We start from the raw sequence: 72,089 nt of genomic DNA on the forward strand, positions 1-72,089 counted from the left end.
AAACAGAATAAGTTGAAATGGCGGATTGCCTCCAATGCTATTCAGACAGGTGGATTTCAACGAGCACTCCATAGTCCAAATTGGTTACAGAATTGGCAGAAACTTTCCTGCAGTCATCTGTGACTTGGGTTTTCAGAGACTTTACTCATGGCCCACCCTCCCTGGATAACAATGCCTTTTTTATGACTAGTCTTTGGATTTATTTGCATTGTCTTGAAAAAGAAGCATAGAAATTCTGTCTCAATCCTCTTCTGCTTAAGCAATTTCCTTCTTAATTTAAAAAATCACTTAAAGCTACATCCTTTCACAAGATGAGTTCACTACTGTAATTACGCTGGTTTCAACACTAACCCTAAATGGTGATGATACCTTTATCTTAGGTTTTATAGGATAATTAGTCCAACTAAAGAATGATACCTTGTCATGACATTATCCTAGGTCAAGGGTTCTTAACCTTTTGGAGGTTTTTTGTATCATGGACCCCTTGCCAATCTGATGAAATCTATAGCTCAGAATATTATTTTTAAATGGATCAAATAAAGTACATAGAATTGGAAAGAAAACCAATTACACTGAAATACAGTTATCAAATGTTTTTAAGTACAGATCAACAAACTATAAATTAAAAACCCCTTCCCTAGATTCTACACTCTGGCAAACTATGCCTAGAGACCATGAACTCTGGAAGGTCCTACCATCTAGAGAGGTTTGGACCAGACTAGGATAACTGAGATACAACCACACATAAGTTTGTAAAGGCCTATCATCTCTCTAGCTAGTGATGAATTTTTTTTTAGCTACATGTAGCATTTCACAAAGACCATCAGTAGGACGTCATGACAAGAGATCATTATTTAGAATCAAAAGACTCACAGTTGAATGACTACCTCTGACAATTATTACCTGTGTGACCTTGAACAACTCCATCTTTTGCCCACAGTTTCCTTATCTGAAAAATAAATGGGTGGGATAAAGTCTTCTCTCATGTCTAACTCCAAAATCCTATTATTTTATTAAGGCCTGGGGGGGGGGGGGGGGGGAAGCAGTGGCAATGTGTGTCATATAGATGGAGACATGGAGCTTTTGAAGTACAGAAAAATGTAGAATAGCTGATTTGAGAGACAGTGTGGTATAGTAGCTAAAAAGCTGAACCTGAACTCAGGGTGATTTGGTTTCTTGCTTTCCTCTGATGATTCCTAACTATGTCACCCTAGGTAAGTCATTTAATCTTTCTGAGCTCCAGTTTCTACAGAAGTAAAATGGGAATCATAATATTTATAGTACCAACCTCACAAGTCTTTTGTGAGAAACAAATGAGATCACTCAGCCAGTCAACTAGCATTTACTAAGTAGCTATTATGTGCAAGACTCTGTGCAAGGCACTGGATCATGAAGGTAAAGTACTGTGTAAGCATCACAGCACCACATAAATATCAGCTGCAATTATTATTTGTTCTCATCTTGTCATGGGATAACAGAAATGAGATTGTCACATAAAACTGAAGGATAGTTATATATCTCTCATGGATCACCGCCTTGTCATGGGAGAGGGGTTGGTGTAGTTCAATGAAACTATGATCTATGCCTTGCAGGGTTACCCAAGAGAGACGGGTCATAATGGAGAGGCCTAACAAACAGCGATCCACTGCAGAAGGAAATGGCAAACCACTCCAGTGTCTGCCAAAAAAAAACCCCATCATTTTACCCAGTAAAATGATGAAAGAGATGACATCGGAAGATGAGTCCCTCAGGTTGAAAAGTGTCTAATATACTATTGGGGAAGAGGGGAGGACAGCTACAAGTAGCTTTAGCACTAATGAAGCCACTGGGCTAAAGCTGAAAGGAAGGTCAACTGTGGATATGTCAAGTGACAAAAAGAAAGTCCAATGCTATAATGATCATTATTGCATAGGAACCTGGAATGTAAGATTTATAAATCAAGCTGGATGGGGTCAAACAGGAGATGGAAAGATTAAACATCAACCAACATCTTGGGTGTCAGTGAACTTAAATGAACTGGAATGGGTGAATATACTACTGTGGGCAAGAATTCCTTAGAAGAAATGGAGTAGCCCTCATAGTCAATAAAAAGCAGTACTGGGGTATAATCTCAGAAATGATATCTGTTTGAATCCAAAGCAAATCATTCAACATCACAGTAATACAAACCTGTGCTCCAACCACTGATGCCGTCATCAGGAATTGGAAGGTTAAAGTAGGAAATCAAAAAGTAATTGAAATAACAGACAAGTTTAGTCTTGGAGAACAAAATGAAGCAGGAGGGAGATTCACAGAGTTTTATCACAATAACTTACTGATCATGGCAAGCACCCTTTTTTCAACAACCCAAAAAGGTGATTAACCATGGACATCAGCAGATGATCAATATCAAAATCAGACTGATTATATACCTTGCAGACAAAGTGGAGAAGACCTATACTATCAGTTAAAACAAGACCTGCAGCTGACTAAGGCTCAGAACATTAGCTTCCTCTTGCAAAATTCATATTTAAATTGGAGAAAGTAGGGGAACCCATTAAACCATATAGGTATGACCTAAATAGCATCTCTTATGAATATGAACAGATTTAAGGAATTACACCTGTTAGATGGAATTCCTAAAGAACTATGGACTGAGGTTTGTCATATTGCACAGGTGGCAGGAACAAAACACATTCCAAAGAAAAAGAAGAGCAAAAACGTAAAATTGCAGTTTGATGAGGCTTTATAAATAGCTGAGAAAAGAAGGGAAGTAAAAGGGAAAAGAGAAAGGGAAAGATAAACAAACTGAATGCAGAATTCCAGAGAAAGCAAAGAGAAATAAAGCTTTCTTAAATTAGCAATGCAAAGAAATAGAACAAAAAAACAGAATAGGAAAGACAAAAGATCTCTTCAAGAAAATTGGAGGTATCAAGGATATGTTCCATGCAAAAACGGGCACAGCAAAAGATAAAAACAGTAGGGATTTAACAGAAGCAGAGGAAATTAGGAAGACGTAGTAAGAATACACAAATAACTATACAAGAAAGATCTTAACATCACCAATAATCACAATGATGCGGTCCCTGATCTAGAGCCAGATATCCTGGAAAATGATGTCAAATGGGCCTTAGGAAGCATTGCTAACAGTAAGGCTACTGGATGTGATAGAATTGCAGATGTGCTGTTTAAAATCCTAAAAGATGATGCTGGTAACGTGTTTCACTCCATTGGTCAGCAGACTTGGAAAACTCAGCAGTGACCACTGGATTGGAAAAGACCAATTTATGTCCCAATCCTAAAGAAGAGAAATATCAAAGAATGTTCAAATTATCAAACAACTACACTCATTTCGCACACCAGCAAGGTTACGCTTAAGGTTCTGCGAGCTAGGCTTCAGCGGTATGTGAACCAAGCACTACTAAAAAAGTAGACTGGTTTTTGAAGAGTCAGAGTATCTAGAGAACAAATTTCCCGCATTTGCTGGATTATAGAAAAAACAAGAGAGTTCCAGAAAAAAAAATCTACTTCTGCTTCATTAACTACACTAAAGCTTTTGACTGAGTGGATTACAATAAAATGTGAAAAGCCCTCAAAAAGAAAAGGGTATTAAATCATCTTACTTATCTCCTGTGGAACCTACATGTGGGTCAAAAAGCAACAGTTAGAACTAAACATGGAATAACTGGGTTAATATTAGGAAAGGAGTATGACAAAGTTATATACTGTCACCTTATTTGTTTAACTTATATGGAGAGAATGTCACTTGAAATGCCAGGCGGGATCAATAAAAAGCCAGAATGAAGGTTGCCAGGAGAAATATCAACCATCTTAGATACACAAATGATACCACTCTAATGGCAGAAAATGAAAAGGAGTGAAGAAGTCTCTTGATGAAAGTGAAAGAGGAGACTATAAAAGCTCATTTGAAGCTTAACATAAAAAAAAAAGAGCTAAGATTTTGGCATCTGGTCCTATTACTTCCTGGCAAATAGAGAGAGGCAGAAATGAAAGAAGTGTCGGATTTTATATTCCTGAGCTCAAAGACCACTGCAGATGGTGACTGCAGTCATGAAATTAAAAGACACTTGTTCCTTGGAAGAAAAGCTATGGCAAATGTGGACAGCATATTAAAAAGCAGAGTCACTGCCTTGCCAATAAAGGCCTGTATAGTAAAAGCTATGGTTTTTTCCATTAGCAACGTATGGCTGTGAGAGCTGTACTATAAGGAAAGTTAAGTGCCACAGAACAGACACTTTTGAAATTATGGTGCTAGAGGAGACTTTAGAGAGTGCTTTGGACAGCAAGGAACTCAAATCAGTCAATACTTCAAGAAATTAATTCAGGTGATTTATTCACTGGAAGGTCAGATACTGAAGCTTAAATAATTTGGCCACATAATGGAAAAACAGAACTCATTGGAAAAGATCTCAGTGTTGGCAAAGATTGAAGACAAAAGAAAAAGGGAATGGAAGAAGATGAGATGGACAGATAGCGTCATGGAAGTAATAAACATGAACTTGGACAGACTTTGAGAGATAGTGGAGTAGAGAAGGGCCTGGCATGCTATGCTCCATGGGGTCATGAAAAGCCAGATATTATGACTGAACAACTGAAAAGCAGCAACATCATCATTATATATGCAAGTCATGATCTCATCTGGGCATAAGTAAACAAAATTTTATAAATCAACTTCAGTTGACAATAAAAAAGTAATCCGGAGAGAAGATGTTTTGGTTTTGCCTTTGTATGACCCTGGTGAATTCTTAGGGAAGAAGGAAGGTAACTCAATGCTCTGCACATAGATGCTTAATGAATGCTTGCTGAATGACTGACCAACTCTACTCTATCTCAGGGTGGGACAGAGTGGGGTGAGATGAATTTGCCCAGGAAAGTAAGCATCTGTTCTAGTTTTGTGTTTTTTTTTTATTCCAGTACAGATCAATATTTAGGAATAGGAGGAGCATGCCTTATTTTAGCATAATCTTTTAGCAGCCTACTTTAACATAAAACCCTTAGACAGGTGGTAGTAAGAAGATGGAAGTCTAAGTGCTGCCCATGTGGTGCAGAATGCCTAAAGTACCTGCTCCTAAGAGTCAAGAGGCCAGTAAAGCTTGAATTGATAGGGCAAATATCAAGTATTTGCATTATCTGGGACAAATGTGATGAGTTCTGAGAGCAGAGGACTACCAGACTACCTAAGGAGGGAGGAACCAACCTAAATCAGAAAAACAGGGCAGGTTAAAACTTCCATACAGATCAGCACTAGGAGAGAGCCATGAGGGTCCAGTGCACTTCCAGACTAGGCAAAATCATCAAAACAAAATGAAGTGTCATCTTACTCACAATAGTAGACTTGAAATAACAAATAAGTTGAAGTGTAGGATTTCTAAACAATAGAATAGCTTCTGTTGTTATGTTTGTCCTTTTTTTTTTATTTTTTTATTTTTTTTTTATTATTTTTTAATGTTTAACAATCACTGCCATACAATTGAGATTTTATCAACCCCGCACCTACCCCCCACTACCTCCGCCCCTCCCCACGACTGCATACAATTCTGTATAGGTTCTACATATACTTTGCTACTGAGTATATTTTCACTATAGTCATGCTATGTAGTCAGACTAAAATAAATGAAAGAAATCATATAACAAATCAAAACATGATACACAAAAACATACACATACACAAACATGATCTGCTACATTTTGCGAATGACTTCCATATTTCTTTCTCTGAGTGTGGAAGGCATTTTGCCTTGAGAACCACCATTGGGATTTTTTTTTTTTTAAGAAGTTCTTCCGTTATTACGAAATTCCAAGTCTACCAGAAAAAACTCTCGCACACTGTGGTCATTGCTGTGCACAAAGTTCTCCTGGTTCTGCTCCTTTCACTCAGCATCAGGTCATATAAGTCCTTCCAGGCCTCTCTGAATTCTTCTTGTTCATCATTTCTTATGGCACAATAGTACTCCATTACAATCATATACCATAATTTAGTGAGCCATTCCCCAATTGATGGACATCCCCTTGACTTCCAGTTTTTGGCAACTACAAAACGTGCTGCTATAAATATTTTTGTACATGTGGGACCCTTTCCCATTTTTATGATCTCTTGGGAATACAGTCCTAGTAGCAATATTGCTGGGTCAAAGGGTATGCACATTTTTGTAGCCCTTTGGGCATAGTTCCAAATTGCTCTCCAGAATGGTTGGATGTGCTCGCAGCTCCACCAACAATGAATTAGTGTTCCAACTCTCCCACATCCTCTCCAGCATATATCATTTTCTTGTTCTGTCATATTTGCCAATCTTATAGGTGTGATGTGGTACCTCAGAGTTGTTTTGATTTGCATCTCTCTAATCAATAATGATTTAGAGCATTTTTTCGTATGATTAGATATCTTTAATTTCTTCTTCCAAAAATTGCCTGTTCATATCCTTTGACCATTTACCAATTGGGGAATGACTTGTATGATTATACATTTGAGTCAGTTCTCTATATGTTCTAGAAATGAGGCCTTTATCCCTGAGCTTAGCTGTAAAAATTCTTTCCCAATTTACTACATCCCTCTGGATTTTGGTTGCATTGGGTTTGGTTGTGCAAAAACTTCTCAGTTTAATGTAATCAAAGTTATCCATTTTGCATTTCATAATGCTTTCTATCTCTCCTTCAGTAAAAAATTCTTCCCTTCTTCATAGATCTGATAAATACACTATTCCTTGCTTCTCCAGTTTATTCATAGTATCAATCTTTATACCTAAATCATGTACCCATTTGGACTTTATTCTTGTGTACGGTGTCAGGTATGGGTCTATGCCTAATTTCCGCCACACTGTTATACAGTTTTCCCAGCAATTTTTGTCAAACAGTGAGTTCTTATCCCAGAAGCTGGGGTCCTTGGGTTTATCAAACAGAAGGTTGTATATTCCTTGCCTACTGCGTCTTGAGTGCCAAGTCTATTCCACTTGTCTACCTCTCTGTTTCTTAGCCAATACCAAGTGGTTTTGATAATTGCTGCTTTATAGTACAGTTTGAGGTCTGGTAGCGCTAGGCCACCTTCCCAAGCATTTCTTTTCATTAGTCCCTTTGATATTCTGGACCTTTTGTTTTTCCAAATGAATTTTGATATTATTTTATCCAGCTCTAGAAAATAATTGTCTGATAGTTTAATTGGTATGGCACTAAATAAGTAAATTAATTTCGGTAGAATTGTCATTTTTATTATATTAGCACGGCCTACCCATGAGCAACTAATGTTTTTCCACTTACTTAAATCTGACTTTATTTGTGCAAAAAGTGTCTTGTAATTGTGTTCATATAATCCCTGGGTTTGTTTTGGCAGGTAAACTCCTAAGTATTTTATACTGTCTACCCTAGCTTTAAATGGGATTTCTCTTTCTATCTCTTGCTGTTGGACTTTGTTGCTAATATATAGGAACGCAGAAGATTTGTGTGGGTTTATTTTGTACCCTGCAACTTTGCCAAAGTTGTTTATTATTTCAAGTATTTTTTTACTTGAATCTCTAGGATTCTCTAAGTAGATCATCATATCATCTGCAAAGAGTGATAACTTAGTTTCTTCTTTGGCTATTCTTATTCCTTGAATATCTTTATCTTGTCTAATTGCTACAGCTAACATTTCTAGTACCATATTGAATAATAGTGGTGATAATGGACATCCTTGTTTCACCCCTGATCTTATTGGGAATGCATCTAGCTTATCCCCATTGCATATAATGCTTGCTGAAGGTTTTAGATAGATACTGCTTATTATTTTATGGAAAGTTCCCTTTATTCCTACATTCTCCAGTGTTTTTAGTAGGAATGGGTGTTGTATTTTGTCAAAAGCTTTTTCTGCATCTGTTGAGATAATTATGTGGTTTTTGTTAGCTTTGTTGTAGATGTGATCGATAATGCTAATAGTTTTCCTAATATTGAACCAGCCCTGTAGTCCTGGTATGAATCCTACCTGATCATAATGTATTAATCTCGTGATAAGATGCTGTATTCGTTTTGCTAAAATCTTATTTAAAATTTTTGCATCTATATTCATTAGGGAAATTGGTCTATAATTTTCTTTCTCTGTTTTGTCTCTTCCTGGTTTTGGCATCAAAACCATATTTGTATCATAGAAAGAATTTGGGAGGACTCCTTCTTCCCAAATTTTCAAAAATAGTGTATGTAGAACTGGAATTAACTGTTCTTTAAATGTTTGATAGAATTCACTTGTCAATCCACCTGCCCTGGAGATTTTTTCCTAGGGAGTTCATTGATGGCTTGTTCAATTTCTTTTTCTGAGATGGGGTTGTTTAAGTATTTAACTTCCTCTTCTGTTCATCTGGGCAATTTGTATTTTTTAAAATATTCATCCATCTCGTTTATATTATCAAATTTGTGGGCATAAAGTTGGGCAAAGTAGTTTCTAATTATTGTTTTAATTTCCTCCTCATTGGAGGTGAGTTCACCCCTTTCATCTTTAATATTAGTAATTTGATTTTCTTCTTTCCTTTTTTTAATCAAATTGACCAAAGGTTTATCAATTTTATTAGTTTTTTCATAAAACCAACTATTGGTTTTATTTATTAATTCAATAGTTTTCTTAATTTCAATTTTATTAATCTCTCCTTTGGTTTTCAGTATTTCTAATTTGGTATTTACTTGGGGATTTTCAATTTGTTCTTTTTCTAGCTTTTTCAACTGCAAGCCCAAGTCATTGATCTCCTCTTCCTCTATTTTATTTATGTAAGCATTCAAAGATATAAAACTTCCCCTAATAACTGCTTTTGCAGTATTCCATAAGATTTGGTATGTTGTCTCACTATTGTCATTCTCTTGAATGAAATTGTTGATTGTTTCTATGATTTCTTCTTTAACCCAACCCTTCTTTAGAATTAGATTATTTAGTTTCCAAACTGATTTTTGGTTTAATCTTTCCATGGCCTTTTATTACATGTAATTTTTAATGCATTATGATCTGAGAAGGATGCATTGATTATCTCTACCTTTCTGCACTGGACTGTGAGATTTTTATGTCCTAGTACATGGTCAATTTTTGTAAATGTGGTATATTCCTTTCTATTCCCATTTAATTTTCTCCAAAGATCTATCATATCTACCTTATCCAGAGTTTTATTTACCTCCTTAACTTCTTTCTTATTTATTTTGAGGTTAGATTTATCGAGTTCAGAGAGGGGGAGGTTGAGGTCCCCCACTAGTATAGTTTTGCTGTCAATTTCTTCCTTCAACTCCCCCAACCTCTCCTCTAAGAATTTGGATGCTATACCACTTGGAGCATACATGTTTAGTAATGATATTGCTTCATTGTCTATGGTGCCTTTTAGCAGGATATAGTTTCCATCCTTATCCCTTTTGATTATATCTGTTTCCGCTTTTGCTTTGTCTGAGATTAGGATTGCTACTCCTGCCTTTCTTACATGAGCTGAAGCACAATATATTCTGCTCCATCCTTTGACCTTTATCCTATGTGTATCCCCCCATTTCAAATATGTTTCTTGTAAGCAGCATATTGTTGGATTATGGCTTTTAATCCATTCTGCTATCCATCTCTGTTTTATGGGAGAGTTCATTCCATTCACATTCACAGTTATGATTACAATCTTTGTATTTCCCTCCATCCTCTTTCCCACCATTTGTGCTTTTAGCTCTCCCATCTCCCTTCCCCTCCTCAATAGTATTCACTTTTCTCCCCCTCCTCCTACAGCCTTCCCCTCCTTCTTTTAGCCCCCTCTCCCTTTTACTCCCCTTTACTCTTATTGTTTCTTCCCTCCCTTTTAGCCTCCCTCCCCTTTCTTCCCCCTTCCCCTCCTACTACCTTATAGAGCTAGTTAGGATTATCTACTTAAGATTATTGTTCCCTCCTTTAAACAAATCAGATGAGAGTACCTCTCAAACAATGCTCATCTCCCTCCCCTCCTTCCCTCTACTATAGTTTTGTACTTTTTCCTGTGATGTAATTTGCCATTTTCTGCTTCCTCCTTTTCACACCTCCTATTACAATCCCTTCTCATACTTAAATCATATTTTTGACATGACATCATTTACTTTATACCTGTTCCCTCTACGTATATCCCTTTTATCATAATAGCTGCACAGTTCTCAAGATTAACAGGTATCATCTTCCCTTATAGGGAGGTAAACAGTTTGCCCTAATTGAGTAGCAAGTTTTTGTTTTTGATTTTTCCCCCCTGTTTACCTTTTTATGATTCTCTTGAGACCTGCATTTGAAGATCAAATTGTCTATTGAGTTCTGGTGTTTTGGTCAGGAAGCTCTGGAAATCCCTTATTTCGTTGAATGACTTTCTCCTTGCCTGAAATGTTATGCTGAACTTTGCTGGGTAGTTGATCCTTGGTTGAAGTCCCAACTCCTTTGCCTTATGGAATATTGGGTTCCAATACTTTCGATCTTTTAATGTAGAAGCTGCAAGTTCCTGTGTGATCCTGACTGTATGTCCTTGATATTTGAATTGTTTCTTTCTGGCTGCTTGTAGTATTTTCTCCTTCACTTGATAGCTCTGGAATTTGGCAATGATATTTCTTGGGGTTTTGAGTTTGGGATCCCTTTCAGGAGGGGAACGGTGGATTCTTTTGATGACTATTTTGCCCTCTGAGTCTAGTACTTCTGGGCAGTTTTCCTTAATGATTTCCTGGAAGATATTGTCCAGACTCTTTTCTTCATCATGGGTTTCTGGCAGGCCAATAATTCTTAAATTTTCTCTCCTGGATCTATTTTCCAGGTCAGTTGTTTTTCCAATTAAATATTTTACATTTTCTTCTATCTTTTCATTCTTTAGATTTTGTTTGACTGATTCTTGCTGCCTCATTGAATCATTAGTTTCTACTTGCCCAATTCTAATCTTGATCGTATTGTTTTCTTCAGTTAACTTTTGCATCTCCTTTTCCATCTGACCAATTTTTCCCTTTAAGGAGCTATTTTCTCCATTTAATTTTTGTACTTCTTTTTCCATTCGACCAATTTTCCCAGTTAGGTTTTGTGTTTCCTTTTCCATTTGATCAATTTTCCCAATTAGGTTTTGGGTTTCCTTTTCTATTTGATTAACTCTTCCTTTTAGGGAATTATTTTCTCCAGTTAATTTTTGAACTTCCTTTTCCATTTGTTCAATTTTCCTTTTCAAAGTGATGTTCTCATCAGTGAATTCTTTTTTTATAATTTTAAAATTATTGGCCAGTTTTTCTTCTATTTCCTTCTTCAGCTGTTCCAGGAAAGCTAGTTGTGCTTGCGAGAGGTTCATAGTCCCTTCTGAAGTTTCAGATGTAAGTACAGTCTCAGCTCTGACCTATTTGTTGTTTGTGTTTTGGTCCTTATCCCCATAGAAAGATTCCATGGTTTTTTCAGTTTTCGTCTGCTTTTTCCGATTCATGATGTTGGCTGAGTGTTGTAGCTTCTGGTTCTTTCAGTCAGAAGGTACAGAACTTTGTGTTGAGCTGATGTGTGAAGAAGCTAAAAGCAGGTTTTTGTTTTTTGTTTCCCAGATCAACTGTGGGGTTAGCTTGTTAGGTGTGTGGGAGGAGTGGTCTGGTCACAGGAGATCTCCTCAGCTGACCTGAGGCAAAGGCAAGGTCAGGGGATGGTGATCCCAGCTTCCCTATTGTCTTCCCTTTTCCCCTGGAGGGCTGAGGCACAGCTAGATGCTAATGCATGTTCCCACCCCTCCTGGGGCTCCTCTCCTGGCGCTGAGGCTTGCCTGGGTCTCAGTGCGAATTTTCTCTGCCCTGGGTCCTCTGTCCTTCCGGATCGCCTCCACCACAGTAGGAAGAATTCCCCTTTGCTATTTTCCTAACCTCTGGTGTTATGAGACTATTTGTCCCCTTCTGCTGTTCCCACCGATCCAGGATTTTTCTGGGGAAATATTTTATGGTTCTTTCACGGTCATCAGGGGGGAGGAGAGAGCATTTACTGATCACTCCGCCATCCTGGCTCCCAGAAGTTCAAGTAGGTGACTTACCGAAGTTTAGTCTTCAGGCTGAAGGTTTCAAGGGCTGCTGCGCTGATATCTGGTGCTCAGTGGCTCTCACCGGCTCGGTTTGGCTTGTCTCCTGCTCCGCTGGTTTTGCCCGCCACTCTCGGGCTTCTCAGGTCCCTTCCGCCCTGCTGCGCTGACCGCGCTGCGCTGTGCGCTGGGGGCTCACCCCCATGGAACAGATCCTTCCCGTGGACCTTCCAGTCTAACCTGGGCTCCGAATCCGTCAAAGTCTGTCACCCACTGGATTCCGCACCTCCAAAGTTTGGTCAGATTCTCCTTTCAGAGGTATCCAGAGGAATTTGTCCAGGAGCTTAGGTGAGTCGTTGCTTTCACTCCTACACATTGGCACCCAAGGACTGGCCCCAAACATACATCACACACATACACACACACACACACCAGTCCACAGAGATGGTGACTTTGGAAAGGCCCAAATGATGGAAGGCATAGTAAGACAATGGTAGAATAATTAGTGAGTTCCCAGAATGTGGGTTACATGTGCCCAGAAAGGTGTAGTTTTAGGCATCACCCCTTTAAGATTTTTGATCCCAGCCTCCCCCAGAAAGGAGAGCAGAATTTTGGATAACACCAAGTTCTGGAAATCCAACTTCCTGAGAACAAGCAGAAACATGCAGCTTCCACTATTCCCATGAATTATTTGGACCACATATGCAGAGTAGACTAATTTCCAGTCAACCTCCAAAGCTGTAGTTCCTTCTAGTGGCAACTCAAACCTAAGAATAGAACATTATAAATGCAAGGGCTCCCATAGGTTCCTAAGTGGGAAGCAGGACTCACTAGAAAGTTTAGGGTTGATGATCTAGCAACCTCAAATTCCTTTCTTTCCAGGGAGGACTTCAAATCAAGCAGTGACTGGTACTTACTGAGAAGGCAAACTAAAAACCCCAAATAGATACTTTGCCCTTGAAATTCAAGTTGACTAGACTCTCCAAGTCACCCTTCCTTTGTAACCTTCCTCTTAATTAGAGAGATCCAAAAGTGAACTAGACTGTCTTGGGCAGCAGTGGATTTTCCCTCACTTAAAAATGAAAATAATTTTAAAAAAACAAAACAAAACATATCAATAGAAATTTTAAAATATCATTCCCCTGTAAATACACAATTTCTACCATTCCACTTAGAAACATAGTTTACTCTTTCTTTCTTCATACAGATCCATTTAACTTATTAAGTTAATGTGCCCTGTGTCTGTCCTGGTATGTGAATGTTTGGGGACTTTTTATGTCTGTGCATATCAGGGCTGTCTCCCTTAGACTATAAGTTCCTGGAAGATAGAAATAAATTTGCTTTGTCTTTGTCTTTGTCTTAAAATTCCTTAGAGAGTACATTACAGATCGCTGAGTTGACAAATTAATGTTCTACTTCCCACTTAAATATTTTTTACTGTCTGACTTGATATAATAACCTTCATTCAGTCTGAAATGTATCATTTTTCCCCTTCTCCTTTTCAATTCACTCTTCTCTCTATAACCCAACAGAACTAAACAAAAATGTCTCTCTTTTCCTAGTAAAGGTCACTTCTACTTTGGAACAGAAAAATCTTTTAATCAGCTGGCAAAAGTTCAGAATTCTGACCTATCCATTAGAAATGTCTGTGCCTTATACTTGGACAATGAAAACCCAAAATTCACTTACCATGTCAGGGACTCAGTCAATAAGCATTTATTAAGCACCTACTGTGTGTCAGGCACTATGCTAAGCATTAGGATACATAGAAAGACAAAAAAACAAAAACAAAAACAAAAACAATCTGTGCTCTCAAGGAGCTCACAGTCTAATCTTGGGAGATGACATACCATCAATTATCTATAAACAAGATTTATAGAGAATAAATTGAAAATAATCTCAGAAAGAAAGGACTAGCATTAAGGAGGAATCAGAAAAGACTTCCTGAAGAAGGTAGGATCTTATCTGGAACTCAAAGGAAGCCAGGAAGTCCAGAAGGTAGAGATGAGGAGAGAGAGAGAATTCCAGGCTTGGAAGACAATCAGTGAAAACATCTGTCATTGGCCAAAAGCATTTCCTGTGCAAGAAATAAGATCAGTGTTACTAGATAATAGAGCACATGGAAAGGGTCAGGTGCAAAAAGAATGGAAAGGTGGGAGGAGGCTAGTTATGAGGGGGTTTCAAGTAAAAACAATTTTACATTTGATGTTAAAAGTAACAGGGAGCTGCTGGAGTGCATTAAATAGGGATGTGACACAGTCAGACCTGTAGGAGCTCCCTGGGATTACTGAAAGATAGATGGACTGGAATGGAGAGAAACAGTCCAAAAGAGAAATATTCTTGTGGATTTGCAGAGAACATCAGGTGATAACTGAAAGCACAGCAAATACTTGATGAGCTTTACACACGTAACTATGACAACTGAAGCTGCTTTTCAAATCATCCAGTCACATATAAACCATAACATTAGTCTTCACATTCTCTGGTGACAAGAAATTTCTCAAATGGATAATGTTCGGTGAAAAAAAGAGTTCATATAATATAAAGCTATTCATCCTACATTCATGTGCTTTCACCAGAAAGCCCTACTTCCATTCAATCCCTGATACTCATGTTTAAGGATTAAGAATAATGCCAGGCTTTCTTCTGCAAAGGAGGGTTAAGATCTAATTGAATGCTGGCCATTTTCTCTTCTTGGGCATAGCTTGGCAGCTTTATTTTAGTAATTTTGTTTTTGTACTAGATCTGCAGTTTCATCAATGTAGAAACCCTGGGTGAGGAAATGTCCTGTCCCAATGCAAAATGGCACCCGTTATACAATTTATGAGTGCTAAGAGACTAGGTGATACTTCCAGTGAGTATCAGAAGCAAGAATTGAACCAAGGGCTTCCTCACTCCAACGCCAGCTTCTAACTATTACCCTATGATGTTTTTCATGGCAGATCCACAAGAGTTGAAATACATGAGGAAAAAATAGATCTTGGGTCAATTATCACATTGCAAGAAGGATACAGAAAACATTTTTTTTTTGGTTTCTTTTTTTTTTTATTTAACTTTTAACATTCATTTTCACAAAATTTTGGGTTACAAATTTTTTCCCCTTTTATCCCCTCCCCCCCCCAACCCAAGCTTTCTAATTGCCCCTGTGACCAATCTGCTGTCTCTTCTATCATCCCTCTCTGCTCTTGTCTCCGTCTTCTCTTTTGTCCTGTAGGGCCAGATTGCTTTCTTTACCCCTTTACCTGTATTTCTTATTTCCTAGTGGTAAGAACATTACAGCTGATCCTAACACTTTGAGTTCCTACTTCTTTACCTCCCTCCCTCTCCACCCCTTCCCTTTGGAAGGCAAGCAATTCCATATAGGCCAAATCTGTGTAGTTTTGCAAATGACTTCCATAATAGTTGTGTTGTATAGGACTAACTATATTTCCCTCCATCCTATCCTGTCCCCCATTACTTCTATTCTCTTTTGATCCTATCCCTCCCCATGAGTGTCGACCTTGAATTGCATTCTCCTCCCCATGCCCTCCCTTCTATCATCCCCCGCACCCTGCTTGTCCCCTTGTCCCCCACTTTCCTGTACTGTGAGATAGGTTTTCCTACCAAAATGAGAGTGTATTTTATTCTTTTCTTTATTGGAATGTGATGAGAGTAGACTTCATGTTTTTCTCTCACCTCCCCTCTTTATCCCTCCACTAATGAGTCTTTTGCTTGCCTCTTTTATGAGAGATAATTTGCCTCATTCAATTTCTCCCTTTCTCTTCCCCATATATTTCTCTCTCACTGATTGATTTCATTTTTTTTTTAAGATATGATCCCATCCTCTTCAATTCACTCTGTGCACTCTGTCTCTATGTATGTGTGTGTGTGTGCATGTGTGTGTGTGTACTCCCACCCAATACCCAGATACTGAAATGTTTCAAGAGTTACAAATATTGTCTTTCCATGCAGGAATGTAAACAGTTCAACTTTAGTAAGTCCCTTATGACTTCTCTTGGCTGTTCACCTTTTCATGCTTCTCTTCATTCTTGTGTTTGAAAGTCAAATTTTCTTTTCAGCTCTGGTCTTTTCATCAAGAAAATTTGAAAATCCTCTATTTCATTGAAAGACCATTTTTCCCCCTGAAGTATTCTACTCAGTTTTGCTGGGTAGGTGATTCTTGGTTTTAGTCCTAGTTCCTTTGACTTCTGGAATATCCTATTCCATGCCCTTTGATCCCTTAATGTAGAGGCTGCTAGATCTTGTGTTATCCTGATTGTATTTCCACAATACTTGAATTGTTTCTTTCTAGCTGCTTGCAATATTTTCTCCTTGACCTGGGAACTCTGGAATTTGGCCACAATGTTCCTAGAAGTTTCTCTTTTTGGATCTCTTTCAGGTGGTGTTCTGTGGATTCCTTGAATATTTATTTTGCCTTCTGGTTCTAGAATCTCAGGGCAGTTTTCCTTGATAATTTCATGGAAGATGATGTCTAGGCTCTTCTTTTGATCATGGCTTTCAGGTAGCCCCAAAATTTTTAAATTGTCTCTCCTGAATCTATTTTCCAGGTCAGTTGTTTTTCCAATGAGATATTTCACATTATCTTCCATTTTTCCATTCTTCTCTCTTTGTTCTGTGATATCATGGTTTCTCACAAAGTCCTTAGCCTCCATCTGTGCCATTCTAGTTTTGAAAGAACTATTTTCTTCAGTGAGCTTTTGAATCTCCTTTTCCATTTGGCTAATTCTGCTTTTGAAAGCATTCTTCTCCTCATTGGCTTTATGAACCTCTTTTGCCAATTGAGTTAGGCTAGTTTTCAAGGTGTTAATTTCTTCAACATTTTTTTGGTTCTCCTTTGGCAGGGAGCTGATCTGCTTTTCATGCTTTTCTTTCATGTCTCTCATTTCTGTTCCCAGTTTTTCTTCCACGTCTCTAACTTGATTTTCAAAATTCTTTTTGAGCTCTTCCATGGCCTGAGCCCATTGGGTGGGCTGGGACACAGAAGCTTTGATTTCTGTGTCTTTGCCTGATGGTAAGCATTGTTCTTCCTCATCAGAAAGGAAGGGAGGAAATGCCTGTTCACCAAGAAAGTAGCCTTCAATAGTCTTATTTCTTTTCCCTTTTCTGGGCATTTTCCCAGCCAGTGACTTGACCTCTGAATATTCTCCTCACACCCACCTCGCCTCCTGGTCCTCCCAGCCAGCGTTTGGGGACTGAGATTCAAATGCTGCTTCCAGCCTTAGGGCTTTTGGCGGGGGCAGGGCTGCTATTCAGTGTGAGAATTAAGTTCAGGTGGTCAGGTAGGGGCAGGGCCGCCTCTCAGGCTCAGTTCCCTCAGGGGGTTTATGCACAGACCTTCCACAATGGATCCAGGCTCCTGCCCGCTTGGGGAGCCCCGTTCTGCAGCTGCCTCTCAGCTTCTACCTCCCGGGGGGGGCCCGAATCATGGGGGCACCCCACTCCCCTCTCAACCCGCCAAAGAGACTCTCTCACCGACCCCCGTCACCTGTGGGCGGAAGAACTTGTGCAGCCGCTGGAGATCCCGTCCCTGAAGCCTGCTCGGGTCTGTTTCTCTTGGTGCCGTGGCCGCAGCAGGTCTGGGCTGGGCTGGGCTCCACGTCTGCAGCGCAACGGACCTTTTGCGAGAGGTTTGCAGGCCCCTCTGTGGGTGGAGGGACCCACTTGGCCGCTGGAGGTCCCGTCCCTGAAGCCCGCTCGGATCTTTTCCTCTCGGTGCCGCGGCCGCTGCAGGGCTGCCCTCAGCTCCCAGTCTCGGCGCCCAGTCCGCAGTGCGAAGGACCCCCCGCGAGAGGTTTGCAGGTCCCTCTGGAACAGAAATCTCCCTCCCTCCAATATTCCGTGGCCTCTGGGTGCAGAATTCGCCGTGAGTTGCTCCCCTGTATCCATTCTGTGGGTTGTGGGTTCGGAGCTATGTGTATGTGCCTTTCTACTCCGCCATCTTGGCTCCGCCTCTCCAGAAAACTTTTGAGAAAACAAAACCTGAAAAATGAACCATTAAGGCACAAGGGATTTTTTGATTAAGAGATCCATAAAATATTAAACCTATGACCCTGGTTGGGGGGGGGGGAGAGGGAAGCCTGAAAACATAATGAAGTTGATCAATTCACTTGCACATATTTGATGGTAAGCTTATGCTTAGAACATTATTAATTCATTCCTCAGTTTTTTTCTTCTCCAGTGCTAATTGAACAATGGTACCCTTGCCTATCTGTCTGCTATTTAGTTTGAGTATAGATTACTTTTAATTTAAAGAGGTCAGATTGCCCAGTTAACACTGGTAAACAGACAAAAAATTATGAAAGAAATAAAATAATTCATTACCAAATTGCCAAAGATGACTATGACTCCCTGTTACTTCTAGGTTAAGATACAAATGTTAAGATGTATTCTTCTTTTATCTGCTCCCACCTATTTTCATTGAATATTTCATATTCACTTCCTTTCATATACTCTTCATTCCAGGCAAATTGGTCTGCTAGCTGTTTGCCATACATGAAATTTCATCCTCCACTTCTATGGTTTTGCCTAGGTACTGAGTCCCCCATGTCTGGAATACCCTTCCTCCTCACATTTTAGAATCCCTAGCTTCTTTCAGTGTTGGTTGTTGTCCTCCATCTTCAAAGAGGACCAAAATGACATCACTATGATCAAGTGAAACTTCAGTGAGTCCAACTGTGGCTGATCAGACCAATATGAGCTCGGAATGCTCTACCACAGGTTGGGTAGATATTCCAAATTTGCGCATCCTGCATTTACTTTGTGCTGTCTCAATTCTGCTTTGCTCAAAGAGCACAGCACCCTTTCTGATGTGGGTACACCATGCTGAGTGGTCCTGTGCCAGTGTCTTACATGTTGCAAAGTCAAATCCAAAGTTCTTTAGAGTGTCCTTGTATCATTTCTTCTGACTACCATGTGATCGCCTGCCCCATATGAGTTCTCCATAAAATAACCTTTTTGGCAAGCAAATAATATGGCCAACCCATCAGAGCTGCACTCTCTGAAGCGTAGTTTGAATGCTTGGCAGTTCATCTGGAGCAAGGACTTTAGTATCTGGTACCTTATCCTGCCAGGTGATCCTCAGAATCTTCCTAAGACAGTTCAAAGGGAAGCAATTCAGTTTCTTGCCGTGGCGCTGGTAGACTGTCCATGTTTCATAGGCATACAACAATGAGGTCAGCACAATGGCTCTGTAGACCTTCAGTTTGGTAGTCAGCGTAATACCTCTTCTCTAGCAAACCTTTCTTTGGAGCCTCCCAAACACCAAGCTAGCTCTGGCATCAACCTCATTGTCAATTGTCACAGCATTCAAAACTTCTCCCTTTGTTGTAACTGATGGTTCCATGTATGGATGGTGTGGTATCCATGAGTTGTTTTGCTGATACTTACCCCACTCTCTTGCTTCTTTTATTAGTGTTCTCACTCCTGACTTTGTATAGTTTTATGAGTACTTCGCATATACTCGTCTGTGTATGTGTTTTACAACTTGTATTTATATAGCATTTTCAGATTTGCAGAGTTCTTTCCATTTCTCTCTCATTTGATGCTCACAACAACCCAGGGAGATAGGTGCTATTTTTATCCTCATTTTATAGTTGAAGAAACAGGAGCTGAGAAGTTAAGTGACTTTCCCAAGGTCACAGAGCTAGGAAGTACCTGAGGTCAAATTTGAATTCAGGTCTTCCTAACAATTTTAGTACTCTAACCTCTATGCCAACTAGCTATCTTTTATCTCACCAGAAGAAGATAAGCTCCTTGAGATACTACTTTACTTCTGCTTTTATATACCCAGGGCTTAGTCCAGTGCCTGGCACTTAACAAAATGTCCATCAAACTGAACAGTATTGAAAGAAATGATTTTCCAGCAAAGGATGTTGAAATACCAATAAGCTATAGGGTCCATCAACACTTGTTAACCCACACATGGCACCAGGCTTGCAGGTCTTAACATATAAATCAGTAAGGAATCAGTTTCAGAAAGAGGGGAAAAGACAGAGGGGGAAACACCCTTCAAATAATGGGGGGAGTAGTAACAAGAAACAGGTTTGTGCTACCAGAAAACTGCATGGGGTAGTTAAAAAAAAAAAAGAAAGAAAGGAAAGGAAAAAAGGCCACTTCTTCTTATGTGATCAGAAGCACTGTATGTTTTGGACTTCAAAAAGATTTTATATGACTTATTGATGGTTTATTTCCCAAGAAGGAACCATATTTTTAGCCTGTTAAATACTGTATTAAATATAAACCATAAACACACTTGAACCTTTGGTCTCCATGAAGCACAAAACTTAAAAAATCAACTCAGCTTGTTTTTATTGAAATGGTGGGTTCAAAGGCATCAGCCTACATTAGCCATTCTGGAAAGTCATAATCTCAGGGTTATTTTAGGACGTTTGGTTTTCATCCACATCATCAAGTTATAATTTCAAACAAATTTCTGAATACTAAAAATTGGTCAAATAGAAGGAGCTAATGTTTTACCTTGAGACTACATTTCTTTTTATAGGGGGAGGGGCTTATGATCCAACAAATCTTTCTTCTCTTTTTCAACTGGTATAGACTTTGATCAGATGAAAGAAGTAAAGATGGGGTGTCATTGCTTTCAATTCCCTCTCCTTTTGGGTGGGGGGGTGACTATATGCATAACAAAGAAAATATGAAAGGATTTTCAGATATTTTAGGTTAAAAGCTTCATTCTACTAGCTGCAAAACTACTTTCTTCAGGAACCCCAACATACTTCAGAAGACAAGGCAGTTACTATAGTTTGTTGTCTCCACCAGTAATATATACAAGAACCCTGAAGAAACTGCTATATTATAACTTTAAGAACTGTTCTATCGTGACCAAATTAAATTTGTAAATGTTCAAAGGAAAAAAAAAGTTTTTGTTTTGTTTTGTTTTTTCTAGTCCTTGAAACATTCAAAAGGGGATTTTAGTTCCCAATCCAGTTAAAACTAATTTAGGTCTCTAGGATAAAATAATGTTATTACTCAAAAAGAGTAGTAAGAGGAAACCAGGGGAGTAAGCTGACAGATCGATAACAATAGTTAACACTGATATAACATTTTAAGGTTTTCAATGCATTGAAAATATTTTATATCACGCGATGCACAAACAATCCTGTGAGGTAGGTGCTATTGTTATCCTCATTGTACAGATGAGAAACTAAGTCTGAGAGAAGATAAGTGACTTGCCCAGGGTCAGAGGGCTAGTAGATATCTGAGACAGGATTTAACCATTAGTCTCCAAATCCAGCATGCTTTGCGCTAATCTACCTAGTGTCCTTAAAAGTGTGATTGTTATAGTTGATTAGTTGTTATAAGACAATAATGGAATGACCCAACATGGATGAACTCATGTTCTTTAGGTAATCTTTTTCTTTTAAGTAATACAGAAACTCACCAGAGGTTCTTCTTCCTATTAAAGGAGGCAGACAAAATTAATCATGTTTCTCTGTGTCTTTAATTTAGAGAGATGAGGAAGTAGATTCATCTTTTTGTTTTTGTTGTTGTTCCATATAAAAACCAAAATCCTATGGGGAACTGTCCAACTCTGTTTCCTCAAGGGAAAGAAAACACTCTGGGAGAGTCATCGTATCTCCAAAAGTTTTTTTCTGTCAGAAGACAATCAGGAAGAATAGCCATATTCAGCAGTATTTAAACAAGTCTAATAAAAAAAGCAATTAATTTGACCTTCATGATTATATTTCTTTTCAACTTATTTCATGTATCTTCATATTTATGTTGAACTATATAACATATAGCTAAATCTGTAATCTATCTTAATAGCTTTTTTTACATAGAAAAAACTGTTGAATTGGAAGAATTGCTTTATCTCAACACTCATTTATATGTATCTAATATATTCAATCAAAAATGTATTTAATAGGAATGTATGTGTAGAAGCTATATAAAATTGCCGTCTCAGGGAGGGAGTGTGAAGGAGGGGGAGGGAGGGGGAAAAATCTAAAATATATGGAAGTGATTGTAGAACACTGAAAACAAATAAAATAATTTAATAAAAAATAAGATAATTAAAAAATATTAATTTGTTTCTTTGGGGTAGGCACTGGCAGGGAATTGTAGGGAAATTAGCAGGGAAATGTCATCTACGACCCATTAGCTGAAATGGTTGCATTCAAAGGCTGCTTGGTGTTGACTCTACATTAACAGACACAACTCTTCCCTTGGCAGTAGTTACCAGAATTGAAGACACATTGCTAAGATGTAATTGTTCTTTAAAGGGGCAATAGCACTAGATTTGAAGTCAGAGGTTTGGGGTTCAAATGAAGATTCTGCCACTTACTACATATATGATGTATGGAAAATCATTTAATCACACTGCCTCAGTTTTCTCATCTATAAAGTGAAGGGATTTTACCAGATAATCTTTCACTTCTAAATTCTATCATCTCTAAATCCCATTCTGCCAATTAAAAAAATATCCACATAGAGAAACCATTTCTTTTGCAGTTGAGTCAATCCATGGGCAAATTATCAAATAAAACATTTAAGTGAAGAGCAAAAGCTTGAATCATTGCTGAAAAAACAAACCAAAATGACTGTCCTTTTTAAAAATAAACATAGAACAAAGGAGCAGGGATTTCAAAAGATCAAGTGAATTTTTTGAATTACTGGATTTGACAGTAAGTTAAAAACCATTAATATTAATGAAGCAACTTTAAAACTGCTTGATTTTTTTTAGGTCCAATATATGTTTTTAATTGTTTTTAAAATCTAAAATTAGCTTCTCTGTATCCTATCAGGTCCCATTTGTTCACCTGAAGGTTATCATCATAAATGGACTTGTATGTATATGTGTGCACTTACATGTGTGTATGTGTGCATACATATATATCTATATGCATATAGACATATATGAGAACATATAGGACAGGAAGCAAAACAAAGTTTTTACTTCCATTTGTCACCATTATCTCAACAAGGAAAACCTCATTTTAAACTGTGTTTAAAAAACTAAGTAACTGATAAAGTCAGTAAGAAATGATTAACTTCAATGCCATGAAAGGCTTTGAAAATGAGACAGTATGTATTGTATGTAACCTCCATATGTGTAGGTAACACGCATATGTGTAGCTGTCTCTCAGCCCTTTTAATCTGCTTCAGTTGCAAACATTCAGTACAGCTGTTTCTCCGGCATGAGTCATGTTGTCCATTCATAGCCAAATGTCAATTCTAATTATTTCTGGCATTGTGAAACTGCCAGTATCCCCCTTCTTTCCTCTCACCCTTTGCACTATCTCATGTGCCAAAACTTTAACAAATGATAATTATCTAAAAGATGGAACTCAACTTCTTCACTATTTCTTTATTTTTACTTTTGTTATTTTACCGTGGACCAGTGAATTTCTGACTATAAGACCTTTTTGTTGAAAGATGGATTATGTACAACAGAGCTCCCCTACTTTGCCAACATGAGTTACAGAAGGGTATGAGAAAGTGAAGACAAACCACAAAAGTTGTTTTTCTTCCACACCTCATTTCTTTCATTCAAGTGTGTCTTCATCAACTTACTGCACATGACTTTTAAATTATACTACATGGTCAAAGAGAGTTACTGAACTTGAACAAATCCAAGTGACAAAGTTGGAAATCGTGGGTTGTCCAGGGCTTTCGTCCATGTTGTGGTGGCTAAACTTCTTTCTTAGGGGGTAGGGACATCCTATCCCCATGGAAATTGCCTTCCTTGAATTTGATAATGTTATTCTCCAGAGATGGTCACAATGAACTTAAGTAGAAAAGTGGTGTTGGGTGTATGGATTCTTATATAGCTATCTTTGAGACAAGTAGTTATTAGAAATTCATATTCATGATTAGCAAACTATTACACTATTGATGGAGCTATGAATTGGTCTAACTGTTCTAGAAAGCAATCTAGAAATATGTGAAGAAAGTTACCTGGAAATAAGGGAGGTAGGTGGACCAGTGCATAGAATACTAGTCCTAGTAGACTTGAGCTCAAACCTTGCCTCAGTCACTGGGAAAGTCACTTAACCTCTGTTTTTGTCAGCTTCCTCATCTGTAAAAAGAGGACAACAATTTCATAAAATTTGTTAAGTGTTTATTATGTGCCAGGAATTGTGCTAAGCACTAATAGTACTTATTTCTCTAACGCCTATCTTATAGCTAGGGCTATTGTAAGAATAAAATGAGATACTGGTAAAGCACTTTGCAAATCTTAGAGCACTATATACCTTCTATTAATTATTATTACTTTTATATATACATAAGAAAGCCCCTGTATTCACCAAAATATTTTTAGCCACATTTCTGTAGTAGCAATAACTTTTTATCATGGATACTATGTGTCAAGGCCTTTACAAATATCTCATTTGATCCTCACAACAAGCCTAAGAGGTATGGTACTCTTCTTATCCCATTTTATGACTGAGGAAACTGAGGCAGGCAGCAGTTAAGTGACATTCCCAAGGTCACCCAGCTAGTAAATTCTGGTTTTTCTGACTTCAGGTTTTTCTGACTCCAAGCCCAAGGCTCTATCCACTACGCCACCTAGTTGCCTATTAGTAGCAAAGAATTGTAAATGGAGTAGATCCTGTCAAATGGCTTAACAAATTAAGCTTTGAGGTTCAGGGAAACCTTAGGACCTGGGCATCTTCAATGATCAACGCCACTCAGATGATATTGTATGCAGATTTAACCCTACCTTTGAAAAGAAGAGGAATGCTCTTCCATATCTCTTCTTTTGAGACACTTAATCATTGTAAATTCACAAGACTTAGTTGGGGTTCCTCCCATTGTGCAGATGAGGAATCTCATCCTCAAAAGGTTAAATGACACCCCAGGTCAAATGAGTAGTATTATGAAAGAAGCAGGATTTGAACTCAGGTCCTCTGACTCCAAAGTCAGTCATCTTTCCCCTGAACCATACTATTTCTCGCATATTGTCCTTTATCCTGCTCCTTGAAAATATCACAAGCCTTCTTATGCTTTTTTTAAAGTAATTACTGTCACATCTAAAAGGGAAAAGAAATATACAAAAAAATGAAAACATATAAAGGAAAACCACAGAAGAAGAAATTTTGTAAGCTTAAAATGATCTGAAGGCTGAATCTTTTTCCTACCTGCCAGCTACAAGGAATTAGGTTTTAATATTCTTTTAGCTCTCAGTTCTTAAATCCTCTCCTTATCTTTACACCCACCTAAGGCTCATTGCCAATGGACCTGAAGATTCCAAACCCCTTAAATTCTTGCTCTCAAATGAGAAAAATTTTTCCCTCTCTGGACTCTTCAATCATATCCTCCTTGGGCAGGAGATATACCAAGCTCCTCCCTCATCCTCTGTTGGAGATGCACATATTCTGGGCTCTGGAATTTCTCACTCCTTCTTATCCACCCATCAATTCCTTTTTTGGTTGGTCAATGTTAAGCAGAGTATAGTAGTGCCCTGCCCTTTGTACTCAAGTTGCCTGCTCTATCTATAGCCACAGGCTGTCTGTCACTAGGCCACAATGTCCTGTTTTTGTCTTTTAATCCCTAGCCCAGTATCTGACGCATAGCAAATTTTTAACGAATGTTTGATAACGTATGGGCTAACTGACTCTGTACACTTTCTTTCTGACCTTAGATTACCCAGTTTTGCTCCCAAAATGAAGTTTTTTCCCAAAATGAGAATCTCTTTAGTTTTGACCCTCTTTCCTCTGAAGGCCTATTCCTAAATATTATTGACTGAACTGAGGGGACAGAACATTATTGGTGCCTATAATACACCAAATACTTATCCATCTTGTCCCCTTATACCATTCCCAGCCATACCATGCCAAACCACAACCCTAGGTGACCTCCACCATCCACTTTCTTTGCCCTGACCTGGATACTACTTGAGAAAGTCATGCTAATTAGACCCACTACCAATTGGTGTTTTCTAATCTTGACAAGACCCTTAAAGCTACAGAGCAATCCTTTTATTCTTCTCTGATTAATTCTCTGTCACACACTGCACAGTGACTGTTCTAAACTTTTTTCTTCCCTTATTTAACTCTCCTTCCCCCCAATAACATCTTTTCTTTCCTCTTTCTCATTAGAGGATCTTACCTCCTACCTTACTGAGGAAGTAGAGGCTAACTATCATAAATTCCCCATTCTCCCATTTTACTCACTTTAAAACACAACTACAGCACCTTCCTTCCTTTCTCACTTCAATCTCTGAAGAGCTAGACTTTTTCCTTTCTCATGTCAACTCTTGTATGCACAGTGTTCATCCCATCCTCTCTTCTGGGAGCTTGCCCCTTATCTCATTGAAAGGAGTCCTAAATTGATAAAGACCCTGGGAGTTGTGTCTCTTCCTAGCTTGGAAAAAAAAGAGGAAGCTAAAGTGAAATAAGGAATACAGAGTGCAGTTTTCTCCCAGTAATCAGAATTTTGAGGATCTCTTGAGGAAGAGAAGGGACATACACACATATACTTGACATGTACACACACAAAGCAGCAGCTTGACCATGGTAGCCAACGGCAGAAATATCTGCAATTCCTCTCCTCAATCCCAAGCATCCCAAGGACACTCTGAGAGATGAAGGCTGAAGGAACAAGCATTTAGGTATAAAACTATGCTCTATTTTTATAACTGGTGCTTGCTCAGGCTCTTAGAAGCTCACCTCTTAGTCCTTACCTCTGACCATTTATTACTTCATATGGGGGTGATTTTGTGGTTGAGTCATTTCAGTCATGGCTGACTCTTTATGATCCCATTTGGGGTTTTCTTGGCAAAGATACTGGAACTATTTGCTATTTCCTTTTCCAGCACAATTTTTTTCTCACAAATGAGAAGCTGAGATAAACAGGGTTCAGTGATTAAGATGAATCTTCCTGACTTTAGGCCCAGCACTCTATCCACTTCCCCATGGGACACACACATAATCATGTCCTTTTATTCTATTTAAGACACATTTTACTAATCTAATCTATTTCTTATTAATATTTGTGTTTGACCCTTACATTTCCTTCTGTCCTTTTGTTAGTGGCATGAAAATGTAGAACAGGTCTGGGAACCACACAGGAGAGAGGGACCTCTCCTAGCACATAGTGGGGAATCCTAATCCTCCAGTCCATTGCTAAAGACTTTTATTCTCTAACTGGGGGCACCATCACAAGGCATTCCAATGTTTTGTAAATATACTTTCAAGAGGAGAATTACTGTGAATTCAGGGCTTTCTAAGTCTTCCTCATCAGACCAGAAACCAACGCAGCAATCCCTAGGGTTACACTTCCATAATTATTCTATCAGTTTATTTCTTCTTTGTTTTTTCCTTATCTGCTGTTTATTTTCCTATTGCCTATAAACATACCAAGGTCTCTCCGATCTTTACAAAAATCTTCATTTTTCTCTTACTTTTTCTTAAGCTATCATCCAATATCCTCATCCTTTTAAAACTCTAGATTCATCTAAAATGATTGTCTCTATTTCTTTACTTCCAATTCATTTCTCAAGGCATTTTAGCCACTTCACCAATTGGACATCTTTATTGTCTATACTTTTACTCACTCTGTGCTTCATACCTGAAAAACACTTTCTCTTCTCCTCTGACCCTGAGAATCATTTAGATTCTTTCAAGGTTCAAGTCCTATACTACCTCCTATAGGAAGACTTTCTTGACGCTCTCTCCCTGCCATACTCCTCCACCCCGCCCTGCGTCATTCATCTCTTGAATGAGATGACTTTTTACTGACATATTTATAAATTGTGCATGTTCCCTACCCTCAAAACCCCTAAGAATGTAAACTCCTTGAGGGGAGATTTTTCTTTTTCTTTTTTGTCTTTGTAAGCACAGCACTTAAGTGAGTGCTTTGAACAAAGTCATTATTTAATAAGTATTTGTTGAGTTCAGTCAATCAACTTTTATTAAATATCTACTATTTGCCAGGCACTGTGTTAAATGAAAAAAATCCAATCACTCTAGCGTACTCAGCTCACTACACATGGTCTGTGTGCCACACATACAGGGATAGAAGTTTACATAAATATAGGCTTCTAATGAAAAAGTGAAATCATATAATGAATGCAACCCATTAACAGAACATTCTCCACTCTAACTCAGATCTTCTGACTCTAAGAACAGTTCTCTTTCTACTGCCCCATAAGTCTTTTTTAATTTGTGTGTAAATTGGATTTAAGTGAGGCAGAGCTACACGAAGTTGTCAACCTCATTCTCCCCCCCAGAGTCACCGTAGTCTAGTGGCAGGACAGAGTCAAGACGGCTGGAGATGGCTCAGGATGCAGTGGATGACCTTGGCGTCTTCAGTGTCTAACCAAGCTCTAAGCGCTCCACATTGCCTGCTTCATTTGCCTTCATGGCCGTTGGAACAAATTGTTCTCATCTGCCCATTCAACCAGATGAAGTCTTCACATGATTGGGGTAGATACCCCCCCAACTCACCTAGTAGTACTGGTATTACTAGTAATAGAAGTAACAATAACAATAATAAATGATTCACATTCACATAGTGCTTTTTATTTCACAATTAACCCTAAGAATGTATAAAGTACCTACTACATTCAAGGAGCTGTGCTGGGGTTATAAAGACAAAGATGAAATAAAACTATTTTTCAAGGGGCTTAACATTTTATCTTGAGGTACAATATATAGAAAACATGAGAAATACATATTAAATGCTGAGTAATTAAAGGCTATGTAATTTGGGGAATGAGACCACTGATGACTAGAAGAATCAGGAAAAGTTTCCCCTAAGAGTTGGCATCTGAGCTAGACCTTAGAGGAAGAGAGGGAGTAAATAGAATATTTTACAACAGAATGAGGTATAGTATGTGCAAAGGCATAGTCAAGAAAAATGAAGTGGCATGTATAGAGAACAACAAATAGCCAGTTTAGCCATGCGGCAAGGGTATATTGAGGGGAATAATGTTAACTAAATCCAGAAAGATAATGTGGAGCCAGAACATAAAATGTTTAAAAATGTCAGAGATTTTTATTTTATCCTAGAGGCAATAGGGCAGCTAGATGGCACAGTGAATAGAGGGCCAGTCTTGGAGTCAGGAAGACTCATCTTCCTAAATTCAAATCTGGCCACAGACACTTACTAACTATGTAACCTTGGTCAAATCACTTAACTCTCTTTGCATCAGTTTCCTCATTTGTCAAATGAACTTCAGAAGGAAATGAAAAGCCACTACAGTGTCTTTGCCAAGAAAACCCCAAAAGTGGGGTCATGAAGAGTTGAACGTGACTAAAAAACAACTGGACAAAAACAAAAAGAGGCAATAGAGACTTACTAAGTTTCTTGAGGAGGGAAATAACATAATCAGACCAGTGCTTTAAGAATATCAGTTTGCTGGCTCTATGGAGGATGGATTAGTGAGGAGAAACTAGACATAAGAAAACTCAGTAGGAGACTAAGCATCCATCTGAGAAGTGAGGATGGCTTGAACCTGAGTGATGGCTATAGAAGAGGAGAGAATGGCATGGATGCAAGAAATGGATTTTAGCAATAGTATTGATAGCATTTGACAACTTCCTGGGACATGAGGATGAGGAAGGGTGAAGAATCAAGTATTTGTGACTGGAAGAAAATCAGTAAACTAAACTGAAACAGAAAAGTTAAGAAGAAGAGTAGTAGGTTTAAAGAAGAGCAGTAGGTTTACGGGAAAATAGAATAAGTTCTATGTCAGACATATTGAGTTTCTATTGCCTTGAGACATCGAACAGAAAGTTCCAGTAGGCATTGGTGATGCAACACCGGAGTTCAAGAGAGGAATGATTGCTGAATGTATAAATTTAGAAGTCAAATCCAAAGAAATATTGTTTGAACTCATGGTAACCAATAAGCTCTCTGATAGAGAAAGAGTAAAAAAGAAAAGATAGTCCAGGACAGAGCTCTGCAGGAATATTCACATATAGGATATTTGGATAATGATACAGCTAAAGATCCTGAGAATCATCAGTGAGAGAGATAGGAGGAAATACAGGAGAAATCAGTGTTACAAAATTTAGGGAGGAGAGATTGTCTGGGATAACCGGGTAGGCAACTGTTAATCATAGTCATAATGGAAACAAGCTAGGGCTACTCCAACACCTTCCCAAGAACCATCAACATTTTGTTTATGGCACATTAAGCTAAGCTTTCTCTATGACAAGAAAGAAGAAACCGCAGTAGCCTACTTGCCCTTGAATATTTTGCCTAGCTTCAGGAAGTCAACAAACATTTGTTGAACACCTACCATGTGCCAAGCACTGTGCTAAAGTCCTGAAAATTACTGGCTTTCTAGAGGTTGTCTGACCCTAATCATAACTATTTAAGGCATTATATCCTCTAGTGGTTTTCATTCCTTATTTCTCACCCTGTTAATCTCGTCTTATTTGCTGTGTGTCACTTAGATATCTTCCGGTTGTTGGCTCCCCACTTTTCAATATGCAGAGAACTGTTTGCCTTTTTCCATCAGACATAACTTTTCCATATCAGACATACTTATGGTGACAGGAATTAAAAGTATTTTATTCCTTTTTCTGGTTTCAATATATGTTCCTGAGAAAAGAGAAGAAATGCTCTTACTCAATTGCCACAAGGACATAAAAATGCCTTACTAGATAAAGCATACAAGCATAGAAGCCCAATGAAAATATTAATCATTTACCATAAAAATGATGTGAAATCTATTTAAAGTTTGGTTCTCCGGTTTACTACTATATAGACAATGATCACTTGACTTATATAGCAGAAGGAGAACATGAACTTTTCAGTGATGGAGGAATGGTAGCAAGAGAGGCTCTGAGAGGATCACCAGATTGCCTAAACATAAGAGGTTAGATAAAAGCTCAGAAACCTAAAGGTGTTGGATTCCCTCCCCCCACCCTTAGAATAGAAATACAGTCCCTACCCCATCTGATATTTTCAAAGGCTCACTTATTGAACGTGTCATTGCAAGACTGATCTCTAAACTAGCACAAAATGAATTCCCATTATGCTGATTATCTATCTTTAGAGTTCATTACAGTACTTGGCTCTTCTCCTAGAGCTCATGACGTGTGGTATACTTCATCCTTCTGTCAGTTATCACCTATCACGTCCGTGAACTTTGTTTAACATTACTAACCCCAAAATATAGCAGAAGATGCCAAGCACAGTATATCAAAGGGCTAACAAACTTAGGGGAACCTTAGGGTCTGGAAGTCCCTAATTCTACATCTTCCACAGTAAAACTATGCAATGCTTAAAATGAAAATAACATATTTATGTACAATATTGGATTTATGAGAAAAAGAATGTAGTTACTGGATTATAAAGACTTGGGGAAAGGAGGGTAAATTTTAATTAAAACTGTCCTGAGACTTTTATCTGGAATGGAAAGTAGTGAAAAGAATATGGGATTTAGAGTCAGAAATTTGGTGTTAAATCACAGCTATGTTATACTTTTCCTTTATTTAAGGTAGCAACATTTCTGCAGAAATCAAATTTTCTGTAGAAATGTGTTTATGGTCAAACAGACTCATTTTTCATGCATTTTCACACACAAATACATGACCTTAGAATTATCAATGATAGACTCCCATGAGAAGTCAGGGGAGAAGGAGAATGAGTAGTACTAGTGGTATTAAAGGAAAAGTAGAGGATTTGCATCATACCTAGCAGCCTTTTTTTCCTATAAACAAAGAAAGTCCTCTAAGCACACTTTCTCAGGATTCATTCATGAAAAAATTCCTAAAAGGTGTTGCTACATGAATATTATCAGATGCATCTTGTTTTAAGTTTCTACCTTCTACTCCTTTGGTATGACATCCTACTCTCAGGCTAGATGGGGAGTTAAGGAAAGGAGATTATATTCACCCATGACCAAGGGGGCATCTAGGTGGTGCAGTGAATAGAGTGCCAGGCCTGAAGTCAGGAAGATTCATCTTCCTGAGTTCAAATCTGGCCTCAGACACTTACTAGCTGTGTGACCCTGGGCAAGTCACTTAACCCTGTTTTCCTCAAGTTTCCTCATATCTAATATGAGCTGTAGAAGGAAATGACACAAACCACTCCAATGTCTTTGTCAAGAAAACCCCAAATGGGGTCAGGAAGAGTCTAATATAACTGAAACAACTACACAACAATAGCAGCAACAAATAAGTGTAGTGAAAGGCAGCATGGTCTAGCAGAGTGTACCAGGCTTAGGATCAAGTTCAATCTCAGACACAGATTGTATGGCCATGGGCAAGCCACTTAATCTCTCTAAAGCTTAGTATCTTTATCCTGAGAGCAACAGTGCTTTTCTCACATGATGTCTTCATTATCAATGGGCCATGAGGGGTTTAGGGCAAATGACTTCTAAGGTCCCTTCCAGCCCTCTAATCTTGCTCCTATCAGGACTATGTGTGACTGTGAGTCAGAGTTCTTTTCCACGTGACACCAAGTGGTCCATTCTCAAAGCAAACCCTCTTCTCAGTCATCCAATCTCTTCTTGGACCATCATTTCTACCTCCTCCCCATCAGAACTTTAGGCTCTGCCCTTGAAACCACCCTGGGCCATGTAATGCCATCTTTGACCTTATCTTCCCCAAGTCCAGGCCTGCATTTCATTTCCTGGCCATTTCTGTGTAGCCATACTTAGAGCCACTTCCCTCTTTCTCATTCTCCTTTGTGGGTGATTCTTCCTCATCAGAATATTGCCCCTCAAGAAGCTTGAATGCTTTTATTTCTATCCCCCATGCTTATCACAGTAACTGACACATAATAAAAGTGCTTAACAAATCAAGAGGGAAGGAGGGAGGAAGAGAGAGAGAGAGAAGGAGGGAGGAAGGGAAGAAAGGAGGGAAAAGGAGAGAGAGGGAGAGACAGAAAAAGAAGGAGGAAGAGAGAGAAAAAAGAGAGAAAGAGAGAGAGCTCACTAATATAACTATTCATTAAGGTCTTTTTGATAGAAATTCATCCATGCTTTTTTCCAACACTTAGCAAAAGACTATTTCAAAAAGAACTCATTCTTTTATTAGGCAGCTCTGATGATTAGGATACTTCTTAGATTGAGACCAGTCTTGGTCCCCTGTAACTTTGACCCACTAATTCCAATTTTCCCCTTTCTAGCAACACAAAATAAAGCTACTACTTTTTCCTCCACATGCCTGGTGTAGGCTGTGACTTGTTCTGGATAGTGGATGCATTCTTAGGTTTCTATCATTGTAATAGTTTCTCAAAAACAAACTTCTATTTAAAACTTGAAAGCCAAATAGTCAGCTTCTCTGAGGATATAACCAAACATTTGGAAATCCTAGCACCTACCCAAGTGTAAACTTTCCCCATTTCTCTCAAAGGATCATTAACTAGGGAGACTTCCATAAACTCTGCTTTAATGCCAGTACTCTAAACAATGTCATTGCTAATTGCCATGTTAGAAACATCTAACTAATGTGTTTATCCAATGTGAGTGAACAAGCTTGTCACATCCAGATGTTCAAACTAATTCACTTTCCTTTATCGAACATGTATCTTCCTGAGAGCAACAGTACTTTTCTCACATGATGTCTTCATTATCAATAGGCCAGCATCAAACTTGAACAAAGGTAATTTGCTCATGTGCGTATGTGTATGTTTGTATGCATGTGTGTGTATGTGTGTGTGATATTGCGTGTGTGTGCGCGTAATTTTCTGTGCTTGGTCTCAGAGGCAATCTGGATATTCTCACCCTCAGTAAAGGTTGACTAAGCAGTCAATCTAAAACTTCTTCAATTGAGCTCATAAAAGGCATAGGAGGTTGGCACCCCAGAGAAAAATGGTAGGGTCACTGAGTGAGAACTTGTTGTCACTGACAAAAACCATTTCTGCTGTCATCATGATGCCAGAGACACGTTCTCTATAGTGTAGGAATATGCTCTGAAGATACAAATAGCTTACTCTAATTTAATTCCACTTGAGATGTAGATAAATAGAAACACCTCAGAAATGACACATGTTATATGTAGTAAACAGGCATTGCAGCCAGGATTACTTGTTTATTTGAATAACTATAATATCACTTAGCATCTACTAAAAATAGAATACAGGAAACCTATTTTAACAGTTTCATAAATATTATAGAATGAATGTCTTTCTGTTATCACATTTGAAGGCAGATAGAAAACTGGTCAAGGCTTAGAATGAAAAGAAAGTAGAAACTGAGAGACCCTATACATATAATTCCCAAAACAGTCCTTTAAACATGATATTTCACCCATTCAGTAACTTATGGAATTATATAGACTGTTTTTTGTGAAATTAAATACTTCTCCTCACTCTGCACTAAGAAAAGTTATTTTTCTCTTGTTTTGATCATGATGATGGGCTGTATGCTTAGATTTCCAAATATTTAATGAGATAAATGGCAGATTTCAAGTTCTATTGCACCTTTCAGACCCAGGGGGACCTGTACTTTATGTACATTATCTCATCTGATGTTTACAACAACCCTCTGAATTAGACAGGTAAAGTATAATTACTCCCATTTTACAAATGAGGAAACTGAAATTCAGTAAGGTTAAAGGACTTTAAAGTCACATAGAGAGAAAGTGAAAATGGCAGGACATGAACTGAGGTCTTCTGACTAGGGACTGAATTCAGCACTTTTTTTCTCTCTACCAGATTGTCCCTCCCCCCTTTTTTTAAACCATCTTGGACAACAAAAGGAATTGAAACATTCTTTATGTCAGTTTCAGCTTCAGATGACTCTCCTGGCTTAGCTACTGGAAAGATGGTTCCAATCAAACCTTATGGAGACTAAGCAGGAAGGCAAAATCATAAAATAAAAGCTTTACCTTTGTAATCCCTTCCCCACACTTTCTCTTTCAACTTTATTTATTTATTTTTTCATACCTAGAGTTCCAGAGAAGGTTTAGATAGACCCCCCCCCCCAAAAAAAAAGATGGTTGGCTTTACAAGAACTCAGTGTCAACTCCATGACATGCCATGAGAAGTGATGGAAAGATTGACTTTGGAGTCACAGATCAATGTCTGAATCCTGGATCCATTATTCCCTTTGTAAATTTGTATAAATTTCTCAGTTTCCTTATATAAAATGAGGAGATTAGAATGAATGACTGAATGAATGAATTAGAATGAATGAATGAAGTCTTTTCAACTTCTAGTTCCTATAAGAAATCAAATAAGGATCTTAGTGGAGAAAGTGTGTCAGCATTCTACTTAAATTGTGGCAACTAAATTTTAAAGGTTCCAAAATTACCCTCCCACTATTCCCATAGTGTTCCATTCTCAACTATCTAACAATCTATTGACAATCTATATGCATCAAGATTTTGAATGATTAATACTCAAGATTAATGTCTTATTTCTGACAGGAATATTGTGTTTTAAAAGAGAATGCTTTTAAATCCAAAGGCATGAATCTCTAATGGTGAAATTTCAAGCAGTATGACAGGTAGATCAGAAAAATATTTTGAGACCAAGGGTGGGAGGTGAGATAGAGGAGAGTTATATCCCCTGTACCAATAACCCCAACCTATACAGGGGGAGCCTGCTATCACAGGTTCTTAGATCTGCATTAATAAAAGGAAAGCAACTTTCAAGGGGTAAACAATCACTCTAATCAAGCACATGTATCATTTTTTTAACCAAGCACATATATCATTCACCTACTTCAGGGGAGTCAGCACCCTGAAATTCAAAGAAAATGCAGAGAAATTTAAAGTCAACAGACATGGCTTCTTCTGCCTGAATTCAACAGATAGGTCCAACTGTCTGACCATAGTTACCAGAGAGGGAAGCACGACAAAGCAGGAGGAGGGGGGGGGTGTTCCTTTAGCAGCTTTCCAGAGTCCTCATCTCACCAAACAAACACCTCCAGTCAGTAAGCCCCAAAATAAAACCTGCACCTCAGAGTTTTTATACACTTTTTAGAGCCAGAGGGCATCACATCCTTGAAAACCAGTGCCTCATTAAAAAAAGGCATGGACCTTCTAACAAATCTTCCCAGGTCTGACAATGGATGGGAAAGATCTTCCTCAATCACATTCAAACAGAGGCATTATACTTCTTGATTATACTAAAACAAAAACAGCAAAAGATCCTATTTTACTTGTCATTACAATCCTCCAATAGAATGCAAACTCTTTGAGAGGAGATGTATTTTTGTCCATAAATTCAGCTTAACACAGTTCCTTGATTATAGTAGCTACTTAAAAAAAATTTTTTTTGAACCAAATTGATGAAATAGGTTTTAAATGTAAAAGTAACTTCCATGTACCTAAAAATAGGATAACATAAGGATCAGATGTGTAATTTCACTGGTAAAGCACTACTCCAAAGAGAAATCTCCTTCCATTAATAAAGAGCTTCCCTTTTCTCTTCAACTAAAAGCATTAGAGAGTAGTCTAAGGCACTAGGGGGTCAAATAATTTATCCAGGAATAAAATTCTGTGCATTGCAGAAGGGATTTGATTATTGGTCTTCCTGACTCAGAGGTGGGCTCTCTGACCATGACTCCACACTGCCACTCAATGCTTGGATATAAGTTGGGTCTTAGAGAACACAGCTAAACAAAACTGGAGGATACATAGACTCGTTTTGTTTTGGTTTGGTTTTTTGTGGGATTTTTATACTAATTTAGTGTTCACTGAAATGTTATTTTGCTATAATATGAGGTAAGCATAAAGAAAGAACATCTGTCCACTGAGGATTGCATACTCATTAATCATTTTGAGCATTCTTGGACCCAAGGTACAAATTTTATGCCTTCAAGTGTTTTCAGAAGGAAATCCTGTTCTGGGCATGCAGTTCATCCATTCATGGTCACTGGCATCTAAGCTGGCAAAGAACACTCCAAGAAAATACACAGAAGTCCAAAATGTACAATTTAGGTGTTCAGTAATGACTTCAAGTCTTTCCCCCATCATCCTCTCCCCCACAACACCCACATCCTATTCTCTTCTGCACAGATTCTGTTCCATTCATTTGACAAAAACCTTAGAGGCTTTAAGAGAGTATGAGACATATCTTAATTTCCATTCTTCTTGGTATAAAATATGCAAACAAACCATTGTCTTCATATATCATTTTGTTTTATATGCCTTATGTAAGTTGCTTGACATTTGAGTTTGCGATCATGGAGAATACCTCACTTCTCTTTGACAATTCAAGACATTCTGAGTTCATAGGATCACAAATTTAGAAAGGGAAAGGAACTTTTGAGGTTACCTAGTCAAAACTTGCCCATGGTCACAGTCAATATTTGAACTTACAGCCTCTGACTCACAATACAATATTTATAATTAGTCATCTCATAGTGGAATAATATACCCCTTGAGATGTTCAGTCACCCTTCAGTAAAGGCCTTCCAGAATACATTGACTGGTCAGTTGGGCATTTAGTGTCCTTCTCTGTAAAATGGAAATAATAGTGTTTTCTTCACAAGTTTGTTGTTCTGATCAAATGAGAATGCAAGTGAAGTGCTTGCTTTATAAATGATAATTTTTGTATGTTACCGAAATATTTAGAGATAATATAATGGAGAGAAAGCCAGCCTCAGGGTCAAGAACATCTGGGTTTGGATCTTATCTCTGACAATCTGGCCTGTGCAACATAGGCAAGTCAACATAACTGCTCACTGCTCCAGACAATTCTTAAAAAGATGAAAGCAGGTGCAGTTGTCATTGTTTAGTCATTCAGTCCTGTCTGACTCTTCATGACCCCATGAACCATAGCATGCCAGGCCCTTCTATCCTCTACTATCTCTCAAAGCCTAAGTTCATGTTCATTGTTTCCATGTCACTATCTTTCTGTCTCATCCTCTGCCATGTCCTTTTTCTTTTGCCTTCAGTCTTTCTCAGCATCTGAATCTTTTCTAATGAATCATGTCTTCTCATTGTGAAACCAAAGTATTTAAGATTTAGCTTCAGTATTTGACCTTCCAGTAAACAGCCAGAATTAATTTCTTTAAATATTTGATCTCCTTGCTGAACAAGCGACTCTCAAAGTCTTCTCCAGCACCACAATTCAAAAGCACTGATTCTGCAGTGCTCAGCTTTGCTTATAATCCACCTCTCATAGCCATACATTGTGACTGTAAAAAAAACCATAGTTTCGACTATATGGACCTTTGTCATATCACCAGCAAGGTGATGTCTCTGCTGTCTAGATTTGCCATAGTTTTCCTTTCAAGGAACAAGCATCATAAAGTAGGTACTGATCTGCAGAGCTAGAGATAACTGATAGATCCAATCAAAAAACAAGCCAAAAAAGTTATCATGAAAGAAGTGATATCTTTAAGAAAGAGAGGGATGGACAGATGAAAACTGGGGTTAAGGGATTCATTAGCCCATCTGAAGCATTTATAATAGGGCAAGCAAAGGCATATCATGAAAATGGAATATGGAAAATGGTTCAGTTTGACTGAAATATAAAATACATGAAGTTTAGTATCATATCACAAATATATTAAGTTGTAGCACTACAGTTGTAGAAGGCCTTGAATGACATGGTTAGGAGAACATATTTTATTCAACATAAATATTTCTGAATAGAGGAAGATTACTGAGGCATTACTTTGGAAGATGAGTTGGATAGGGGCTAGACCAGAGGCAGGAAAAGCAATTAAGGGACTTATCATAATCTAAGGGAGAAGAGACAAGGGACTGATTAAGAGTAATTGATGTGACAGCAGAGGAGGAACCAGACGTGACAGATATTTTGGAGGCAGAACAGAGTTGGCAGCTGATTGGATGAGAAAGGTCAGAAATAGCTCCAGAGTTATGAGTCTAAATGACTTGAGCATCATTAATAGTAATAGAGATATTAATGAGTTGATGGTTGCATTCACAATAACCAAGATATTAGAAAAAGAATTGTTGTCACTGAAAAATGGAGAATTCAGATTCTGTAGTTAAGGCAGCACAAACACTTAGCTCTTTTCTCATCTACCATCCCAGGTCCCTAAACACGGCCTAGGACACTGGTCAACAAGAATTAGGAACTAGCTAGAGTGGCAAACCCCAGCACAAAGTTTAGATAAGATATTCACATTTCTAAAATACAAGGCTTAATTTTAAGCAATTCTGGACATATATATTTAATAATTCTAAATTACCCCAAATTCTAAAAAAGGCAGGGAGACTGAAAACTATTTTAATTAAATAGATGGATGTGTTGGCAACAATCAGGTGAAAGAAGGATCTGGGATTCAGCTCAACTCACTTTCCTAGCCAGTAACTCCCTTTCTTGGTAAAGAGGGGACAGAAAAACAAAAAGAGGAAAAAGTATAAGAGTATATGATAAAGGGAAATTCACACAATAACTATGACCATGAACATGATCTGGATGAACTCATCCATTAATATGCATGTACATTTATTTTTTTGTTACCTTATAAATCATTCAAGAAAGAAAATATGTCTTCAACTTTCTTCCTGTAAATGAAACAGAACATGAACCTCACAGGATATGAAATCTATTTCCTAAAACATTGCAAAAATATCCACACCTTTATGAAAATTCTTTAAAAAAATCATTTCCCCCATGTTTATCCATTTTCAAATATCACATTTTTCTTTCATTCAATTAAAAGTATTTATATGATAGAATGTAAAAAAAAATATTCACTCAACACTGAGACAAAAAACTGTCTTTAAAAGAAAATAACACATTCATCTAAAGTTTTTTGAACATTGTGAAGCACAGAGCTGCCCATTCATTCATTTACATGTTTCCTGGAAAATAGCCAGGAGTTTCCCAGGTGTTTTATTACTCTCAGGAGACTTCCCATGATGTTTTCTGAATATGGTAAAAATATAGTAAAAAATTTAAAAGAAAAATAGATTAAAAATATTAGGTATAAGAATTACAGAATTCAATAAAAAGAACTTTATTGATACCAAGATCTACAAATATGTGCATTTTGGAGTAAAGGTAGGTTATTTTCCCAGCCAGCTAGGTGGCATGGTAGATAGAACACCAAGGCTGAAGTCAGGAAGACTCATCTTCTTGAGTTCAAATCCAGCCTCAGACACTTAGCTGTGGAACCATAAGCACATCATTTAACCCATTTACTTCAGTTTCCTCCTCTGTAAAAGGAGTTAGAGAAGGAAATGACAAACCATGCCAGTACTGTTGCCAAGAAAACCCCAAATGGGATCACAGAGAGTTGGGCACTACTGAAACAACTCAACCACAAAAGATATTTTCCTGAATATTTTTTTAGGAAATTAGTGTTTTTCAATCTTTGGAATACATATTTATAAGTTTATAAAACAAGGAGATAACTACATTTGCCGCCAGAATAGTCTACGAATCATTGTGTATACTAAAATAAAAAATAAATTAACTAAGCTTTCATGCTTCCTATTTTAATTTTTCCTTACCTTCATCCCTCAATATGTCCTCACAAAATTTGAGCCAATATATATGGCAGTTATAGGAAATAATAAGCACATTAAAGCTGCAATTTTATAATACAGAATGAATTGGTGGGAAGGGGGAGATTAGAGAAGGAAGATAAAAATCTAATTTAGCTGCATATAATGCCTTTCAGTAGATTGAAATGTCTTTGAGAGTTTGCTCTATTTTGGCTTTATCTATCTTTGTATTCTTAGAATCTAATATGGTGCCTTGTACTCAAAGACACTTAATAAATGCTGTCTTAATTGAACTGAAAATATAACAGAGAGGTAACGTTTTAAACATTTTTAAATTTTTTGTTGTTTTTAATTTTTGTTTAAGCTGCAAAAAAAAAAAATAACCTACAATTCATTAATAGACAGAGAGGTGAGGTGATACAGTAGATAAATAAAGTGGAACTGGAATCAGGAAGACCTGAGTTCAAATACAGTTCCAGACACTAACTAGCTATATGACCATGAGCAAGTCATTTAACTTTTCTGTCTGCTTCAGTTTCATCAGCTGTAAAGTGGGGACACTAATAGTACCTACTTCCCAGGGTTGTTGAGAGGATTAAATGAGATATTTGTAAAGAGCTTAGCACAGTACCTACCTATCACATAAATGCTTATCTCCTTCATTAAGGGCAAGTATCCCTGCAGGTCCTGCAGGAATTACTGAAACAAAACACGGTGTATGCATATTCATTATAATAACCCCAATTTATAAGAAGGGGTTAAATTGCATCAGGATCATTCTTAAGAATGCAGGAAACTATTTTCCTCCTTTTTACATCCAACGTAGAGCCAAAATAGTTGAATCCAATAGCATCAAGGAAAGATTTTTTTTATTAAATTTTTTAAAAAACAGTTTTTAAAAATTGGAGCACATTAATGCCTTGGTTATTGTTGTGTGTTGTCATAATGAGATCTGAGCTGTATAACTGCATTTCAATAATTGAGGGAAGGGAGGATTCAGGCCACTTCCAAACTTCCCTACTTATGTCAAAGGCACCACAGTCCTTCCAGTCTCCTGAGTTCTCCAAATTGGTATCATCTTTGACTTTTCACTTTCTGTCACTTGACATATCCCATCCATTGTCAAATATCGTCATTTCTACCTCTACAACACATCTCACTTTCTTACTATTCCCTCCACTCAAATAGCCACCATCCTAATTCAATTCCTCATCCCCTCTACTGAATTATTACAACAACCTCCAAATTAGTTGTCCTACCTCATCTCTTTCTCCTTCAATCCATACTCTATATTGTACCAAAGCTCTGAAAGCCCAGATGTGAACATGTCACTCTCCCACCCAATCAACTCCAGTGGTTCCCTATTACCTCTATATAATTATAAACTACTCTGCTCAGCATTTAAAGGTCTTAATAGCCTCACTTTCTATCTTTTCTAGCCTTATAACATATTACTCCTCTCTACACACTCTCTGATACAGACTTACACAGTCCTCTGTTCTGTTTCTATGCTTTTGTGTTGATTGTCCCCTATACCTAGAATATTTATCTTCCTAACGTCCGCATCCTGGAATCCTTGTTATCCTTCAAACCTTAAACACCTTGAAGCACCACTTTTCCCATGAGATCTTCATTCCAAGTGCTAGTGGCATCTACTCTCTATACCTCTGTACAAGGTTGCCTTGTACCTATTTTGTACATGTTAAATATACCTCTATGTGTACAGGCTGTCTCCCTTTTAAGAATGTAATCTCCTTGAGATCTGAAACTGTTTTGCTTTGGGTTTGTCTTTATATCCCCAGGGCTATCTCCTGGCCCAAAGTAGGTACTTGATAAATACTTGTGCATTGATGTTTTCTTCTTGCTTTGTATTTTTCACTAGGACTTGGCAATGCCAGGAGAGAATAGAAAAGGAGTAGAGAAAAGAGGACCTTCAGGTTCTTCCTCTGAAAGGGTTGACTGATGAATCATATGTCACCATACAACCAAACTGCACTGCTGCTATACTTTCCTGGACAAAAGCCCACCATAAGGCCCTTTGATCTGCCTGCCAGTTATGTCTCTAACCACATGGGTGTTGCCTCCAATGACATGCCATTTGAAAAATTATACAAATGTATGGAGCTCAATGGAGTTTTGATGGAATTTTTACTAAATACCATGAATTGGTGTGACTTATTTGCATCTTCTGTCACAAACCTGTGGTTAAGTTCATGCTCCATGAAGCCCAATCCAATTGGATTGAGTAATGGAGATTTGAGCCAAGTGGTTTCCTGTGCTAACTCTCATGAAAGGAGCATTTTCCTGGCTATGGTCTTCTGCTGGTGGAAATGCATGGATGCAGAATGTCTAAGACATTATAAATCTTAACCCATGTTGTTCAGGAGTTACCCTCCCAGAGTCAAATCATCTCTGTCAATTTAGTGGGGGAAAATACCCATTAAAATAGAAATTAAGGAGCCAGTATCCTAGTGCTAGCTGCCTAAATTAGGTGACTTTAATCATTTTACTTAACTTCTTAGAGTAAAAGCTCTCAACCTAGAGTCCACTGACAACTCTCAAGGAGATGTAATGAGAAAAAAATACATCTTTTCTTCACTCTAATAGATTTCCTTTGAACTGTTATGTATGTTGTAGTCTTACAGATTCAAAAATCTCATCCTGAGAAAGGATACATGAGCTTCATGAAACTGCCAAAGGAGTCCACGACAAAAACGATCAAGAACCCTTGTCTTGAAACCTCAGTTTTCTCATAGACCAGGTGATTTTATATCAACATTTGCCCTAGCAAGCAAACTGGGATGGTGCCTGTGAAATGAGCTAGGGGGGGTCCGAGCACTTTGAATTGAACATAGGACTAAGGATGGGTTAATCAGTCCTTCCGTCAGCTGAGTTTCATTTCGTCATTTATGATATTATTTCCATTGTCGTTGTTGGGGTCATTGTATATATTGTTTTCTTCACTTAATTTTATTTACTTCACTTTGTTTCATTTCCTATGCTTTCCCATACTTCACCTAATTCTCCATACTCATTGTTCCTTTCAACTCAGGGATATTCTGTTAGCATTCCTACACCACAATTATTCTCTTCCCAATTGATCCCATAGGTTTAAAGGTATAAATTATAGAACCAGAATATTAGAATAGCCAACACAATAGACATCTTTGTGACCTCTTCATTCAATATCATGCAATCCTGTTTCAAAAACCATAGGTCATTTGTCAACTTTTCTCCCATCCATCTAAACAACAAGCTCTCAGTTAAAATCACAAAATCTTCATTTAAGTATTAGAAGGTACCTAGAGGTTTCCTAATCTAATCCTTACACAAAGCAGGAATCTCTTCTACAAAAAAAGCTGAGCAATTGTCATCCAGCCTTTTCCTGAATACTTTCAGTGACTGGGAACTTTATTGCCTTCCTGAGCAGCTGAGGACATTTTCCTCAGTTTCTAGCTGTTAAAAAGACCCTCTATATGTTGAGCTGAAATATAATCACAAGTAGATGACATTGATACATGGAAAGATCTGTGATTATATCAATGTGAGAACTTGAGGCCATTTGCAATCTATTACTTAGATCAGGGCTGGGGAAACTGCAGCCTTGAGGACACATGTAGCCCTCTAGGTCCTCAAGTGCAGCTCTTTGACTGAATCCAAACTTCACAGAACAAATCCCTTTAATAAAAGAATTTGTTCTGTAAAACTTGGACTCAGTCAAAAGGTTGCACCCAAGGACCTAGAAATCCACATGTGGCCTCAAGGCTGCAGGCTTCCCACATCTGGCTTAGAAGATGTCTTAAAGGAGCCATTTGAGGCTCTAAAAGGTCAAATGACTCACCTGTAAGTGTCCCAGGTGGGATTTAAAACCAAATTCCCCTCACTCTGAGCCCTGGACTGCATTTAAGACAAGGTCTTTCCCACAGGTATGTTAACTGTGAAAAATCTCCTTTGTTTATTTGATCATCTCTTCCCACCAGGTAAATCATTTGTAGACATAGTCATTGTCTACTTTTATGATTGTTTTTATTACTTTTATTCCTAGCCCAAGTGGACAATGAAACCTTTTAAAATAAAGTCTTTACTTATATCCATACCCCAAGGGAGTACATGACAGAAAAATATAGGAAGACATTAGACCAAGGCCTGCTAGGTGATGATATGTAATAATAATAACAGCTAACATTTATATAGGACTTACTATGTGCCAGGCACTGTGTCAAGAACTTTGCAATTATTATCTCATTTTGTCCTCATGATAATCATGGGAGCTAGGTGCTATTATTATCCCCATTTTACAGAGGAACATGAGACAAATAGAGGTAAAGCTACAATCCCAGGGTCACACAGCTAGAAAATATCAAAGGCTGGATTTGAAATCAAGTCTTCCTGCCTCCAGGCCCAGTGCTTTGTCTACTGTGCCATTTAGCTGCCTCAGTCTACCAGTGTGAGTACTGCAATCTATGTCCACATGAAATGGGAAACAATACAACACCTATTAAGATTAACTTTTTAGGGAAGCTGAGAAATTTTTTGTTCAGCCTGAGCCAGAATTTCACCATTTGGTTTCAGTTCAATTCAGCAAATATATATTAAGAAGCTGATATGTATAAACTACTACTAACGACTGTGGATACAAAAATGGAAACTATATGTATATATGTGTATGCACATATGTAAGTATAATATACTCATAAAGATCCTACAATTTAGTAGAGAAGGATAAGGTAAATACAAATAATTATGGTGCAAAGTTTAATGACCTTGCCAAACACTCAAATACAGAGCCTGCTATTCACTGGTAAACTTCTAGAAAGTGGTTTCTCCTCAGTGCCTTCACTTTCTCACTATTCACTTCCCTGCCCTTTCCAATCTGGTGTGGTCCCTTTACCTGTCTATTAAAGCTGCTCTCCATAATGCTGCCATTGACCCCTTAATTACCATAATCCAATAACCTTTAACCTTTAAAGTGTTTACTTTTCTCTAAAACATTTGACTTACCTTCCTCTCCCTCATGACACTTTCTCCTCCCTCTACTCATCATATTCCTAATAAGTGTTGGCAGAGTAGAGTAGAGAGAATGAATGAGAATGAAACTGTCAAGGGAGGATTGAGAGGGATTTGGGGATGTGGGATGGAGAGAGAGGTGGAGAAGGGGAGGAGTCAAAGGTCTCTCCAAGGGTTTTAAATTTGAGGGTTGAGACAATGGTGATACCATCAACAGAAATAGGGAAGTTGGGAGGTGGCAGATTTTTACAAAGATAAAAAATTCGATTTTGGACATGTTGAGTTTTAGGTGTCAAAAGAGCAGATGGAGAAAAAAACATTTCAGTTAGAAATGGAGGCTTGAGTCATAAGCACAAGATTAGGGATGGACAGATTAATTTGAGATTTAATGCATAGATACAAAGATGGGTAAGGAGAGAGAGAGAGACAAAGAGAGAGGAAGAGGGAGAGAGGGGGGAGGGAGAGAGACAGAGAGAGACAGAGAGACAGAGAGAGTCCTCACTCTCAAGGAGATGACATTTTAATAAAAGAGGGTCTTGTGTACACAATTAATTTTGATTCATAATTTAATGATCTTACTAACAACTCAAGTTCAAGGTCTAATTTTGCATAGAGATAATAACAAGAGCCATGAGGTTTCCAAGAGAGTATAAAGAGAGAAAACAGTAGGATACAAGACAGCTCTTGGCAGCACTCATTTTTAGGGAGAAGAAAGAAAGCAGAAGAAAATAGGAGAAGAAAAATGAATTAACAAAGGAGGCAAAGAAATATTCAGATATATAGAAGGAAAACACAGCAGAGAATGTGATGGAAACCAAGGGATCAGAATTTGCCTATCTAGTTGAAGGTGTGCTTAACTAAGTCAATTACTGAAGAAAAGTCAAGAAGGAAGACTTCTGAAGGGATTTGGTTAGTAAGAAGTCAGTGAAAGACAAGAAAAAATGTTTCAATAAAATTGGTGAGAAAAGAACCTGTTATAAGGCACTGAGAAGCAAATAAGTAAGTTGTGATGAAATAGAGAAAGAACACAAATGACTCTTTATAAAATTTTATCAGTGAGGGAGAGATACAATGCAATCAAAGTATGTGATATTGGGATCAAAGAAAATGGATGGTGTGTTGTTTTTTTTAAGATAAAAGAACTGATCATGTTCATAGACTGGTGAGTAGGGAGCAGTAATGAGGGAGACGTTGAAGATGGGAGACAGAGAGGAGGTAATCAATCAAAGTCCTATAGAAATGGAAAGGGACCAAAGAATGCCATATTAGCCATGGCAAGAAGAATAGAAACTTCATCCTCTGATACAGAAGAAAGAGAGTCTTGACAAAGAAAGAATGATGTTTTAAGGTACGGAGGAGAGGAAGGGAGGAGTCTCATAATGTATGACTCGATCTTCTCAGAAAGAAACATTTTCTGCTGAGGGGGAAATTGAGGTGGAGTTAGAAGTTCAAAGAAAGAGAATTATGGAACAGACACAAAAGGAATTGCAACAGGGATTTAGAAAAAACAAACAAAAAGTTACCTTGTGGTCAGAAGGGCCTAGGTAAGCTTAGAAAGCATGTATTTATAGTGGAACAAGCAGCAAGGTATTGTCAATTCCTTATGGAACATTGAGAACTTCGGGTTTAGAGACAAACAGAGGGGGTGTCCAGGGTTGAGAATTAGCAGGGCAGAAATGGAATGACATGGGGGCAGTAGATTAAAGGGTAAAAGGCAGTATCATATTCAAATGGTTAACTAAAGATTCAAGAACCTAAAGGGAAGAAAGTCATAACAGGGACTATAGTTGAGTATATTTTGAAATATTAGACTGTCTCATTCATAGTCAAATATAAATATACAGATTTCAAACACATATAAATTACTTCTGGATCACCTGTGTCCCTGTTCCTCTCTATTAAGAAAAAACTGAACATCCTTCTCACAAAGTTGATGGACACACCAGCTTTCTTGGTACATAATATGTTTTATAAAGATTTTTAGAACTTTGATCACCTCTAAAAAGTAATGAATCAATCATTTGACAATTGTATGCAGAATTATTAAATCCCCCCAAATAAACAGATAATTATAGAATATTAGAGTTGAAAACAATCTTGCAGGTGTTTGGTGCCAAGTCTCTCGTTTTATTTAGCACAGTGCCTGGAACTCAAGAAGCACTCTTAATAAGTGTTTGTTGCATTTTTTTCATTCATTCATTTTACTTGTGTGGAAATTGAGCTCGTCAGAATGGGATTTATGGAAGGTCACACAGCAAGCAGATATAAGCTCAATAGGATAAAAAAGGTGGACCATCTTTTCACATTTCTTTTACTGTCATGCTAATGAGAAAGATCCAAGAATATAGAGTAATGTCCTACCCAATTGAGGATGGAATCTCATGAAAGGAGCAAGAGAATATAAATCCAAAAAAAAAAACCCACCATCATTTCTGAATCTATGATGTTTGTTATAGAGAAGCATTTAACAATACATTTTAATTCTAAATTTAAATATATATTTATATAATATTTTTCTAGTTTAGTGTATATTAATTTTGGTAGACATCACATATAAATTATATTATTTAAATTGTTTATTTCACATATACATAAACTGGGGAAAAAAATCAAGAGTACCTAAACTGAGATGAGAAAAACATTTTACTTCAAAATCCTGATCAGAGATACATTGATTACTTTAAGTCTTTGGCCTCTAACTCCTGCTGACAAAACTGTTCTCACCACTATGGGCTTAAAAATGGGATTCAGCCTTCCCTTTTAAAACAGGAAACAAGATGAAATGATATTAGGAAGGGATGACAAGTACAAATTCCTTTGTTCTTTTATAGAGGAAATAAAGCCACTTTGTTGCCTTATTTTCCATCCTCTTCATTTTTTTTCTTCTAGCTGTTTTCTCTTTACTGACAGAATTCTGCATGTGTGTGTGTGTGTGTATATATATATATATATATATATATATATGCATTTACATATGCATATATACATTTAATAAGTAATATAATATGTTATATATAATATGTGTATATGTCTGTATAGACAGATAGATAATGTAGATATTTATACACTCAGCTATTCCAGATGTTCTTTCTTTGAGAAAAAAGTTTGAAATGCTCAGCATTTAAGAAGTTAGTAAATCATTATGAAGGGAATTTAGATAATTGTTACCTTGTGTCATTGAAATTGAGGGGTATTTTCCCCCTTTCTTTCTGTCTGTCTTTCAATACCTATTTCATTCCCTACTTCTCTCACAATCTCTTTTTTAGACCAGTATCAGGCAAGTCATTCTGAGACCAAAAATATAGTCTCATCAAGCTGCTCCTCAAAAGAGACAGAAATTCATCTAATGATGAAAAGTTTGAGTGGTGTTTTGCTTTGTCCTTCTGGGTTCCTTTTATCGCCAAAAACCACTTTGTTAATAAAGAAATTGGCTCAGCAAAAAAGAAATTATATCTTTGGTAGAAAATGGGATGGAAAGACAAAGCTCACTAAATTTGATATTTCACATACTGTTATAATGAAGACAAAATGGGACCATTAGCTAATTTAGTGTCTGGTTTTAATGTCCTGGATCTGGAAACATAAACATTTAGAGCTACCATCCCTAGCAACCTTAGGATCATGATTTCATTATGTCCAATAATAGTTGAAGAAGATGACTTCTAGAAGATGCTCCATTTCATGACTATTAGAACTTGAGTAGAATAAATATGAGATGTAAGGAAGAACTCTTTCCTGACTTGTATGCACTACCAAGTTAATAATGTTTTACAGCTGAAGATGTACCCAGATAGATGGATAGATAGATAGATAGATAGATAGATAGATAGATAGATAGACAGACAGACAGACAGACAGACAGATAGATAGATAGATAGATAGATAGATAGATAGATAGATAGATAGATAGACAGATAGATAGATAGATAGATGATAGATAGATAGATGGATGGATAAGTAGATGGATAGATGGATGGATGGATGGATAGATAATAGAGCCCAGTGATGAATTATGGAAAACTTGAAACTACATTAATTTTTTTATGTTAAAATCAAAATGTATCCTTGTGATTCCTTTTTTTTTTTTTAATCTTTGGTATTGAAATTACTTCATTCAAGTCTCCTGGTAGAATTAGGCTCTTGGATCGAGAAAAGAGTCAACCTGGATTTAAAGTGGCACAGTGGGCCCTGCTTGTTTTTCTCTCTGTTCTTTCATTTAGGTTCAGTGTTTTCCTGACAAAGGTAATGAATCTCTTTTTCTCTTCCCATATTCCCCTGCTGTCCAGTATCCAGGAAGTAGCTCAAAGCATGTCTGGGCTGAGTTTGGTGTACTTGAATATTGTAAAAATAGGAGAGTTTCCTGGGGAGAAAGAGAAGCAGCATTGCATTATTAGCTGTCCCAAACTTTCTGCTTAGCAACAGTTTTGTTCCTGTGAAAGGTATTCATCCTCAGTTAGCCTGATGAATAATTCAAGAGGAACTTGAAGTACCAGAAAAATCTTTTAGCCATTTTTGGATGCTAAATTACTAGTGACAAAAGCAAGATGCTAATTTCTGTAAACAGCTCTTCCTTTGATAAACATTCTGGAATGCTGGACTGGGGTATGGGTGGCAGGGTACAGGGGGAGACAGAGATGAGGGAATGTTCAGCAAGAAAAGCCATCTCCATTATTCTGGTGAGAACAGAAATGGTCTGATCCAAATATCCTAATTAATTAAGTAGAGTTTGCAGCAATATCTCTTCCAAGGAAAGAGTAAACAAACTTTAAAATGCTTATTAGAATATAAAGTTCGATGTCCCTTCAGTCCCAAGGACACGCTATTTTTGGTTCCCAGGGGAATTCTTTCTCTATGCTAAAAATCCTTTGGTGACCTACTTAAAATTACACAATTTTAGCATTGGAGAAGATGCTGGAGATCATCTAGCCCAACCTCCCACTGAATGCTGGGATGCCTTCACTTTGGGTTCTGTTATAAAGGCTCTACTCTCTAACTGACAAGGCAGTTTATTCTCTTTCTGAACACTTTTGACTGTTAAGATGTTCTTCCTTACACTGAGTTATGATCTGCCTCCCTCTAACGTATATCAATGATCCTATTTTTTGCCTTCTGTAGTTCTACAGATTAAATCCAATATGTCTTCCACATGAAAAATTTTCAGATACATGAAAATAGCTTTCATGTTGACCCCAAGTATTTCCTTTTCCCTAGTAAACATCACAAGTTCTTTCAAAAATACAATAATAGTTTTCCAACCCTTCCCCACATGCTATCTAGTTTATCAACAAGACAGGGGTTAGGGCCATAATCTATGATTTCATTGATGTAGGGAATTCTCAGATAAAGAAACTCCTTATACCAATGTAGATGCAACTAATGCAGGTTAGGTTCTTCCTTACAACTTAATAGGTCTTAAAAATTTGCCTAAAGCACTGAGAGGTTAAGTGATTTGCCCAGGCTACCACAAGCGTTATGCTGAGGTGAGTGTGTCAGCATGGAGAGTGGAACCCAGATGTTCCTGACTTTGAAATCACTTCTCTATCCAATACTCCATGTTGCCTCTCTGCCTTAGGGACCTTATCAATAACACTCTTGAAATGTAAAGGCCAGAAAGAAAACATACATACATACGCACACATGCACACATGCACGCACACACACAATACAGCATTCCAGATGTGGTTTGACCAACATGTTATATAAGTTATAAGTAATATACTTCTGACAAAATCCTTTGGGCTTTGTAGTTCTTCCCTTTTGGGGAGGAAGGAAATTAACAAAATTAGCTCTTGGGCATGGATGTGTGAACGTTTTCATGCCCAGGGATGGCAGAAGATTGAAGACCCTTGACAAAAATGAGGAGAGAAAAACATACTGGCAGGTGTCCCACAGCAGCAACATGACAGTAGGCACAGCCACCGTCTGCCATGTCTGCAGCTCCATTTGTGAGACCATGAGAAATGACTTTAAATGGTCAAACGAGGAGGTGTGTGACTGTTTTTAATCATAGGTGCTCACGCCAGTGGCAGGAGCACTGAGAAAAGCCGAGTCAGCTTCACAGCATTTAGTTATTTAGATGTTTGTCTTTCCATTCACATTGTTGCAGTTATTGTCTATATTTTCCTGGTTTTCCTTACTTCGTTTTGTATCAGTTCAGATGTCTTCTCATGGCATTCTGTATTCACTATATTCATCATTTTTGACAACACAGTGATATTTTATTACTTTCATATAGTACCAAGTTGTCTGGCCATTCCCCAAATGATGAGAATCTACCAGTTTCTAGTCCTTTGCTATTACAAAAAAATAGTTTGGTATATATATTATATATATGGCGTCTTTTGGTTATATCATTGATCACTATCAGGGGAATCTCTACATAAAAAAATTAATATTTATTAAGTGCCTTCTATGTGTCAGGCTCTGTGTTAGGACCTACAAAATCAGGAAAACTATACCTATCTATCAATATATACATATAAAGAAAAACTATCTGTACATGTGTGTTTATGTACATATGTATATGTGTGTGTATATATATGAAACAATTCTTGCATTGAATTTACTTTCAATTAAATGATGATATCTTGATTTATATTATTTCTATTGACAAAAACCATACTTGTTTCAGATATTGAAAAATTTAACAGTGTTAAAGATCTTGGAAGAGATCTTCAGTAGTTGTGGCTACTGAGGAGATGGAAAATGTAACCCCTATAGAGTGGCAGTTGATTAGTGGCTGGGTGTAGTGGTAGTAGGGGATGGTGGACCTACTCTCCACAAGAGCAGCTCAACTTGATGGTAGTTGTTAGGATCTGATGTGGAAAAGGACTGGTAGTCTGAAAGGTACTGTTTCCTTTGGCTGACTGTTTGGCTCTGAGTTCTAAGGTGTCTTCACCCAGGGCTAAGGGGAGTTAGTGGTCAAGCTGCTAGTAATGATTTGACCAACATGACATAGATTGTCTTCTATATCTTGCTCAAGGTGCCTTACTACTTTGACTAGGCTACCTTGCTGTCCCCTTTGGTGGCAGTAGTGGTGGTGGTGGTGGTGTGGATGTCTGGTCTCTTCTCCACAGTTTGTTCCTCTGAATGATGCTTGAAGAGGCCAATCTGGGAGAAGGCTGGTATTCTGATGCCCATCAACTTGGAAATGGCTAAACAAATTGTGGTATATAAATATAAAAAATAACAAATATGGTGAGTCAAAGAAGCATGGGAGATTTAGATGAACTGATACAGAATGAAATAGAGCAAACTTGACTAAAACAATTTTAAATGAAAAGAATGACAACTACAAAAGTCAAATGTGAATACTGCAGAATTGCAAAGAAAAAAGAATGACTCCAGAAGGAAAAAAGGAGAACACATTCCCACTTCACTCTATTGAAGGGTATGGAATATAATAATAGAATTTTTTTGGATGTATTCATGAGTTTGGGTTTGTTTCCTCTTTTTTTCTTTCAAATTATTGTCATGTGGGATGGCTCTCTGGAAGATGGAAGGAACAGGGATACTGGGAGAAATTTTGGTAATATAAAAACAAAAAGTATCTATAAAATTTCAATACAAAAATGGAAGAAAACACTGAATTTGAACCCAAAAGATGTAGGCTCAAATCCTGCCTCTACCATTTAATTGACCTTAGAAAAGGGTACTTAACTCATCTATAAAATGGTCATAATATTCATGCAACCTTAAATTTTGTTGTGAGGATCAAATGAAATCGTGTATATAAAACATTTTGTAAACCACAAAGTCGTATATAGATCTGAGATGTTATTGGGGTGAGGAAAAGGGGGAGAACTCTGCAATAACTAGCAATTTACTGCTCTACTCAAGGCCTTTTTTTTCTCATCTGTAAGATAAAGACCATAAGTCAAGCTTTGCCCAAGGTCATAGAGGTCATTTAACCCATTTGCCTCAGTTTCCTTATCTGTAAAATTAGGATTAATAATAGCATCTACCTCAAAGACCAAATGAAATAATGTCTGGAAAATGCTTAGCACAACACCCAGTATGTAGTTGATGCTCTAAATATGTTTATTGTTGTTATTATTGAAATGCGTACCTTTTCACATTCACCTCTTAGAATCCCACCTCTCTTCAAATCTATGCTTATGTGGTACCTCCCATAGGAAATTTTTGTCCTTATCTTTTATGGTAGAGCTAGAGTTTGAATTCTGGGGACTGCAAATTCAGTACTCCTTTCTATTACGCTATGTTGTCTCTTAATTTCTCTTGCATGCTAGGTGACCTTGAAAAACTTCTCTTCTTCTTATTTTGTTTTGAACTAACATCCTAATGATTGTGGGCAGCACTTTAGCATCCCTGATGTTCCTGGGCATCTCATCATCAATCAGTATTGCTCTGATGCTGCTACAATTAATCCAAGTCATTGTGGATCTTCTGGTGCAAAAGTAATCTATCATTTCTCATTTTCTACAGACTTAGAAACTTTGGATCTTTTACTGTATTAAAAAAAGAAAAAGTGAAGATAGAGGAATTCATTCAATAAATTACTTCAGAAAGTATATTGAAATATTGAAAATATTAATTTCCAATTAGACATTTCAAACACAGAATCTCTCTTTGGATCACTTGGTCCCAGATTTCACATTAGGACCTGATACGGTCTGAGAAAGATGCTAGTGTTAGGGGAAAGGGAATAAATTAGAGAAAGTTAAAAATGAAGTCCTAGTATGAAGTTGACGTCTGGGAGAATATTTCCTGAACAAAACCACAGAATTAGTCCCTAAAGGAATATATTATTTAAGCTGGCAGGCCAAAGTGTTTGTGGTAAACTTGTTCAAGAATCCAGAGGTGAATACTAACTCAGCAAGAAAATACACTTGACTAATTTATGCCAAACGAATGCAGTTTTGCTGGCAAGGCTATGGGAAGGTTGTCTGTACCCCAGTTGGAGTTCTATGATGGGAAAACAGTCAGCATTTCCTCACCCTTGGCCACATTTTTTCCTTTACCATGATGGGAGCATTGTGAAACAATGCATTTTATTTCCCCCTTGGATGTAATGTTGTGAGGATCTTCCTGACAGTTATTTGCTTTCCTGGAGAGAATTGCATCACCAGCCTCCATGGAATGAGATGAAATGTTAAGAAAATACAAATTGGAGGTAATTTAATGCATGAAGTTACCACTTTGCTGCTCCTCCCATTGGTAACTGAAATATCAGTTGCAAGGAAGAATGTTGACTTTATCTCCCTTTATTTTTTTGAATAGTTATCCCAGAGTTACAATAGTGGAAGAGATCTTTGAAGATCATCTATTTTATCACATCATATTTAGTTAAACCTCCTCAAACTATCTCAGAAACATGAGAATTCATAATGAAATATCTTATTCCTTTTTTTAAAAAACTTCAAAAGTTTTGTGTATTAATAATAATAAGTAATATTTATATGGGCAGGTAGGTGGCATAGTGGATAGAGTATCAGACCTGGAGTTAGGAAGACTCATCTTTCTGAGTTCAAATCTGGCCTGACAATTACCAGCTGTCAGACTCTGGGCAAGTCACTGAACCTTGTTTGACTCAGTTTCTCATCTGCAAAATGAGATGAAGAAGGAAATGCAAAGAATTCCATTATTTTTGTCAAGAAAACCCCAAATGAGGCAACAAAGAGTCAACTGAAACTACTGAACAACAAAAATAATATACATATAGCTCCTGCTTTATGCCAGTTACTGTGCTAAGCACCTTAAAAAATATTATCTAATTTCATCCTTACTTTAGAAAGCAGGTTCTATCATTATCCCCCTTTTACAAAAGAGGAAACTGAGGCAAACAGGCTAAATGACTTGCCTGAGGTCATACAGCTAGTAAGTATCTAAGGCCAGATTTGATCTCAGGTTTTTCTGATGCTATGCTAGGCATTCTATTCAGTGTGCCACCTAGCTATCACTATTTAAAGATGTTTGCAAGTTACCCTTCCCACCTTGGCCCCCAAGAAACAAATGGCACAACAAGATACTAATAGATTATTAACAGTGCCCAGAGTAATACCTACAACCTTAGCTCTAATCTATAACCAGACTCCTTTACCAAAGACTGGTTCTAGCTCCCACTGACCTTTGGCGAGTGAGAAGATCCTCAATGATAGGGGTGGGAGTGGCACAGTGCAGCACATATAGCATACTGGAAAGCTCTTCACCACCACAGCAGATATTTGCATCAGACGTACAGAATATCAGCAGTGGGGACTCAGTGCATAAAGTGAGCTGATATCTCAAGAACTCAGAAACTTTATATATCAATATAATTTTTGAGTTTGTTGTCTTAAAAGGTAGTCTGTTATAAAGTTTTTGACAGGGGGCAAGATGAAACTCTAGACCAGCTATTCTTTTTTTCCTCTTTGATTGTGTCTGTCCTGGACTCATACACAACGTCCAAAGCTGGGGTCTTGCTCCCTCCCTTTTGATGCTCTCCATGTACCTTTGCATGGGGAGCCAAAGGGACCAAATCATTAGAAGACTGCACAAAGTACTTTGGTTTGACAAGGGTACATTTTGCTGATGATATCCTGCACCATTGGGGCATCCTTCACATCAAAATACTCTGGAGCTCCACAGCCCCCTCATCGACCTCCAAATGCTCTGACCTTCAGGATTCAAAGGCTTCTTGTATTCTTCCTCCTTTTCCTTCAAAGCCTTTTTCCAAGCACACCTTAGCACTTAGCCTTTAAGGGACAATAAATTCCCTTTACCTACAAATCCTAGCACTAAGTCTAGTAGGGATCACATATTGCAAAATTCAGAAACATTTTTTGGTAAAAATGTAACATTATAAAAATGGAACAATAAGGTGAAACATCTTTTTTTGTTTAAAGATTTTTGGTGCCAGAGTGTGATGGCAATCAAAACAGGATCTTTTGCTGTTTTTGTTTTAGTATAATCAAGTGCCTCTAATTGGATTTTGCCTTTATCAATCAAGAGTCTTTACTAGGGGTAAAGTACAGAAAAAAGAGTTTCTTTAACTAGAAACAGTATATGTATTTGTATTGTTAATGTGATTAAAGATCTTTTCTACCCATTGATGGGCCTGCCCATTATGGGAAGCTTGATTAGGGGAGTTGTTTTGTCAAGTACCTTTTGTTCTTGCTATTGAGGCACTGGGTCAGAGAGTTGTGATGCCCTCTGGCTCTGGTTGGTTGTTGTCCTTCTTTTTGGAAGAGGACCAAAATGATATCACCATGATAAAGTGAAGTTTCAGTGTGTTCCACTGTGGCTGATCAGACCAATATGAGCTCAGAATGCTCTACCACAGATTGAGAACAGATAGTCCGTGTGAAAATTTGAGGTGGATACTCCAAATTTGCTCATGCTATGTTTACTTTGTGCTGTCTCAACTCTGCTTTTCTCATAGAGTACAGCACCTTTCCTGATGTGGGCACGCCATACTGAGCTGTCCTGTGCCAGTGTCTCCCATGTTGCACAGTCAAATCCAAAGTTCTTGAGAGAGACCTTGACTGTCCTTGTATCACTTCTTCTGACCACCATGTGATCTCCTGCCCCATGTGAGTTCTCCATAAAATAGTCTTTTTGGCAAGCATACATTTTATATTGGAACAACGTGGTCAGCCCATCAGAATTGCACTCTCTGAAGCATGGTTTGAATGCTTTGCAGTTCAGCTTGAGCAAGGACTTCTATGTCTGATACCTTATCCTGCCAGGTGATCCTCAGAATCTTCCTAAGACAGTTCAAAGGGAAGCGATTCACTTTCCTGGCATGGTGCTGGTAAACTGTCCATGTTTCACAGGCATACAGCAAAGAGGTCAACACAGTGACTCTGTAGACCTTCAGTTTGATAATCAGTCTAAATGCCTCTTCTCTCCCAAACTTTTCTTCAGAGCCTCCCAAACACTGAGCTACCTCTGGCAATGTGCACATCAACTTCATTGTCAATGTGTACATCCCTGGAAAGTACACTACTAAGGTAAGTGAACTTATCCACAGCATTCAAAACTTCTCCATTTGTTGTAATCAATGGTTCCACATATGGATGGTGTGGTAGTGGCTGATGGAGCACCTGTGTTTTCTTGGTGTTAATTATTAGGCCAAAATTAGCACAGGCAGCAAAGCATTGATCCACACTTTGTTGCATCTCAGCTTCAGGGGCTGTATTAAGTGCACAATCATCTGCAAACAGAAAATCATGCACCAATACTCCCTCCACTTTGGCCTTGGCTTGTAACCTTTTCAAATTGAAGAACTTACCATTAGTAAGGTAGTTGACCTTGATGCTTGATGTTTTCATCCTCATTGAAAACATTTGGCAACATGGCTGAAAACATCATGTTAAAAAGCATGGAAGCAAGCACACAACCCTGTTTCACTCCATTGGTGACTGGTAAGACACAAGAGCATTGTACATTATCCAGAACCTGGGCAAACATGCTATCATGACATTGAAGTATGATATTGATGAACTTCTCTAGGCAACCAAATTTTAAAACAATTTTTCATAAGCCCTCATGACTAACAGTGCCAAAGGCCTTGGTCAGATCTACAAATGTTGTGCACAGACCTCTGTTCTGCTCTTGGCATTTCTCCTGGAGTTGTCAGGCAGCAAACACCATGTCGACTGTTCCTTGGCCCTTTCTGAAGCTACACTGGCTCTCAGATATATGACCATATTCCAGGTGAAGGATCAGCCTATTAAAGAGGACTATAGCAAGAATTTTGCCAGCAATGACTAAAAGAGAGACCCTCTGTGATTGTCACAGGAGAATCTGTTCCCTTTACCCTTATAGAGATGAGCAATGGAAGTATCCTTGAACTCCTGGGGGATAACTTCCTCTTGCCATATAACCTGGAAAATTTCAGTCAGCTTTTATGTGAGCAGTGGTCCCCCTACCTTGTAAATCTCAGGACTAAAAAAGGCATAAATACTCTGAGTAGAGGTTTTACTTTGGGGCTTAGTTTTTGGTAAGAAGGTTTGAGTGCCAGATGAGGACTCTGGAAAGCTGTTAAGCTCCCCAACTACCATTTTGAGAACCCAGATGTCATGCTTCCCTCTCTGGTAACAATGATCAGACAGCTGTACCTGTTTGTTGGATTATGGTCAGGCAGAGGAAGCCATGTCTGTTGATTACTTTGGGGCTTACTGACCAGAAGTGTTTGCTGGTCAGAAAGGGACACTGGGAAGCCTCCAAGGAGCCCCCGACTTTGAGAACCCAGATGTTGTGCTTCCCTCTCTGGTAACTATGATTAGGCAGTCGGGTTCCAATTGTCTGTTGAATTCAGGCAGAGGAAGCCATATCTGTTGATCTTTTGATTTCTATGTATTTTCTTTGAAATTCAGGGTGCTGACTCCCTGAACTAACTGAATGATATATGTACTTGGTTAAAGAAATGATACATGTGCTTGATTAAAGTGATTGTTAAGCCCTCAGAAGTTACTTTTACTTTTATGAATGCAGACTTAAGAACCTGTTATAGCAATACCCTCTGGGTATGTTGGGGTGCCCGCTGACACACAGTGAGATGACTCCCCTTACTGAAATAAAAGTTTATCTAGAGAGAAGAAAAAATAAATGTAAAACCCAAGGATAGGTCTGCAGTGTGGCTGACGCTGTAGGTCTCAGAAAAACACAATTAAAAATACCTTCTGAGTGAATAGAGGACTGACTGTGGAGTAGGAAGGACCAGAATTCAAATCTGGCCTGACGCTTAATAGCCTTATGCCTCTAGGCAAGTAACTTAAACCTGATTACCCTCTCTCTCTCTCTGTCTGTGTCTCTCTCCCCCTCTCCACACAATATGTAATTGTGTATGTATGTATGTATGTATGTATGTATATTTGTATGTATGTTAGTTACATTCAAAATCATCATAATAGAGTGGAAAGTCAACTTGTAGGATTTGTTGTGAAAGGATCCAAATTCAAATCCTACCTCTATCACCTAGTCCCTAAATAATCTTGAATGAATATATTACTTAGCCACTCTGGGACTCAGTATCCTCATCTCTGATATGAGAGCATTCAATCTGATCTCCAAGATCTCTTCAAGCTATAGATCTATAATACTATTATTCTGGAAGCAGGCTATAGGGCAGAGATTGTAATCTTTTTCTTATGTCATGGACCCTTTGGTAGTCTGGGGAAGCTAATGGAGTTCTTCTCAGAACTGTGTTTTTAAATAATGAAGGAAATGCTCAATTGAATTAGAGAGACTAGTGAAAATGAAGGGGTATGCATACACATATGTATATATACACATAAATATTTATATGGATGTATGTATATGTATATATACACGTATGTATATACGTATATACACATAAATATTTATATGTATGTGTGTATATATATATATATGCATGCATGTATATACATATATACATGCACCTTGATATGCATATGTATCTTTATTACCTACGTATAACTTCATATACACATATACCTTTATATGTTACATATCTTTATTATATACCATAATATATGATAAATAATATATCTATATTTCACTACATTAACATATACACTCCTTTATTTTCACTATATTTTACATATATAATAACTATATTTTTACTAACTTCTAACTGAATTTAGCATTTTCTTTAATTGTGTTCCCTCAGAATATTCCCAAAAAAATGAATTCTGGAGAAAAGCCTCATGATTTAGGAATTTTTCATGCAATCAATTATTTAACTCAATTTTATTCTTTCTGGTTGCTGTTCACTGATGTTGTTTGGTGTTAACTTAGTCATAGATTCTTGCAATTGAAACTTCATCATTTTTTTCCTCTACAGAAAATTTGTTTAACAGCAAAAACTGGTCAAATCAGTGTGCAATGGATTTTTCAAACCCATTCAACTTTTTGAAGTGTATATATGCCTTTCTACATAGGAAAAATCAAGTCACTGAAGAATGACTATTGTTCAGACCACGATTTGTAGCTGGATAGACAATCCCATAGAACTGATCCATCATTACATAGGTCTTTGACAGATACTATAACTGGAAATGTACTGAGACCAGAATTGAATAGGAAGAAAAGATTACATTTGGGAAAATGTTTTACAGCAAATGAACTTCTCTCTAAAACAAAGGCCTCTCCTTTTAATAGCAATATTCTTCTGATGTTGCTATACAGCCACAAATCATGGAATACTAATTTCCAAAGAGTTAAACTTACAAAGAGCAAAGGAGAGACAGCTAGTGTATATAAACAGGCTGCAGTGCATTACCAAGGAACACTTGCATCACCCTGAAAATACTTTTAAAGGCTACCATCAAGGAGAAATAGAGTAGACAAACGAGATCAGTTGACCATCTGAGGAGGATGAAGGATAACAGTCAGTTGGTAGACTGTTGTGGCAATCATCCACTGTCAAGTGACATAGAGGAAAGCCCTCAATATGTTGTGTAAGTTGGATCCTTTGTTCCCATGAATAATTTACAGAAGTATATAGATCAAAATTATCCAGAAAATTTACTGTAGATAGATAATGATCTATATTCTTGGAGGGGTGAGAACAATGAAATGAAAGATCTAGAAAAGTATAAAAAACTGAGTACACAGAAATTTTTAGAGCTCTTAAACTTATTGCCTTTTAATTCAAATTCCCATATCTTATTCAGAAGATGTTTAAATTATATTCAAATTATCTAAGGCCTTAGCTTCCAATTATCTTCCTTTTTGCGCCTGCTTTAGTAGAATTTTCTCAATTCTAACTCTCACTGACCTTTCTCCATTGACTAAAACATTTTCCTTGAAGTTCTTTTATCCTCAGGTTTCCATGACACTACATCATCTAAGTTACCTTCCTATCTCTCCCATCATATGTTCAGTGTCTGAGCACAGGTTTATCTAAAGTCTCCCGCTACATATTCCAAATTTTAATCTGATAGTGTCACCTATATCCACCTGTGTGCTCAAAGAGAGGAAAGTTTAAATATAGACACTAGAAAAAAGTATTGTCAACAAAATTTCAATTGATATAAAGCAAATCAAACTATAGAGATGCTTCAGATAATAAAGGCTCATTATGTGCAGTTTTAATACAAGTGATAATTTATCAACTTAAATGAAATCTATTTTTATGCCTCTCAAGAGAAAAATCTGGGGGCAGGGGAGGAGACGGAGAAGAGCCAAGATGGCAGAGTACAAGGACTGACCTGCTGTAGCTCTCCTCCAAAAACCCATAAAATACCTGTAAAAATGACTCTAAACAAATTCTAGAGCAACAGAAGTCACAAAACGCCAGAGTGAAAGAAATTTCCAGTCCAAGGTAGCATGGAAGGCCAACAGGAAAGGTTTATCATACCGGGCTCAGGGTGGATTGCAGCCCACCAAGTGCAGCCCAGCCTTGGCTGGGCAGCATGGCTCAGACAAAACTGAAGCAGGCTTCAGGGCATGGAATTCTGGGTAGCAGCTGCAGTCCCCAGAGTCCTCAACCTAGAAATGCCAGAGAGAACTTCAAAAGTCAGTGAGAAAGATCTTTCATCTAGGTGAAAAGGGAGCAGGGTCCTCCCCTAGCTCTGGCCCCAGGCAGCATCCCCTTTTGAAGCCCTCAGCCTAAAGACTCTGGGGAAATCAAGCACTGATCTGAATCTAAGCCCTAAATGGCAGCCTGGGGATGGGGAGGAGCACTGGCATAGTGGAGCTGGAGGCAGTTGTGGAGAGGGAAACCTACTTGCAGATCCTGGACAGAAAAGCTTGTGGTTGCTCCCAGAGCAGAGCACAGGCTAGGAGAGAAGTAAACTCCTCTCCCATGATTGTGCCTCCTTTGAGGAACTGAGAACTTACAGGTCCCTAGAGTATACCCTCCATTTGACAAAGGACTCAAAAGTCAAGTAACTGGCTGGGAAAATACCCAAAAGAGGGAAAAAATAAGACTATAGAAGGTTGCTTTCTTGGTGAATAGGTATTTTCCTGCATCCTTTCAGATGAGGAAGAACAAAGCATACCATTAGAGGAAGACTTCAAACTCAAGGTTTCTGCATCTAAAAATCTGAAAAATAAATATGCAATGGTTTCAGGCCATGGAAGAGCTCAAAAGAGATTTTGAAAATCAAGTAAAAGAGGTGGAGGAAAATTGGGAAGAGAAATGAGAGAGATGCAAGAGAATCATGAAAAGTGAGTCAACAGCTTGCTACAGGAGACCCAAAAGAAATGCTAAAGAAAATTATACCTTTAAAAATCAACTAACCCAAATGGCAAAAGAGGCCCAAAAAGCCAATGAGGAGAAGAATGCTTTAAAAAGCAGAATTAGCCAAATGGAAAATGAGGTTCAAAAGCTCACTGAAGAAAATAGTTCTTTCAAAATTAGAATGGAGCAGATGGAAGCTAATGACTTTATGAGAAACCAAGAAATTACAAAACAAAACCAAAAGAATGAAAAAATTGAAGAAAATGTGAAATATCTCATTGGAAAAACAACTGACCTGAAAAATAGATTCAGGAGAGACAATTTAAAAATTATGAGGCTACCTGAAAGCCATGATGAAAAAAGAACCTAGACACAATCTTTCATGAAATTATCAAGGAAAACTGCCCTGATATTCTAGAATCAGAGGGTAAAATAAACATTGAAAGAATCTACCAATTACCTCCTGAGAGAGATCCTAAAAGAAAACCTCCTAGGAATATTGTAGCCAGATTCCAGAGTTCCCAGGTCAAGGAGAAAATATTGCAAGCAGGCAGAAAGAAACAATTTGATTATTGTGGAAAAACAATCAGGAGAACACAAGATCTAACAGCTTCTACATTAAGGGATTGCAGAGCTTGGAATATGATATTCCAGAAGTCAAAGGAACTAGGATTAAAACTAATAATCACCAACCCAACAAAACTGAGTATAATACTTCAGGGGGGAAATGGTCATTCAATGAAATAGAGGATTTTCAAGCATTCTTGATGAAAAGACCAGAGCTGAATAGAAAATCTGATTTTCAAGCACAAGAATCAAGAGAAGCATGAAAAGGTCAACAGGAAAGCGAAACCATAAGGGACCTACTACAGCTGAACTGTTTACATTCCTACATGGAAAAATAACACTTGTAACTCTTGAGACTTTTCTCAGTATTTAGGTTGTTGGAGGGATTATATACATATAGACAGGGGGCACAGGATGAGTTGAATAGAAAGGAATCATATCTAAAAAAATAAAATTAAGGTGTGAAAGAGGAATATATTGGGAAGATAAAGGGAGAAATGGAATGGGGCAAATTATCTCCCATAAAAGAGGCAAGAAAAAGCTTTTTCCATAGGGAGGAAAATGGAAAGGTAAGAGGGAAAAAAGTGAATATTACTCTCATCACATTTGGCTTATGGAGGGAATAACATGCATACTCAATTTGGCATGAAAATCTAACACAAAAGGAAAGCAGGGCAGAAGGGATAAGTGGGGTGTGGAGGGATGATAGAAGGAAGGGAAAAATGGGAGGAGGGAGTAATTAGAAGTAAACACTTTTGGGGAGGGACTAGGACAAAAGAGAGAATAGAATAAATGGGGGACAGGATAGGATGGAGGGAAATATAGTCCTCCACAACATGACTATTATAGGAGTCTTTTGCGTAACTACACCTGTATAGCCTATATTGAATTGCTTGCCTTCACAGTGGGGATGTGGAGGGAGGGAGGGAGGGAGAGAAGTTGAAACTCAAAGATTTAGGAATGAATATTGAGAATTGTTTTTGCATGCAGCTGGGAAATAAGAACTACAGGCAATGGGGTATAGAAATCTATTTTGCCCTATAAGAAAAGAGAGAAGACTGGGATAAGTGAAGGGAGGGGTGTGATAGAAGAGAAGGCAGATTGGGGTAAGGGGTAATCAGAATGCATGGTGTCTTGGAGTGGAGGGAGGGGAGAGATGGGGAGAAAATTTGGAACTCCAAATCTTGTGGAAATGAATATTGAAAACTAAAAATAAATAATTTTTTTTTTAAAAAATGAGAAAGAAAAAAACAAAAAAGGGAGAAAAATCTAGCCTGCTTAATGCAAAATATATGAATTTTTTTTCCAGATAGAGCTACATAACCTTGAGGCCCTTCTTATTTGTACATCACAGCACCAGACACAATATTTTACCCACCATATTATTGTCATACCCATCTTACACAGGATATTTTCCTGAGAATGGGCAAAATCAAAAACTGGATGTGGCATTGGAATTCATACTAATGGAACATTGAACCTGGAATTTTACATGAAAATTCTTAAAAGTATTTAATTGAAAAATATTCATTTTAATAGGAAATGTACTCTTCATATTTAATGTAAATTTCCCCTTTACATTTATTAAGCCTGTAAATATAGTCACCACATTCTCTAATCCCAGTCCAACATGCTTGAAGTATATGACAAAAAACATTAACACTCAAGAAGATAAATAAATGTTCCAAAGAGATGAAGATAGATTGACTTGCCTCATAATACAGATCTCTTTATTCTAGGAGGCTGAGAAGTTCCATCTCAGCTCACTTTGGTAACAAATTTGATGGCTGTGTGTTTGGTATGTTTTCTGTGCTGCCTTCTTTGTGGGGATTCCACATTTCAGAGGGGATCCAGATATTAAGCTGGATTAAACAAGGAAAAATAAAGATGTCCTGGAAAGTATTTTAGACAACTGCCCACTCTTGATTCCAAATGGGCTAAGATACAAGGAGACAAAAATTTTCGATTTTGTATAAAATTTTCTCCTACTTTTAGCTTCCTTAGATCATGAGTAAAACATTCTTGATGGAGTAATTTTCTCTAGTAAAAGGGGTTCTTTCCTGTCTTGTTACAGATCTGGCATGGAGTATTCTTTGAAACAAAATATTCTTTAAAATAACACACTAGAGTATGAGATCAAATTATAATTATTCCCCCTACCATGTGAAATGAAATTGTAATCATTTCCCCCCATGTTCCCTGCAGGCTAAGTGGTTCTAGATGTTTGTTTTCATTTTTATTTTTGTATTCAGCAAATACTCCATTAATTCTTGTGGTCCAAGACTTTCTTGGGCTCCTTCATGTCACATCTCATCTTTCCATAATAGTACTGAGTATAATCAGTACTCTTCAATGCACTGAATTTTTTCTGTGATATTTCTCTTAAATCTCCTGAGGAGTTTCTTCCATATTTTCAATGTGTTTGTCATTTTCCATAACTCAAGATCCAACTTTGCTGTTTCAAGCAAGAAAGATTCAAGTTTTCTATACAAAGAGGTCATAAAGGGATGTACTTCCTTTACTGAATCTTATATGTGGAGTCAGACTTCAGTTATTTCCTTGTGACTTCTATGGATTTCATATCAAAGACAACTGTAATATTTAGAAATATATTGTTGTACTCAACTTATAGCTAGATAGCAAAATAATTAAGGTAGCCAATGAAGGTAAATCAGGAAGTCTATCCTGTTTCAAAATCACAGTATGGATGAGTTTTGATGATAAATATCTGGCTGAAAGGAGAAAATATAGTCAATTGCCCAAATGTGTCCCTATTAGTTGAAATTCTGTTTGAGGGTTAATCCCCAAGGTATAATTACTTTAAACATAGGTTCCATTGATTCCAAACTTTTTAGGATAAAGGACCAAAGTTAATGAAGCTATGTGACCCATAATCTAGGTAACAATAGTCTAACTGTCCACATTTTCAATGCATTTGAGGAGGGTATAATGCAACAGTGCCAAAATCAAATAGAAATGAATTCCTGCTGGGCCATGTATCAATTTAAAAAAGCACAAATTAACATTGTCTGTGTTGTATTGTATTTTTATTATTTATTTAAGCATTTCCCAATTAGATTTTAATCTGGTTTGAGCTTTACTCAGGGAATTTTGCAAGCCAGTGTGACAATTGGTAGCGGATAGGGTACTAGACCTCAAAGTCAGGAAGATTTGGGTCCAAATCCTGTCTCACATGATGAAGAGTTGTGTGATGCTGGGGAAATTTAGCTACAATAAATGAAACACATGGCCCATCACACTAAGTCAACTATATGAAGAATATATATATATATTCTTTATATAATATATGTAAAGAATACTTTCTAGTAAAAAAAAAAGAGAGAAAAAGGATATTTTGATAACATCAGAGGCCATGCTAAACAGGTAAAAAACTAAGAGAAATACTTTGGAAAACAGGTATCGCTTCATGAACAGTAATAAAGACTGATAAAAAGTATATATTATTGGATTTATGAAGGGTAGTCAAAAAAATGGCTTACTTTCTGATGAAGTCTATGGAATGACTAAGATGAAAGAGTTACACAAACTCAGCAAACAGCACATTGACAAAGAAAGATTGAACAAAAGACTGAATCACATAGATTTGTTTATGGAAAGGGAAACGTTTACGGGAGAAATTCAGGACTGGGTTATAGCCAACAGAAATTACTGATAGGTTATCCTTAAGGAGCCTGAATTTAGTGATTAAAGCAGAGTTTGAAAAAAAAAAAAGTGGTAGAAAATGTTAAGACATCACTGTAGGCTATAAAATTTAGCATCTATGAAATATCTAGAAACGTATTAACTGATGGTAAAAAAAATTATAGTGGCATCAGAAGTCCATTCCATTTCGTGAACTGACAGGTGGAAAGTCCCATATAATCCCTAAATAAACAGAGATTGGTATAGGGAATTTCTTGAAGATAGAAGAAACTCATTCTATCAGTGGAGAGTGGCACTTTCTCTTCAACTTAATGTCTTAGAGAATTGCTACAGCACTAAACAGTTGTGTCTTAACCAGCTTCATAAAGACAGTATTTCAGAATTAGGACTTTAACTACAGTCTTCCTGGCTTTGAGGCTGGTTCTTTAGCCATGACTCCACAGTTACCTCTATACTACAAATATGGATCTCAAAATATCTTTGAGGACTCAGCCAGTAAGTTGTACTTGCACAGGAACATTATCACAGATCAAAATGTTACCCACAATCTCCCAAATACAATGCTGATAGATAATTTACTGTACCAAATATTCATAATATTTAAACTGAATGCAACAAAAAAATTTCAAAATGTAGAGATCTAGCAGAAAATTTCAAAATCTTTTGAAAATAGATGAGATACATATCAACTCCATCATTCCTGGAATGGTAAGTAGATAGGATCTTTTCACTGAACCTACAAAAGATGAGAATGTAAGCTCATAATACTTTTATTCAATTACCAAAAATCACTAATTTTATATACTTATACTAAAATCTCCAGAATCTTAAATATGAAAGAAAAGTACAGTATTTGCCCCAGGACAGTTTTTTATGAACTGTATTAAAAATGAGAATGGGATCAATAATTATCACTGACAACAAATAATAAAGATTTTACCTCTCTCAAAACTCAATCTATTATCCATATTATGAGTAGGAAGTTCAATAGGGCAGTTAGGTGGTGCAGTGGATAGAGTACCAGTGCAGGAGTCAGGAGGACTTGAGTTCAAATTTCTCCTCAGACACTTGACACTCACTAGCTGTATAATCTTGGGCAAGTCACTTAACTCCAATTGCCTCATCCTGGGTCATCTCCAGTCATCCTGATGAATATCTAATCACTGGATTCAAGTGGCTCTGGAGGAGAAGTAAGGCTGGTGACCTGCACAGCCCTCCCCCACTCAAAACAAAGTCAAGTGCAAGTCATGTCATTATTTCTCTGATGGCATGGTCTTCTTTGGCAATGAAGGACAATCACACACACAGGAAATTAAGTGGTCAGGGACTATTGGGATGCAATAAAGAGCCATAAATTAGTGGAATGCCAGTAAGGGTTATGTACAACGAGTACAGTACCTCTGCTCATATGAATCAAAGAAATAAGGAGGCACAGGGTTGCAGACTTAACCCTACTTGAAACTGTCAGACTTATTAGCCTGGACACAGAATGAGCAACCTAGAATCACAACAAAGCAAGCTAAAATGGAACAAATCATAAATATCTGTATCTAACCTGTTGGAAATGCTCTAATACAGATGGAACTGACCACTAAAACCAGGCAAACCACAACTACACGTGAAATGGATTGAAGACATGAACACTTTTATTATGTGCCTGTTCTGTGTCATAACAAAATTAGAAACAGATCATACAAAATACAGGCAAGAGCTTCATGTGGTTATTTGTACCTTCTAATACTTTAATTTAACTATGAGAAGAAATTATTTATTCCATAAACTCTGAAGAAGTTTAAATAAAAAATAATAAAATAGCAGAATAGTGACTTCTTGGGACTATTTCTTTCTGAATTTCTTAAAACCAATATGTAAAAAAATTAATAATAATAGCCCACAATGAGTAAGGCAATATGTTGAAGTGGACAGAGAACTGATCTAGGAGTCAGTAAGACCTAGGTTCAAGTCTTGATTTTGACACAGACTGACTATGCAACTCTGGGCAAGTTACTTAACTTTCAGTACCCCAGCAACTGAGTCAATAAGTTGAACAGCACCTGTCCCTCTGAAATTGTGGAGGAAGTTCTTCATCAGGAGAAACAAACACTAATGAACTCATTTTTGTTGTTGAACTCATTTCATTTTGTTAATGAACTCATTTCTCTCATGTCCAACTCTTCATTATCCCATTTGGGGTTTTCTTGGTAAAGATACTGAAGTGCTTTTCCATTTCCTTCTCCAGTTCATGTTACAGATGAGGAAACTGAGGCAAACAACATTAAGTGACTTGCCCAGGGTCACACAGCAAGTAAATATCTGAGACCAGATTTCAACTCAGGAAGAGAAGTCTTCCTGACTGCAGGTCCAGCATTCTATTTACTATGCCATCTAGTGCCCAATTAACTCATAACTCTTGGGATGTTTTTGTTTTTTGTTTGTATAAAGTACACATCACACACACACACACACACACACACACACACAAAGACATTTTAAATAATATCACCACATCAAACACTCATAACTTCCTAACCACATGGATTTTTTAAAATTTCAAAATATAGAATTCTAATAAATGAAATTAAAACCATCTGGGCATAGGAAGAAGTATGTATCATTCCCTAATCTTGTCAGTCACTGGAATTGTCCCAAAGACGCTTTCAGTGAACCTAGAGGACATGAATTTACATTCCAACATGTTCATGAAATTATTGAAACTGATTATTTTGCCCACCTGGGCAATTGTTGTCAAATATTCAGCATCAAAGAACAGCAGAAGTTTAATGACCTGTCCCAGGACCATTTCCATCTGAAATCCAACAAACATAAAAATGAGAAAGATAAAGTCATAATAAAATTATGATAGTAAGAATAATTTATATAAAATCATGCATCTTTTGAGGTGGTAGTTCAATAGCACAGTTGTCTTAAAACTAGCATTATTTTTCTTAAACAGAACTGAATATGGATTCTGAGTCAAAAGCACAGTCATGCCACAACAGCATATTAATCACTTTATTCACATAGTTAACATAAAGTTGTATGTCTGCCACCAAAGAACACAGTAAATAGCTTCTCCATCTCTTTGAATCTTCAATGATGTTACAAGGTCATTTGGACATGATCTGTGTAAATTTTTTAATATAGGCCAAAGGAAAAAAGTTTCCAACTAGAGATAAAATTAAACCAATTGCCTTCATCTTCTCTGGAAATGTCATATTAGGCATCAATGAGAAAGTTGTGGCTGAATATGTTAAGGTACTTTATAGATACTTGCAGCATCCTGAAATCAAAGCTCAATAGGAAAAATATATTTAAATCAATGAGCACCTACCAGCAATACCCATTTTTATCATCATTCCATCTGTGACTTGAATCCCAACACTGGTTTTCTCTAACTGTGATAGGTGAGCTTTTTATCTTGTGTTGCTGGACCCTGTCCTCCATGGACCACCAATATCTCCTCTCCATAGTCTTATTATTCAACCATCTCCATCCCACCAGGAATTTGAACTGCACATATGTCCCATGACCCCCAGAACAGGTACCTTCCTTGCCCTTCTGATGTCCAGTGCCCTTTTATATGTTGTCTTCTCTCACTAAAGTGTAAGTTCCTTGGGGGAAGAGACTACCTTGCTTACCTATATTTTTATCTCTAGAATTTAGCACAATACCTGAAAGTCTCTGTCCCTCTTAACATATATAGTTATAATATGGATCACAGTAGATTCAGAAAACATTCAAACAAAATGAAACACAGGACCTGTCACTCATCATAAAGCATAGGATTTCCTAACAAAAAAAAGGGGGATTAATAGATGTTCTCAGAATCATTAAAGCATTAAAATTTTATATAAGCACTAAGGGAACCATAACATATCTCCCCAACCGAAAATTCTTTACTGATAAATGGAGCCCATGAAATGGCCATGTTCCAAGATGGGAATCAAAAGGTCTCTGTGGGCAATATCCACATTAACTCAAAAAGTCAGGATCTAACAAATACTCTTACAGATTTGTTTGCAGAAAGAAAGTGGATGGGGAAAATGAGGCAATTCTGAATCAGATCTTCAAACCCGGGAATTACAGAATGCTATACTAAAGAAGCCCAGACTTGTGGATCAATACAAATTATTTAAGGAAATGGTAGAAACTGTCTGACAATTTAATAGCTACCAAAAGTCTAGCAATACACAAACTGGTCACTAGAATTATTCTACCTTAATTATGATTAGTTAATTAGGTTAGTTGATAAATTTTGCTCCTTCAAGTATAACTCATACATTCATGAAATCCATAGATCACTGTATCTGAATGAATTGAAGAGGAACACTGAACGTTCAGTTGCATGTTCCCTTTGCCCTCTTCATTGGTTTCCTTTTCAACTCCTTCCTACTAAATCATTAATTAATTAGATTGTAAATCACCATACTTCAAACATCATATATACATATCATATATATCTATATATATATGACATATATATATCATAGTACCTTGAAGATTCAACAAATTGTTCTAGAACCAGTATCACAGTCAAAATGGGTGCCCACCATTATAATATTTTGCCATTAAAGAATGCTGATGACAATTTCCAAGCTATTTGGAAGGAAAGATTAACAGCAGAAGAAATCACAATTACATGGGAACAGGACAAGATGTACATTATTGTGGTCTTCCTGATTTTTATTGGGGTCATTCTAAAGATTCTTTCAGTCTTCCAGGATGGCTAGAACATGGAGTCTATGTAGTGGTATAAATATCCATATGGAATGGTTTCATGGGCTTTGATTACTGAGTTTTTACTATGCTGTGGCTTTGGTGACCATGACATTCATGCTAGAAGGTTTATTTGCCTTAGAAGTTAATAGAAAATATCGCAAGATTTTCAAATAAGCCCTAACATCTTAGTGCCTAGAATCAGTAGCATCTCAATGATTCCTCCCTTACTGATGGGAAAAGCAACATTTAGGGTTTATCTGGAAAAGAAAGGACTTGTGTTTATAACTCAGACCACAAAGAAACACTAGAGGTTCCTTGTCAAACATCTTGAACTGATGCATGAAAAAAGTTCAAAAATGAAAATAATTTTGTTTTCTGAAATATTAGATGAGTAAGTAAGAGGATAAGAGACATGGAGTTCTAAATAGTAATAAACAGCAAACTCTGATGCTGAAAATTGATCTAGTTGCCTGAAACCAGACCTGGAAACAACTTCATTCTGGCAATGAAAAACAGAAACTGAACTCTGTGCTCTAATCAAGTACTGGCTGATCATTCCGGCTTAAAGCGTCAGTAGTTTCTAGCTCAAATTGCTTTTGAAAAGGTCATATGGGCTATCATCTGACCTCTGAGATGATAGCTCCTAAGTATGAATAATCTTGGCAGTACTAGAGAACTGTGGTGTCAATTTTGTTCTGAGAAGGAACATCCCTAAGTAAGAAAATAGTGAACCTCCCTGGACCAAAGCAGCATCAGAGCAAGGAGAGATAAAGT

The 72,089-nt window shown here is 37.4% G+C and overlaps 1 long non-coding RNA gene across 1 annotated transcript; it reads right to left on the reverse strand.

Moving 5' to 3' along the window:
* Positions 1–13,644: 13,644 nt before the first annotated feature.
* Positions 13,645–25,259, reverse strand: LOC140523796 (uncharacterized). Its single transcript, XR_011973475.1, has 3 exons — positions 25,127–25,259; positions 23,865–23,985; positions 13,645–14,028 (listed from the first exon to the last, which is right to left on the reverse strand). It is a non-coding gene; the product is annotated as an uncharacterized lncRNA (long non-coding RNA).
* Between the last annotated feature and the right edge of the window lie 46,830 nt (positions 25,260–72,089).

Source organism: Notamacropus eugenii, chromosome 2 (assembly GCF_028372415.1).
Source record: "Notamacropus eugenii isolate mMacEug1 chromosome 2, mMacEug1.pri_v2, whole genome shotgun sequence".
Classification (NCBI taxonomy): Eukaryota; Metazoa; Chordata; class Mammalia; order Diprotodontia; family Macropodidae; genus Notamacropus; species Notamacropus eugenii.